Source organism: Acartia tonsa, chromosome 10 (assembly GCF_053477335.1).
Source record: "Acartia tonsa isolate MP-2025a chromosome 10, ASM5347733v1, whole genome shotgun sequence".
NCBI lineage: Eukaryota > Metazoa > Arthropoda > Copepoda > Calanoida > Acartiidae > Acartia > Acartia tonsa.
The window spans coordinates 41,368,947-41,441,035 of record NC_137269.1 but is presented as its reverse complement, the minus strand read 5'-3'; the positions used below and the strand labels follow the sequence as shown (position 1 = coordinate 41,441,035).

Sequence of the window (72,089 nt, the reverse complement as noted above, 5' to 3'; positions counted from 1 at the left end):
GCCTTGCCTAGTGACGTATTTCATGCGTCATTCTAGTTGCGCAGGATACTCTATACAATCAACCAACACTCTATACACCAACTCGTCGCCGGAGAGGTGATAGGTTCGAATCTAGGGCTGACACCGCGTCATAATTAAAGACGTTAAAATAGGTTCCTACTGCTGCTATGACAGGTGCGCGACATATATAGCAAGAACAGGGGGAATGCCTTGACCCATAAACAGGCACAAATCATTTCCATGAACAGTTCTTCTCCTCAGACAATCTTCTTAAGGACCTATTAGAAGCATCACTGTAAAGGAGAATTATATTAGTCTAGCGGTTAGCGAGATTCTTCGGTACACACAGACAGACTCTTAGACATCCTGTTACTTTTAAGGGTTGCTCAGAATTGAAATCTAGTTAAAATAGTTACTAAACAGAAAACCTGCTAGCAATTGATATGTTATTTTCTGATAATTAAGCTATTTAATGCACTTCTTATGATTCTGATTATCCTTGTTCTGACAGTGTGTATATTCGATTAATCATTATTTGGATGTTGCACCAGATATTCATGTACTCTGGTAAAGTGATGCTTACAGCTAGCTAAAAAACGATACTCCCCATTAGCCCTCTTTACTCCATCCCCCCATAGGCGTCCAAGGGGGGGGGGTAATGGGGCAGTAGGCAACCCAAAAAAAATTTTTCATTTTACCCCCCCCATTTAAAATTTACCCCTACCCTAGGGGTGCCGTAGGCACCCCCAACCACTTAGGAGGGGGTATTTACCCCCCCAAAATAAAAAAATCTCTACAAAAAAAATATTTTTGCGCGCTTCGGGCGCATTTTTAATACTATATATTTAATAAAATTTAAATTACCCCCCCCAAAAATTTTACCCCGGGGGTAAATTTTGGGAGGGGTAAACTAAATTTACCCCTGCCAACAGATTTCAGGGGGGGTAATTACCCCCCCCCAAGCAAATTTTACCCCCGGGGTAAAAATTTTGGGGGGGGTAAAAAAAATTTGCGGCGCGCTTCGCGCGCCCTTTTACCCCCCCCCAAAAAACGAATTACCCCCCCCTTAAAAAATTTTTACCCCCCCCAAAATAAAAAGCTTGGGCGCCCCTGCATCCCCCCCTCTCCTTTTGGCATGAACGTACGACCAACAAATGTGATCCATGTTAGCAAGCTCAATTGACGACAAATTTACCCCTGCCAATATATCCACGTATATCCTAAATCCATTATGTGTATATATTTAAATTTCCGACATAATCCAGTTTGATTATGTTAAACTTTATTATATGAACTATGATAAGGAAAGTAAGCACAACAAGAATGATTTTATTAAAAAGTGAGGGTGCTATAAAAGTACATATCCAATTATGATACACTAAATTACCCCTTCTGTAGGTTACAATTAGTAGTTGAAAAGTTTTAACACTCAACTTTATGAACCAACCAATCAAAATTCATTAAAGTCCTAAAAGTTGTTAACCCAATGAAAAGGAAAACGTTATTATAGAACTTTGGGGACTAGTGTAATAAAAAAAGCCCAATGTCCCCTCCCTCCCTGTTTATGTGAGTAATTATTATTTATTTTGTTGAAAAAAGAACATGGTGCAATGATTGCTGACACTACTTCATGATGAAATTATACAATTTCTAACAAATAATTATTTTATAAAAATGATTAAATTAAGAATCATATGGTGCAATAACAACAAACAAGGATGACAACATCCATTAGTAGCGAAGCTTAAAAATTATTAAACAACATCTGGAAAAAAATATCTATAGAGTATGTCATGTATGTAGAATATTGACTTAATTAATTCCTAAAAATTTCAGCCGTTTATCTTTAACAGGAGTCAAGAAAATCACAAAAAAAACTTGTCCGTATATCTATCTATTAGTTGTGTCCGTATATCTATCTATCAATTGTCCCTAATTTCTATGGCTGTCAAAAATGTGGAGTTTTCGTCTCTCTTGAAGGAAATTAAATGTCAACATTCAATAAACTCATTCAGATTTAACGTTCCCACAAAACAAGAACCAGAGGCGAATTCTAAAAAAAACTTTTGCCTCACTAAAATCGGTGAGGCAAACTAAAAATTCAGAGGGGATAATTTTGCCTCACTAAAATTTTAGTGGGGCAAACTGATTTTAATGGGGCAAAATTTTTTTTTAAGAATTCACCTCAGATATAATATCAAAACAGCTAGCAAGTTTATCATTTTTATAATATAGTTCTTTGGAAATTATCCAGAAAAAAAATATTTCAAATTCATAGGATTAATTATTGAATATATATTTTTCCTATCCGCAGACAACTAATTCATTATGACTATCCTTGCCCTCAAAATTCCCAAACTTTCAAGCAAAACTGACGTCAGTTGAATCATTAAAAATTAATTAATTTGCTCTTTTAACAAATTTGTTGGATTTAAGAAACATTGTGCCATTCAATTTCAACTCGCCCTTCAAAATATGCGAGTATTAGAATGTGTGTATGTGTTTGTGTGTGTATGTGTGAGCGTGTGTGTGTATATGTTTGTGTGTGTATGTGTTTGTGTTTGTATGTGTATGTGTGAGCGTGTGTATGTACGTCTGTCAATAGGTGCGTTAGATTATTAGTGCATTAGATCAATTACTTATAGAATATAGAAGGATTTTTTTGGAGTAACAATTTACGTTCTACACTAATTTAGTAATGTAAAAAGATGAACAAGTTTAGTCTCTCTTAAAATAAAAAAAAACATTGATATAAAAAAAACCTCACTAACAATATGAGAATAACAGCTCTAAATAATGTCTAGTATAAATGTTTAGAATGGTATTTGTATAAGAAATTCCATATACTTAACCCCTTACCACCCTTTAGGGACAAATATTCAGAGAATTAATCCTTATACTAAAGTAACAGGATGTTTGTGTGTCTGTGTGTTTGTATGTTTGTGTGTTTGTGTGTTTGCTTGTACCAAAGAATCTGGCTAACCGCTGAACCGATCGGGTTTTCCTTAACAGGGTAGCTTCTCATCGGTCCCGGGAAGGTTTATAACTATTTTCTTGAAAAATCCCCCCCCCCAAAAAAAAAAAAATTTAGATTTTTTTAACTAAAATTAAAAAATTAGGGCCCCCCCCTGAAATGTTTTTTTTTTCGGCCCCCCAAAATTTTTTTTTTTACTTTTTCTTTTAAAATCTAAAATAAGAAATTGGGTTATCAAATTCGACTTTCCCCTCCTCAAGTGCCCCTAGAGGCGTAGCCGCTAGTTATATATATAACGTTTGAGTCAAGTTAGATTTTTCTTACTAGAATAATTATCAACGTGGAATTGAAATACACTTATAGAAGTTAATTGTAATTTTTTATGAATATTAGAATATTGCTTAATGAAAACTTGGCTTTGCCCTATCTCTAAAAAAGTAAATAAAAGTTAAGTTACACCGAACAGTCAACTAACTCTTTGATTCCCCTTCATGACATATCAGCAGCATATAAACCATTTTCTCGTATTCATTCGAATCCGGTGGATAGGAACCGGTTCTCATCCATACGAAAAAACTATGTATATCATCGTATTATATACAGCTTTCTACGAATATGAAATCATAAAATTAAAACCAGTTTTTTTAGCCGGTGTCTTCGGCATCTCGGGGCTAAAAAACTAGTTTTAATCTCATATTTGTACTTTCTATATCCGCGGAAAGCCGTTTATAATACGATGCGAGAAATAACTATTATAATGTCTTTAGTTTTGACGTGGTGAAAGGTTTGACAGGCTAGAAAAACACATACAAACTTTACCTGCATTAAATTTACACATGAAATGAAAATCTTTGAAAATAAGTCAGTATTCAGGCCCCTTTTGTCAAATGTTAAGGAATTCGGAACCAAGAATTAAAAGTAGCGTAGCAACTTTTCAACTATGATATGCATTGTCAGTTCGTCTATGAAAATAATTAGAAAGATGGGAACTTAGCAGCTACTGTATAAGATGACGATTGGATTTTTGTGTTTTGATGACATAAACAACAAGGCATACTGTAATTGCTTCGCAAATTTTGAACAATAATTTCCATGTAATATTTTGAATTTCTTTTAATGTTAAGTAAATAAACATACAAGCATGAATTAATTCTAACAAGGACTATTATGTTTTAAAGTAAACGTCGCTACAACGAACAGTTAACCCTTCTAAATGAAAAAAGTCGCAATTTTACAATTAAAATAAAGAAAGTTTTACCCGAAATCGAATTATAAAATTAATTTTTGTGGGCTTTGTCACTAAAACGGTCCTACCCCAAACGTAAGAGTCCCAAACGTCAGAGTGGACAAACGCAAGAGTCCCAAACGCAAGAGTCCCAAACGTCAGAGTGGACAAACGTCAGAGTGGGACAAACGTCGGAGTGGACAAACGTCAGAGTGGACATTGCTTAAGTAAAACATCAGAGTCTATGCTATTTTAATTATATGACAAAAAATCTTCTAATTTTTTGCAAAAAATCTTTCAAATATTTTATAAAAATCTTCCAATTTTGAATGACATCTTATTCGTGTTTTGTCTTTGGTAACAATCAGACGTGAGAGATTTTGTTGTGAGCCGATAGCCATGCAGCCGCCGTACCCTGCCAGGTACTCCCAGGCAAAGCAGGGAGGAAAACACCTCCATGATGCGGATAACTTTCAATACAGGAAACGTGGTGCTACGAAAAACCGAACATTCTACAAATGTCTATAAACAAAGTAATTTAGGTGTAAACAATTAATTTCAATATATTGACCTCAATTTATTTGAACAAAAGAAAAAAAACAAAAATTTTAATACCACCCTACCCCTCCCCCCCCCCCCCAACCTCCTGACAAAACTATGACTCTGGCTGCAGCACCCTAGCCTGCCTAGCCGCAGCGCTCGGCCCCCTAGCCTGCCTAGCCGCGGGCGCTCGGCCCCCTAGCCTATAACCTAACCTAACCTAATCATAAAGAAAATGACTCTGGCTGCAGCACTCAGCACCCTGGCCTACCTAGCCGCAGTGCTCGGCCCCCTAGCCTGCCTAGCCGCGGGCGCTCGGCCCCCTAGCCTATAACCTAACCTAACCTAATCATAAAGAAAATGACTCTGGCTGCAGCACTCAGCACCCTGGCCTACCTAGCCGCAGCGCTCGGCCCCCTAGCCTGCCTAGCCGCGGGCGCTCGGCCCCCTAGCCTATAACCTAACCTAACCTAATTATAAAGAAAATATTGTGCTTGTCCAGAGTCATTGTTATGTTTGGGGGGGGGGGGGGGGGGGGCGCAAAACAATGTTAGGCATAACCAATAAGATAGTTTTAAATTTACATTTAATTTTTTTTCTCAAATTTATATTTATTTAGATTCGTGATACTGTTGTAGAGAAGAAGATTAAAGAACTTGAACCAGCTTGGCCAGAAGAAAAAGACGAAGTTGATGAATTTATTGAGTACTTTGACAAGAATTTCGTTGGAGCCATAAATGGGAGGACCGGAATAAGAAACCAACCAAGATTCCCACATACTTTATGGAACAAGCATGATGCTGTCATCAATGATGAGTTTCTTACTACAAATTCTGCTGAAGGATATAACTATGGTTTATCATCAGCATTGCCTGCAAATTCAGGTACTTGGACTGTAGTAGCTCGTTTGCAAGCAGAAGAAGCAACAGCCAATTTAAAGCTCAGGGACGCGCTACTAGGACCTCAAAATAACGAGACAACCAAAAGCAGTGCAAGAAACACCTACACAAATATGCGAAGGAAGGAGCTGGCAAGCATAGTAGAGAAATATGACGAGGATGTCAGCCCTGTCATATTTATGCAAACAATTGTGGGATACTACAACCATGACGTTATTAATGAGTAATATTCCACTGCACAAAAATTATGTTTGTTAAAAATTTGGGTATGCCAATATTTAAACTTTATAATATATATGTGATATATTTGAAAGGGTGTAAAATTTTCGTTCTAACACAGTTGTTAAATAAATATGAAAAAAAGTAAAAATATAAATGTTTTTTTTTATATGGTAATGATTATAAAATCGAGACTCATACGTTTTACTTATAAAATGTCCACTCTGACGTTTGTCCCAAAAATCCTGCGTTTGTCCACTCTGACGTTTGTCCCACTCTGACGTTTGTCCCACTCTGACGTTTGGGACTCTTGCGTTTGTCCACTCTGATGTTTTTCCACTCTGACGTTTGGGACTCTTACGTTTGTCGTGGAACCACTAAAACAGCTTTAAAAATAATGTGTTTTGTATTAAATACTAGAGTCTGCGCCCTTAGCATAAAGGGGCTCTGTATTTGAAGATAAAAATAGCCTTAAACCATCCAAATTCCTAAATCTTCACAAAAAAATAGCATAAAACCATCCTGATACATGTGAAGCTTATCTTAAAATGAGAACTCAATCGGTTCAATAGTTATCAAAATCTTAAGCTTCAGACAAAAATAACTTAATACTCAGCGAGTTATAATAGTTATTTATCGCTTCGTTCTATAGACAGCTTTCCACGGATATTAAAATAAAAAAAACTACATGATTTTAATTTTGATATTAGTGGAATATTATTTGTAATAATATTCTATAATGATTTTTAGTATTGCTGAGAACCGGTTCTTATCCAGCGAATATTAATCAGTTTAATACTAAACTTACGGTATAACTTTTTCGAATTATTAATGATATAATCTACCAACGAAAGAATTTTTAATATAAAATTGGGTGTTTGGAGGAATAATTTTTCTCAATTGTCCTATTCCTTCATCCTTGTTATAAATTCCTTTGTCAAATCTTGAAATTCTCGAGGAATAATTGTTGATACCATATTTGTATTTGTATAAAATTGTCAGTAAGGGCGTATATAGCATTTTTTTACACGTGGGATTGCTACAAAAGCTACTTTATAATTCAATTTGGTATTTTAAGAATAAAGCGCTCTCTTTCTAAGCTTGGTTTTCTTTTACTTAAGATATTTGTGGCTTTGGTTTTCTTTTACTTAAGATATTTGTGGATTTGCGTTTAAGGACATGCTCACTTTTTAAAGTCTTGATTTTAGGGATGATTTGCTTGTAACAAAAATCATATTTTCAATTTAATTGAAATAATGGGGTTTAAGTGTTTGACTATGAACTTTTAGGGACACCGCCTAACTACTTCTGAAAACGCCAATAGAATGATAAATTTTCAATTATTCATTAACCCATTCATTTATACAATAAGAGATAAATTAAAATTTATATTTATCATCAAATATCGATGTACTGAATTTTAGTTTCCGAAAGTGTACCTAGCTTCCGCGTCCTATCTCAATATTTACTACTATCTATAAATGCTTCAAACTTGTTTAAAAATCAAAATTTGAAAAATTTAAATTTTGAATGTATCATGTATAAATCGTTTACGCTTTTCCCTTTGAACGGAGTAGCTAAAAATAGCGTTTGCAATAATTGGGTTATCTGCTGTACAACTTTGGAAATTAGGGAAGAAATAGACAATCCATTTTAAGCTCATCCAAATATCATATATGTCAGAAATATAAAGGATATGGCATCGAAAGATGATTTTTAATGTTACAAAATTCCGTTCAATTTTCTATTTCTAAAAATATTCTACTTATTACTTTTTTGTCCATCTTTAAAATATGGCCTAATGACTAAAAATTTAATCTAACTTGGTATAAAATTGGCAGCAAAAATATCAAAATTTCAGTTGTTTAAAGGTTAAAGTATATTTTCATTATTTTCTCTTGTTTTAGATAAAAAAGATTCTTGTCCTTTCATTTACAGTAAAGTCACGAAAATTCCACGAAATGAACACAGTAATAGTGTCTGACTGATTATGACGTAACAAAAAAAATTAGCCAATGAGAGGCCACTATAAATTTTACCATTGGTCAATAGCGGCCTCTTATTGGCTAATTTTTTTTGTTACGTCATAATCAGTCAGACACTATTACTGTGTTCCCACGAAATGCATGGAAAATTTATGTTTATAAAATTATTAAACTTTCTCTTAATAAAATATACCTTAATCCTTGCATACTTTATATTTATCAAAATTCCATCACCATTTGAAGGTTATTGTTGTGAATTATGAATTTACTAGCGGCTGCGCCCTTAGAGGATTCTAGGGTCATTGAAGGTTGGGGGGAGAGATTCGACCTGTCCCCCATTTTCATTTGAAGATTTAAGAAGTGTATGTAAAAACTTAGTCCCTTACGTGACATCGCACCTTAAGGGGCGATTCTTCGTATTTTTTACAGTAGATTTTCTCCTATTTCTAGCCCCTGCGGGGGGCTCTAACCCTGTGGGGCAATCACCTAACCCAATATAACCTAATCTAACCTAAAATAACCTATAAAAAGCAATTTTTAAAATACGACAAATCGCTCCTTAATGTGCGATGTCACGAAAGGGACTATTCTTAAACTTTTTTTGGGAGCGTATTAGATACCCTCCCCCAAAATAGTTATAAACCTTCACTGGTTCTATAAGAAGCTTCATTATAAAGAAGAACAATATCGGTTCAGGGATTAGCGAGATCCTTCGGTACAAATAGACAGACAAATATACAGACAGACATCCGGTTACTCTATAGATTTATATAGTAAAGAAAATAGACCGAAGAATAAATTTTTAGAAAATTAAAGGTAAGGGGGTAGTAGGTATAGTTTTCATTTCTCCAAAAATATAGCTTTTTAAGAAGAAAATAATTAAAATAATCTGGCAATTGTCTAGTTAAACATTAGCATGTCTGGCACAAGCGTATTTATCCAGGGATCTAAAGAGATAGGAAAATGGCTGATAAATTGATGTACATCCCCAATGATGTTACACAAAATTCCCTCTTCTGTAATTTACAATGATTGGCTTAAACGTAAGAACACTCAACTCAAAGAATCAACAAATCAAAATTCATGAAAAGTCCCCAAAGTTATTAAGCCAACGAATAATAAAAAGTTATTGAAACTTTGGGGACTAGTGTAATAAACAGCCCATTGTCCCCTTCCTTCCTTGTATTTAGCTCTCTAGGTTATGTTTAAGTGAAATTTATATTCATTATGGTTCTATGTGTTTGTATATATGTACTGGTCTGTAATTTTATGTGTACATACGGAGGAAAGCATTGGATTTGTAACTTGTGACCGAGAGACAAACGGACAGAAAGAAAAACAAGCCTTAGTGATGGAAATGAGTTGCTATAGTAAAATTACCATGACGAAATATTCATTTATAAATTTAGTAATAACATGTCAACTGTTTATTTAAATATTTTTTTGTCCTTTTTTGATTATTTACATTAGCATTAGGACAATTATATCCATAGTTAGCAAAGCATAAGTAAGATGTGGAAAAAAATGTACGATTAATATCCGCTGGATTAGAACTGGTTCTCATCCATACTGAAAAGTCATGTATAGCATCGTACAGTCAATTTTCCACGAATATTTAAATAATAAAAATTAATACCAGGGCCATCGGCCACTAGGGGCTAACAAAACAGGTTTAAATTTCTTATTTTGTATCCATGGAGAGCTGTCTCCTACATTAGTCCCCAAAGTTTTTAATAACGTTTAATTAACAACTTTGGGGACTTCAGTGAATTTTTATTGGTTTGTTTATTAAGTTAAGTGTCCAAACGTATCAACCACAAATTTTATTCTACAGAAGTGGTATTTTTGTGTATAATCATTGGGGATGTAAATTAATTTATCGGCCATTGTCTTATCCCTTTAGATCCCTGCAGACTATAAGCTGTTATGGGGTAGCTGTGCTTACAACACGGATATGATGTTGTAGTAAAAAGGCAAGTGATAAGAAAATTAAACATTGTTATCTATTAGGCTATATAAGTTGGAAAGAATTTTAATGTATATAATAGATTTTAAATCTGCATAAAATGTTAAGGATTTTTTATAAAATTCGTTTTTTGTATAGTTCTTTAAAAGCGCAAATACAATTTAAGTGAATCAATTTTGACATCTGTGATTGGTGGGTTGAAAACAATCTGCGTTCTGATTGGAAAAGCTTAAGTTTCGTACATCATTCAACCAATTAGTGCTCAAGTAGTTTTCAATCCACCTATCCTATTGGTCAAAATTACACAGCCAGTTTGACCGCTTCTCCTTTATTTGTTGTTTGGTTGTGTTATAGTAAAGATCTAAACAGTAGCTGTGAATTTAAAATTTTATTTTTTATGATAGATTTTAACATTTTGACTATTTTTGTATAATTCTTAATGCTTTTTTTTCATTTATTTATGTTGTTGTTTTCTATTACAGATGCGATTGATAATGAAGATTTTTTTCTTTGAAATATATTTCGTTATGAAGCAGCAGTAGTTACTAATTTATAAATGTTATGGTTGAGATAGATTTATAACTGTTAAAAGTGGTCAAAATTAATTAACTTAAATTGTATTTGCGCTTTTAAATAAAGAATTATATAAAAAAACGAATTTTACAAAAATAATCCTTCAAATTTAATGCAGATTTCAAATCTATTATATACATTAGAATTCTTTCCAACTTATATAGCTTATTATCTATACTTAGTATTTTTCAAGCTAAACAAGGATGATCATGTTCATGTATGATGATAATAAAGCAAGGTTTGTACTTTTCATAATATTATTTGTAAACATTCTTCAGCACTTTTAGAGCTTTATGCAGGAATATGAAGGGATAAAACAATGGCTCATAAATTGATTAACAACTCGAGTTATGATACACAAAATTACTACTTTGTATGCACACTAAACTAATGAACCAACCAATCAAATTCAAGTAAGTTTCTAAGGTTGTTAAGCAAACGAATAAGAAAAAAGTATACTAAAAATGTTATGACTAGTGTGATAAACAGCCCAATGTCCCATTCTTCCATGGGCTTTATGTGTTTTATTTTATCAAATACTAATCCAGGATCCAAATTTGTACAGTACATCAGTAGAATTTTGTCGAGTTTTCGTGAATTTTCAAGTGTTTGTTTATAAAAATATAACATACAAAGATATTTACTTTAAAAGCAAATATTAAGTCACAATTAAGTAGAAATCTGATGCAACTTTATGTAATAACTAGCGGTTTCGCCCCTAGCCTCTAGGGACTTTGCCCCAAGAGGTGAAAAAAAAATTTTTGGGCAAAATACGTAAAATGACCAAGGAAATCTTCTACAAAAAAAAATGGGGGGGATTTTTTTTTTCGGGGGGGGGGGTAGCCTTAAACCACCACAGGACCAGTAGGTATATTCCCTGAAGAGTAGAATCCGATCGGTTCAGTGGTTACCAAGATCTTAAGGGACAGACGGACAGACATCATTCTACTTTGTATTTAAGATATCATACAAAGATATTTACTTTAAAAGCAAATATTAAGTCACAATTTTAAGTAATAACATATCGATTGGAAAACGTCACTTTACACAAAAAAATAATGAAAATAAAAGTCTGTAGGTACTTTGTAGTCAAATAGTCAAACAATTTTTAAACTTATAGTGTATCATTGCTACGAACAGTGGTATTTTCTCGTACGTAGAACTAGATTGGGCATATCATATAGGACTTTGTTCATATTTTTAGCATCACAAAATCAAAATTTATTTTAAGCTTTATAAGACAATCCGGATCTACTGCAGTTCACAGTAAAATATTGCTGGTAACGAATATTGCCAAAAATCTATGAATTTTAAAGGCTGCTAGCTGCCAAACGGCTGAACGTACAGCCTACAGCCGCACACTGTTTTAAGCAGCATAAGAAGGCCTACAAATAATCTGGAATAGCCATAAATCAATAATGCATAATTATCTCGCAGTGCAGAGAAATGCGCGCAAAAGGCCTATTTTATGCGTTTTTTCTTCAGTTACGCTTTCCCTGTGCATCATTGGATCTTGGCTATTCCAGATTATTTGTAGGACTTCTTATACCGCTTAAAATTGTGTGCGGGTATGATCTGTACGTTCAGCCGTTTGGCAGCTAGCAGCCTTTGAAATTCATAGATTTTTGGCAATATTCGTTACCAGGAATATTTTACCGTGAACTGCAGTAGATCCGAAAATCCTATAATCATAGACGTTCAAGGGCTGGGGTAAGGTGTGTTTTGTTTACCCAACTCAAAGTTTAAAACCCCCAATTTTACCCACTCAATTTTTTTAGAAATTACATTAGATTACACTCTTAAATATTTTAAACCCCTTCTTTTCCCCACCCTAAAAAAAAGATAGACGTTCTATAATATCCTTATGTGATATAGACAGACTTACATAAGTTAATGATAGAGTAGACTTAATGTTCAATTCAAAATGCAAACAGATTTTTAAGTATTTATTATATTGGATTAAATGCAGTTTTTGAGTAAATAAGATTATATATTGATACTATATTTAGAAATGATTAAATATGTTAATAAGTCAAAACTACTGATTATTCAAAGCTGGATAGTTCTGAAGTAGCAGGATGTCTGTCTGTATATCAGGACACCAATCAACAGGATGACTGTCTGTTTAATTAATACAATGTATTAATTAACTATGCACTTTGAAGGGGTAAAATATCTGCCTATACAAACTATCTAAAGTAGTAGGATGTCTGTGAATAGCTGTATTGGTCTTAATAAAGACTCGAACCCAAACCAGATAATGTTCTGTGTTAGGACTCTCAATATCAACTGACTTAAATATATTTTCTCTTTATTCTTTCTGAGAGCAATTAAAGAGCAATTAAGAGTAACAACTAACATATGTCTGCAAGCTTAAATATATGACATCACAACATAAATATATGACACTTATACTAAAGTAACAGGATGTTTGTCTGTTTGTTTGTATGTCTGTGTATCTGTGTGTCTGTACCGAAGAATCTCTTTAACCGCTGAACCGATCGGGTTCTCCTTAACAGGTTAGATTCTCAAATGTCCCGGGAAGGTTTTTAACTATTTTGGGGGAGGGTACAACCACCCTCCCAAGAGAAATGACAAAAACATCTGAAGTGCCACTAGAGGCCTCTAGGGGCGTAGCCGCTAGTAGAATATAATATGGATGTTGCTAAAATTGACCATTAAATTTTGGTTTTAACTAAGTACCAAACTGCAGAATTAGCTATGACTCAGTAATCTAAAGGGATAAGACAATGGCCGATTAATTTATGTACATCCCCAATGATACAAAATTACACCTTCTGTAGATTACAATTAGTGGTTGGAACGTTTGAATTCAAAACCTAATGAAGAAATTTAATAAAAGTCCCCAAAGTTGTTAAACCAATGAATATGAAAACGTGATTAGAAAACTTTAGGGACTAATGAAATAAAACGTCCAATGTCCCCTCCCTCCCTAACTATGAATTGTATAGAGTTGACAAGGATAACTATACAAATAAGTAGCGCAGCAATTACATGATCATTTATCCCATCGTATTATAAACAGCTTTCAACGGATAAGATATTAAAAGATTAAAACCAGTTTTGTTAGCATCCGGCTAACAATATTCGTAAAAAATTGTCTGTAGTACGATATTATACATGGTTTTTCAGAATTACGTTGTCATACTGGAAAGTCACCAAAGTTTTATAATACCGTTTTCTTATTCGTTGGCTTAACAATATTAAGGACATTAAATTAATTTTGATTGGTTGGTTTATTGAATAGAGTGTCCGTACGTTTCAACCACTAACTGTAATCTACAGAAGGGGTAATTTTGTGCATTAACATTGGGGATGTACAACAATTAGTCGGCTTATTGTCTTATGCCTTTAGACCCCTGAAGTTTAATACAGAGGGACATACAGACAAGTTAGAATAATATAGTAGCAACGCTACTATTTAACAAATGAGTGAGTTATTGCCTAATTATCGAGGAAGGCCTCATACAAAAATACTTCAATACCTCTATACAAAACACTCTAAAAAAATGGTGGTAAAAATACTTTTGGATTTTTTTCCAGCTTGGCTTCGAAACTGATTAATATCTGCTGGATTGGAACTGGTTCTTAGCAATACTGAAAAATAATGTATAGCATCGTATTAAAGACAATATTCTATGAATATTTTTAAAAATGATAAAATATAAAGTGAGTGCCCGGTCTAACAAAACTGATATGATCTATTTTTTATTCTAATATCCGTTGAAAACTGTCTATGCTACGATGCTATGAATAACTATTCTTATTTCATCTTATTATGAAATCATCAAAAAATTTCTCAATCTAAACCCTACAATATTTATAAACTGTGTTTAGAATAAGCTACGTCAATCCGTCCGTCTGTTACTCGACAATCGTTGATTTCTTTTTTATTGATAGATTTGATAAATGTAAAATAAAAAAAAATTAAGATGCAGCTTATAGTGCTTTAAAAAATTACACCATGAAAATGACCAATAATAAGCCGCTGGTCAATTAAAATATATACTGGGCCATCATTGGTCATTTGTATTGTATGACGTCATTTTTTACAGATACTATAAGCTGCTTCAATAAAGAACTTTTGGGCATAGTCCCTTTCTTGGCGATCTTTAAGGGGCGATTCTTCGTGTTTTCACAGTAGCTTTTTATAGTTTTTTAGGTTAGGTGAATGCCCCGCACGGTTAGGCAATTGACCCCGCAGGGTTAGAGACCCCCCTCCCCCCGCAGGGGCTAGAAATAGGAGAAAAGATATTGTGAAAATACGACGAATCACCTCTTAAGGGCGTTGCCACGAAAGAGACTTTACCCGAACTTTATTTTTTAGAGTGTTTAGCATGGTCAATTCATATTCATAAGGATATTATACAGTGAGAACTTTAATCACTATTTATACATACTTATAAGCAAAGAGGGTCCACAGAATTGCATTGCTACAGTTGAAAAAACCTGATCACATAATATGATAAATATCAAAGTAGTAAAAAGAATAATCTCCCAAAATTAGGTAATATTTTTCTACAATTAGGGCAGTCCGCATGTATGTAGAGTATGGTCTGGTTTGACAAGGCCCAAATTGTGTTAAAATTGTGTCAAAAATGATCCGTGTGACGTAATAAAATGAGGGAGATGATAGGAGAAGTGGGAAAGAAACCCCGTAAAAAGAGATGGATAATCTCTCATTTTTATTACGTCACATGGATCATTTTTGACACAATTTGGGCTTTGTCGTCTGGTTTCTATACTTCAGAATAACTATATTCGTGGATCCCTTAATATTATCATATGTATAGGTAGTATGGTTTGGTTTCTGTACTTCAAAATAACTATATTCGTGGATCCCTTAATAATATCATAGGAATAGGTAGTATGGTCTGGTTTATGTACTTAAGAATAACTATAACCGTGGATCCCTTAATAATATCATAGGAATAGGTAGTATGGTCTGGTTTCTGTACTTCAGAATAACTATAACCGTGGATCCCTTAATAATATCATAGGAATAGGTAATATGGTGTGTCTTCAATGTAAAATAAAACAGTCAAAAGGATAACAATGAAAGAACAATGTTGTAGTTGAAATGTGTACAAATTTTAGAAAGGAAATGGCATAATTATATCGTCGATTTTCTTTTTTTTAAGTTTTACGGATTATGCGACCACTTTGACCATCTAGATATACTATCTATAATACAAAGTAGAATGATGTCCGTCCGTCTGTCTGTCCCTTAAGATCTCGGTAACCACTGAACCAATCGGATTCTACTCTTCAGGGAATATATCTACTGGTCCTGTAATGGTTTTAGGCTATTTTCTTTGGGGGTGAGACCACACCAAAAAAATTCCTTTCAATTTTTTTATTACCCTTTGGGGCAAAGCCCCTAGAGGCTAGGGGCGGAGTCACTAGTATACTATTATATAAAGTAGTAATTTTTTTTAGTCTGTAGCTTAAGATTTTGATAACTATTGAACCGATTGAGTTCTCCATTTAAAGGAAGCTTCACATTGGTCCTCGGATGGTTGTAGGCTATTTTATTTTCAGATTTAAGTCTTGGGATGGTTTTGGTGTATTTTTCTTCTTCTAATACAGATCCCCTAAATGCTAGAGGCACAGCCGATACTATATAATATAGGGTAACTTTACTATGCAACAATCAGCCACAAGTTGATAAAGCTTTACTGTTTCCTAGCCGTATGGCTAATATAAAATGCAAAACTTGGAATGATTTAGTCGTCCAAGGTGTCTAAATAGAATAGAATAGAATTTATTCAAATATAAATTTAAATCCGTTGACCAATCCAAAATAGGTCCAGTGGTTGTCGTGTAATAATGATTTTAATTGTGTATAATATAAATATCGTAATGTCATCTTCAAAACAGAAATTTGCCCTATTCAAAAATTGACAGATTTTATGCATTTAATATTGATAATTCATAATAAAATATTTTTTTTATAAATGAATTATTATTTAATTATCCTTTTAAAAGTTACAGCATCATCATTCCATGAAAAAAAAATTTACTGCACTTAATGAACACCCTTAGTTATTATTATTCAAGGTTTAATGACTCCTTCTATTGGCTTATTGGCTACACCTCACGAATATGTACTAACCATTTTCAACATTTGCTAAATATTTATTCCTAAGTCAAATTTTAATGGGTAGTGATTAGATAAATAGATAGATAGGTATATAGATAGGCAGATATATACGTAAATAAAAGTTATAGGATGTCTCTCTGCGACTGTGTGTTTGTAAAAAAAGATCTCGCAATTTACTGGAATGATATGGTTATCCTTTACAGTGAAGCTTCTCAGGAAAGGTTTATAACTATTTAGGGGGAGGTAACCTCCACCCTTCATAGAGAAATGGCTACTGAAAAAAAAACAGCCCCAAAAATTATTTTACTTTTCCTTTCAAATTCTAAATTACTAAAAAGTGGAAGGTTGGCTGCTCCCCCCCCCCCCATCTCCCTCCTCAAATTCTTCAACATGCCTCTAGGGGCGTAGCTGCTAGTATAGTTTATAGAGATATGAAAAAGCAGAATAAAAAGTATATCATTACTTGAAAACGGTTGAAAGATAATGCAATGGTTTAAAATTATGATTTAAAATTGTACCCCTCTCTATACTGAAAATAGATCAACTGAAAGTTTATTACCCATTTGTTCACTAATTTCCGAAGTTGTACGACAGATAAACCAACTATTGCAAAAGCTAGTTTCAGCTACTCTGGTCAAAGGAAAAAGCGATGTAATGTATAAACGATTTATACATTATACATTCAAAATCTTTTTTTTTCTTCAAATTTTGATTTTTTTTTTAAGTTTGAGGCTTTTTTAGCTAGTAGTAAAAATTGAGATAGGATGAGGGTGATACGTACAAAATCGGAAACTAAGATTCAGCTGACCTAAAAACCTATTTATTTCAGGGAAAACGGATCATCTCTTTGGATGATATAAAATCAAGTTAGACAATGCATTTAAAGGCTAGAGTCAGATATCCTATAGTATAAAGCAATAAGGTTTTTGTCTGTAGCTTAAGATTTTAATAACTACTGAACCAATTGAGTTCTCCATCTTATGGTACATAGATGGTTTACTGATATTTTATTTCTATATCTAAGTTTAATTTAAGGCTATTTTCCTACTTTTTTTATTCTTTCCAATAGAGAGCTTCTAGAAGCTGGGATCGCATTTGCTAGTATTATTTATGTAGTATGTTAAAAACTATTTTGCAACCATAAATGTATGTCTTTTAAATTTTCAGAATTATAAAGTATACTTACAGTCAAAGCTCTTTATAGTGACTATAGTAATATGACGTCATTCAGGAAACTTTGGCCAAAAATTTTAAAATCTATTCATTTTTATAGGTATTATATAAAGCCTGCTAACAGACCCTTAAAGTTTAGTTTAAAATATGTACAGTGACATATTTATAATTCATAATAGCCTGTAAAAATCAACAATAAATATCCCTTTTCCCTGTTGTATAATATGAAAAAGTTAAGATGTGTACGCTAAAATAAAAAGCTACATTCTTTAAAACATAAACAGATAGATAGCTAGACAGAGAGTTAGATAAAAATAAGATACAAATTTGTTGGATATAAAATGCAGGTTCAAAATGGAATGATATTTATCATCCTATTATATAAAGTACTAATTTTTTTTTAGTTTGAAGCTTAATTTCTAGGTCCCGAGATAGTTTTAGACTATTATATTTTTTAACTTTAGTCTTATGATGATTTTAGGTTATTTTTAAGCTTTCCCTATCCCTTCAAATATATATACCCTATCTGCTAGGAGCGTAGCCACTAGTATATAAAACACTAGCGGCTGCTCCCCTAGAATCCTCTAAAGGGGTAGGATGGGAAAAGTATTTTAGACAAATAAAAAAATTAAGAAGGTCTTTTTCATTGGGAGGGTGGATAATGATATACTCTCACCCAAAATAGTTTCAAAACCTTCCCTGGATCTATGAGAAGCTTCACTGTAAAGGAGAACCATATCGGTTTAGCGGTTAGCGAGATCCTTCGCTTCAGACAAAAAAAGTTTACTACTTTATATAATAGGACTTGCGGATTCGCCCTAAAACCACCACAGGACTAATAGGTATGTACCCTGAAGAGTAGAATCTAATCGGCTAAGTGGTTACCGAGATCTTAAGCTTCAGACGGACAGACGGACAGACAGACTGTCAGACGGACAGACAGACTGACAGATAGACAGACAGACATCAAGCTGCTTTGTATTATAGATAGAAGTAATATACAGAAATATTCATATTGGCACTGGGTATAGGTTTTAGGCTATTTTACGAATGAACTTAGCTTTGAATTATAAGATAAAGTCACTTAAATTGTATCGGTAGGTATCTAAAAACTGTATAGGTATTAAAACATAATATTGATACTGGAAAAAATTAAGTATAAATATTTCAGTTTTTTTAATTGTAAATAAAAATCACCAAACCTCTCAATATTAAAAAACACCAAACTTCTCTAAAGATTAAGTTTAAATTTAAGAATCTTTTAAAAATATTTTATGTAAGCTAATAATGGATGTAGAATATACGTGGATATTATGACAGAGGAAAAATTATAGTCAATTTAGCTTGCTAACATGAAACTCGTTTTATTGGTGAGTTCGTTCATCCAATAATAAGAGAGGGGGGGATTTGAGTATCGTTATTTAGCCCACTACAAGTTTGACTTTATTCAAGTACATATAATCGGGTGTAAGATCCAAGCAATGAAAAATTACTATAATTAATGTACAAGTGGACAAGTAAAAATATAAAGTAACTATGCACCCCAAAAAAAGGTTGAAAATGGATAGTTTAAGGCTATTTTTCTTCCTCCTTGTTTCTCTTTAGAATACAGAGCCTTTAGATGCTAGGGGCGAAGCCGCTAGTGAAAATATAAAATGCAATTATGAGATTATCTATGTAATAACATAATAATAATTTTACAACTGACTTTTCCTAGATTGAAAAATGACGGCTTAAGCTGCAAATTATATAGTCTAAATTTATTGGTTCTGTTATGATTTTAGAATTTTTTTCTGCCTCCTTCTTTCTCTTTAGAATACAGAGCCTTTAGATGCTTAGGGGCGCAACCACTAGTGAAAATATAAAATGCTATTATGAGAAGATCTATCAAATAATATGATAATAATTTTACAACTGACTCTTCTGAAATTTGACAAAAGACGGATTTGGCTGCAATTTATATAATCTAAATTTACTGGTTCCGAGATGGTTTTAGACTATTTTTCTGCCTCCTTCTTTCTATTTAGAATACAGAGCCTTTTATGCCAGGGGCGCAACCCTTAGTGAAAATATAAAATGCAATTATGAGATTATCTATGTAATAATAAAATAACAATGATGACAACATCCATAAACGGTAGGACAAACGAACATTAACACTTGTATAGTGTCAGAACTGAATAATCAGAATATAAATGTATAAGAGTCAAAGCAAAATTTATTTTTTTAATTAATTAATTTTTGTCCGAACTTGACATTTGATGTCCTATTACTCTACATGTGTTTATGTGTGTGTGTCCGTTTGATTTATTGAGCTATGCTTTTATGAATGTTGTTATCCTTGTTTAATTAGAAACTCTCATCATAATGTTACTGTACTATAAAATAATTATCTCAAGTTTATGTTCTAATAAGGATTACAACATCCATAAAAGTGAAGCTCTGAAACAATAGGACAAACGAACATTAACACTTGACGTATGAGGGGATGTACAGACAGACTGCGAATACGAGTATAGAGTAGCTCCGATACAATTTAATAATCAATAATCTAACAAAGTATTTCTAAAAAATACACATTTATTAAACAATTAAAACTGGTTAGAAATAGGCAGATTAATGGGATTATTATTATAGGATATATTTAATATGATATATATATTAAAGGCTTGGACGTCCTGTTTCTTAGTTAGGTAAGAAACGACGTACTTGAACACGTGGGAAATATAGATACCGCCAGCCTAGACTTATAGGCTTGTATCTAACCGAATGCAGACGGGAGGAAGCGTATTCACTCTTTGGCCTGCAACAATCAACTAGCCCTCAACACAGCAGGATGGAGTATGGTGGCGGTTACAAGTGGAGGTCTGACTCAGCCAGAGAAGTATAGGAATGTGAACAGGGATAAGGATACATAAACTTGGGTGTTGATTACCACACTTGCCCCCTCTGAGGGAATATGAAATATTCCCTCACAGTTGACCTGCACGCCGGCTTCTGCGGGTTGATGTGGTACTCGCAGGTTCTTCGATTGCGGCCATAGCCCTCTCTACGATATCCACAGGATTGGGTTCAGCGGGAGTAGGATTTTCTGGAGCTGCTGGAGGCTCTGGAGCAACAGCATTCTGGAGGGCTAACATGCCCTCACAGGGAGCCGTGGCTACTGGATCTTCAGAGGCAGCGCCAGCCTGCGGATTAACAGGCAGATCAATTCCAGATGGAAAGAGCTCACTGATTTGAGCATCGAGCTCTGTGTCACTGTTTTCCTCTGCAGGATCCAGGACCTCTGGATTGCCTTCTCTATCGGTGGGCCTGTACTCATCAGAGCACTCAGAACCGCCATAATGGGAGATCAGCTCAACTCCATCATCATCTGGCCGGGGTACGTCCCCAGCGGGAAGAGATGCCTCTATGGGTGCCACATTCTGCCCAGGTACATTCATTACATTACAACGAGTATTAATATATTTAATTACCCTGTCAGAGTTTTGGTCCAACAGTCGACTAGTGGCCTCAATAACCGTGGTCATTCGTGATTTTAACTCAACGGTCGAGTCCTCAGAGACGGTGCGAATTTTGTCGCGCAAAGTTCTGCGGTTCCGCAGTAATTCTGCGGAAATTTCAATAAGGCGCTTGCCATGTTGTATATATGCTTTCTCAACAAATGAAGCATTGCTAGCAATTTTAGTTTCCAGACTTCTCTGGAAGGGGAGAAGAGCTTCCTCCATTGCTTCTTTTACAGTGGAGGATAGGACTTTTTTCCATTCCTCAGCGGTCACCCAAAAAGCCTTAGGCTCACTTTTGTTTTCTGCTAATGTCTCTTTCTTTTTAGGGGGTAATGGAGGCGGTTGAATTTCCACCTTAGCCTTTTTGGCTACTGGGCCGCCGCTGCCTGTTGGTGTTGGCGGACGTTTTTCTACCGCTTTTGGGGCAGATTTTACGGCGACTACCTCCAATTCAGGTGAGGCACTACGTTTTGGCGGCGATTCCACCCGATTTTTTTGCGGTTCCCCTCCCCTATTTTGTTCCATTAGAGGCCTGGTTCTAGACCTGGCTTTATCGGAATATTCGTTGGCTTCTAAGTTTTTAGCCTGCCGCAATTTTTCTTGCAAGTCTAGGAGTTCCTTTGGAACATCTTTTCTCGCGGTGCGGTAAACGTGGATTGACTTTGAGACACATTGCAGTTCACTGAGGTTTTCAGGGTTGCGCGGCGGTTTTACACGCGGCTGATACCTGTTTTCATCAGGTTCATAGTAGGCTTCCTCAGGGCCGCCCTGGGGATAGCCATGATTGCTGTCATAGTAATAGTCCTCTTCATTGTAAAAGGGTGCCTCTTCATATTCTCGACGGTATGAAGAGTGACCGGCCCCATGGGAGTGGTGAAAACCCCTTGAAAAATTCCGCCTGGGATATCCTAAAACAAAAATAATAAACTTAAAATTAAGGGTCATTAATTCCTTATACCGAATAAGGAAATATTTTTACAAAGACGACCTTTAGGGACGACAATTTTATAGGTATATATGCTTGATACAGGTCGTCCGTTTTTGAGGGGATTAGTTTTCCCCATTATTTGTAAAATCCCGCAATTCGTGCGTTTCACTCGTACCTCCTTCTTTGTACGCGTGAATTTTGGTGCAGGCTAATATGTAGATAATAAAAGCGACGCATAATAACGACCCTATTCCTGTAAGGATGGCTGCTACTACAAGCACTATATGATACCAAGTACTGGATAGAAAATCAACCACCTTATGATACGTTTGAATAAACCAGGAGTCAGTTATTTTTACTTCAAAATTATTGGAGTCTGCGGCAAGTTGGCTGAGGTATAATTCCTCGGCACTTTCTGAGAAATTAGTTTTTTCTAGGCTTTGCCAAGAATGATATAGAAATAAGCTAATCGGTTTATCCATAAGATATTGATTTACATTTAGTATTTGCATACCCTGCCCTTGATTACCAAGGAATTTTCCTTGGTACAAATGTAAGAACATTGGATTTTCGGCACATTTAGTCGGGGTTAAATGGGTGGTATTAACCAATCTGCGTGAAAATGGGGATATTCCCATAGTCTTATTATTGATTGAAACCGAAAAATGATCCACAAAACAGGGTAAATTTTCTCCCAAAGAAACATTGATTTTAAGACTGTCGCACTGTATTACTAAATCCAGCTCACCGAGCGCCCTAACCAGTTTTTTACGATGAGTCTGAATACTGCTTTTAGACAGAAAATGGTTCTGTAAACAGCGAGTTTCGGGGACAATTAATTTGTAATATTGTTGGTAGGAATAGAAAATCTCTAGTGGTAACATATCATCTTTTTCTTTAGCGTTTAAGAGTGGGAAATATGGTTTTATAGCATTTGTGAACCATACCATTAAGTTATCAATATTAGTTTTGTAATAAAATAATTCGGGAATTAGACTTTCAAAATGTTTTTTATCTTTAAGTTCTAGTGCTAGAGTAATTTGGGGATCGATCACTAGATATTTTTGGGTACCCTGTTCTCCTTCAAATGTAAACAATGAAATATTAAAGATGTCTACCGTTCGCCAAGGAGAAGTGAATTTTTGTGCGCTATCAGTTTTATCATCTGAGATAATTCTATCGTAGCCTAATCTCAGATTGTGATCTAAACAATTGTTTCCCACCCAGTGACTGCCCAGGTAACAGCCCGCTTTTGTTTGTAATAATTCAACAGGCTCAGCCTGGACCCCTATTTGTTTTTCCTCAAATGTCCCAGGGATAAAAATGCCGTTAATGTTTACGCCGTTCCCCTCGCAGGCGGGGTCGATGCCGTTAAGGATGTTGTTGGGGTAAGTAAGTGTCCCGTTTACCAGGAAACGCGTGTATGACATCTGGTGTTCATACACTGAGACTGATTTTCCTTCAAAGTTAAATATTTTAGTTTTGGACATGGTGTAACAGTCTTCATAAGTTACGAGGTTCGGTATCTCTACAAGAGCTGGAGCAGCGAGGTGTATGTGGCTATATCTGCCACAATACCAGTAGTGAGTACTGGTTCGGAGGTGGCAACGAATTCCAGGTATAATTTTTCTTTCAACCTTTTGCAGCAGGTGAAATTGTTTTTGTTCAATATTAGTAATATTAAGAAACGCAGCGCATTCAGAGATTTTCAAACGCGGATTTTCGTTTGCTACACATTGAGTCGCATCTATTTGTATTATTTCGGACGCATTTGATTTTGCCAAAATAATAAAAAGCCCCAAGAATCCCAAAATAAATTTACCTCGAGCTCCTGGTGCCTTTGCCAAATGATGCTGCATTTTATTTTTATGCTTCTCGTTTTTCTCTGAAATATGTTAATTAGTTAGTTTTAACATATATTTTTTTTGTTTATTTTCGTTATTATACATACGTAGATTAAGCTATATACATTTGCCACCTTGGTTTTATATAATACATTTATATACATTTTATTTCTTCCTTTTAATTGGGTTATGCAGTCCGATTTGGACATGTATGCGGTTATCCCCCCCTTGTGACCTAGTTTTTCTTTCTTCTTCTAATATATACTTGGGTACTATGCTTTGTTTGTTAACGTTAATAACCTTTTCAGGGCTGGATTGTTTGGGTCTTTGTGCGAAGAAAGAAGCCTCGGACGGGACGGTTTCTTCCAAGAAACTATTTTCGATGGGAATTTGAGGACCGGATGACCGATCTGCGCCAGGGGGTTCTTGGTCTTTGGGCTGTGACTCAAATGGTGAGTTTTTTTCCATTATATCCCCTCCCCCATCACAATCCACCTCCCGCTGGGGTAAATCCTGACTAGTTTCAGGGTTTCCTTCTATAAAATCGTCACCATCGTTATCTAGGTATGTAAAATCGTCATTTTCCATACCTTTATTATCGTTTATTTCGGTTTGCCCGGTATTATCTATTCCTAAGGTTATTTCCTCAGACGGGACGATTTCCTCAATAGGAAAGACGTTAAAGGAAAGTGTTTCCCCCAATAATTCTACTTTAGAATCTATTTTCCGTATTTTATCTCTACTAACAACTTGGTTAGTTTTTATTGGATTTGATCCAAAGGGACTGAGCTCAAAAAGGGCCTCTGAGAATTTTTTTGTTACAATAAAAGGACCCCCATAGAAAGATTGCAATTTTTTACTGACCCCTATTTTGACTAGGTTAAAAAATGCAAAGACCACGTCGTTAACGAAAAGGGGAGATGAAGCCTTCCTAGATTTATTTTGAAACTCTAAATAAATCTTAGATTTTTTGGAAACCTGTGCAATAATTTCTTCCAAATTTTTTAGGTAGTTCAAGTAAGACCTGCAGTCAATGTCCTGCCTTTTCTGCAAGATTGGAGAAAAGAAATCGAGATTGAGAGTTGGTTGCCTGCCGAACATGAGGTAATAAGGCGTATACCCCGTTCTTCTAGACGTACTAGAGTTAATTACAAAAGTGGTCAAGGCTAATTTTCTTGCCCAGTCTTTACTTTCAAATCGGTCATCGGATCTTAGACCTGCATAAATGCTTTGATTATGCCTTTCACATGGGTTACTATTAGGGTTTCTTGGGGGAATAAGTTTAGTTTCGATACCTAGTTCATCCATAACCTTTTTGAAAACTTCCCCAGTAAAATTTGTTCCCCTGTCACTTCTCAATGACCGAAATAAGCCGTAGATGGGTACCACCTGTTCAAGGATGACCTTCACCGTGCTTTCCACGGTGGCGTCCTTGATGGGGTGAGCGATAATATACCTAGAGAATAGGTCAACCAGTATAAATATGTAACGGACATGTTGTCCTTGAAAATAGTTAGGGGTTAAGGGACCGATAAGGTCTACTGACACCTGGCCAAAAATCTCGTGACTAATGGCTGAATGGGTGATAGGTTGCTTGTGTTTAGGTACCTGTCCTATTTTTCTTAGGCAGGTAATACAATTTTTAATGCGTGATTCGACAAACTTATTAATTCCTATAAGGAAGAATCTTTCATTTATCTTGCGTGTTGTTTCGTTAACCCCCTTGTGACCTATACTATTATTATGTGCCAATTCAAAAACTTTATTATATAATCCAATGGGTACAACGGGTCTTTCAATGAATGTTCCATTGCTAAGAGGTTGTCTAAATATTAGAAGTCCTTCCATAACGTATAAATGTTCTATTAATTTAAAAAGGATTTCTTTCCGGCCGGTTAGTTCAGCTTTTTCAAAGCTCGACAACTTTTTTTTTTCGAATATCCACCTACGAATTTCAGATAATACTTGATCTTTTTGTGTTTCAGATTGCCAAACATTGTTCACACCGACTTCCGAAGCCGAATGTAACTCAAAAATCTGGTCTTGGTATGGGCAATCCTGTTCATAAGGATCCAAGGTAAATGAGCTAGTACATTTTTCACAATCGGTTTCCTTATGTTCTTTGCATAAAAATTGCCCTCTAGATAAATTGTCGGCATTACAATGGTCCCTACCCTTTCGATGAATTACTGTAAAGTCAAAACTTTGGATGAAGTAAATCCATCTTACAGTTACACCATTTATTGTTCCTTTTTGCCATTTTTTGTAATGAACTAAGGAAATCGAATCTGTACGCACAATAAAGTTTCTGAATCTTAAATAATGAAGAAAGGTTTTAAGAACAAATACTAGACATGCTAATTCGCCTTTATAACTTGGATAATTTTTCTCTGCCCCGTTACATTTTTTGGAACATATTCCAATAATTCTTTCTACCCCCCCCTGATTTTGGCTGAGAATTCCAGCGAAATAACTCGTAGAAAAATCTACGTCTACTATAAAGGGGTTAGGATTATCCCACTGGGGGTAGCCTTTACTTATAGAATTTGAGAACATATTTATGAAATTTTCCCAATCCTTTGATAGGGAATTAGTCCATTCGATAATTTTATCGTTTCTGTGTTCATCTAGGGTACAAGAATTTTTCGCATAGGATGGGAAATAGGCCCTATAATAATTGGAGAAGCCCAGGAAACGCTGGAGTTCCTTGCCTGTCCTGGGCCTGCTCCAATTTTTAATTTGTTCTAAATATTCGGGGTTCATTTTAAGTCCTTGGGAACTGACTATATGACCTAAATATGTACATTCGGATGTGAAAAATTTACATTTGGCTAGATTTAACTTAAGTTTTGCTATTTTTAGGACTCCGAAGAGTTTTCTGAGATGTTTCAGATGTTCCTCAACATTCTTTGAGAATATAATAAGATCATCAAGGTAAGATATTATAAATTCATATAAGCCAGGGATAAGGGTTAGGACTTTGTCCATCAAGTGGCAGAAAACACTTGGCGCGTTACACAGTCCAAACGGCAGTTTCTTGAAAAGATACTGCCTGTTAAGGGCTGTGAATGCGGTCAAGTGTTTACTTTCCTTCGAAATGGCTAGCGCATGGAATGCGCTAGTCAAATCGAGGGTGGTAAATACATTACCAGTGCCTAATTTTTCTAAATTACTAGAAATCAGGGGAAGGGGCCAATTAATTTTTCGTGTTACACTATTAAGCGCACGAAAGTCGATAACGAACCTAAGCTTGCCTTCCCCCCCAGCCGTCGGTTTTTTCTTTACCGCAAAGATTGGGGAGGACCACTCGCTGTAGCCCTCCTCAATGACGCCCCCCCTTAGCCAATTTTCAATTTGTTCTTTTAATTTGGCTTCGTATAATGGGTTTAACTGAATGTTTCTAGCCTTAATAGGTTTAGCCCCGGGGATCAAGTCTATTTTATACTGTAAGAGGTCACAGTTACCGATATCGGCATCGTCAGCCGAAAATATATCAAAATGATCAAGGCATAATTTTACTACCTTTTCCTTCATCCCTGGGTTATTTTTGATAAGATCACTATTTTCTAAATCTAATTTTTCTTTAATGAATTTAATTCTTTTAAGAAGTGTAGTTCCTGATAATTCATTTATTTGATTAATACTTTTATTGCAGGAATTTGGGGGATCTGATTCGAATTCAAAGCAATATCCAACTTTAACGTTATCCAATAAGGTAATATTTTTTCCTGCTAAATTAACAAAATTTACCCAACATTCTCCTTTCTCATTTACATTATAAATACCCTCCATAAGCATTAAGCCGTTATGGCTTGTCATTTTAGAATTATTTGGGGATATATACAGCTTCCTATTTTTCTGATGAATAGGAATTGTTATCACCGTTGTATTCCCCCCCGGCAAGAATGTTGTTTTCTTTGCTAATTTTACGCATGTTTTATTTTGTTTTAATGTCCCAGTACCCCCCTTGTTACTCCAATTTATTCCCGGGATAAGGGAATTTTGTTCCGTATGAACATTATTTGTAGGAATTAAGGGTATGTTTTTACTTTCTTCAATTATATTAATTGTTGAATTTTCTATGGGGATTTGCTCGCCAGTGGGGAGCTCAAAGGAGAACTTATCTAATAATAAATTAATTCGATTAACTTTGAGAAATTCATATCCTAGATTTATAATTTTAGACGTCGTTTCAGGGATGTAAAACGTTTCTTCGAATATTTTATCTGACCCATCAAAGCTGAATTTTAAACTTACATGTCCTATGATATTTACTGGTTTTAAATCTACAGACAGAGCGCTAAGATTGGCGGGGGTGAATGTGATTTTATTATCATCTAAGATTTCTCTAGAAATAAGGGACCTAAAGTTATTTCCTGTATCCACTAAAGCGTGTTGCAGGAATTCCCCCCCCACGGGATTAAGAACTTTTAGTTTTGCACAGATAGGCATTATAAAATAAATTATATTTTTAGTCGAAGCCTAAGATGCATATTTTCCAAGATCCCCACCTCAGCGGTTAGACGATGGTAATCCTCACACAGAGACTTCCTGTGTTCCAGGTATAGTTGTCTGTCGAAATTTTTCAAATAATGAAATGTTTTAACAATATGGTTAATTGTTAAAATAATATTGTATAGCTTTCTGGGTTTCATTAAGTTTTTTTATCAAGCGCTTTTCAGCTCCAGAAATGTCTCAATAAGCATGAGAATGTTAATAGTTCTAAAGAAACTACTTAATTTTTATACGGGTCCTTATTTATATACTTGGATATATGATAGAAACCTATCGGAATAAAACTGAACTAAAAAGTTTTTAAAAGATTGAAGGGCTACAAAGTAGCTTAAAAATAAGTGTTCAGCTTGCAACTAACAAGACATTAAAAACAGACTGACTTATTTTTTGACTTACATCTGTATTTATACAAAATGTAGTGTCATTAGTCAGTATCTGATTCACGATACAAATAATTTAAGGTTAGCGCTAAATTATAGCTCAAAAATTATTAGATATGGTTAATATAATAAAGAGGGTCAATGATGACTGGTTTATTATTCTGATATTGTTAGTATTTATACTTAATTTTTCCACCTATGGGGTAGAACAAGCTTATATATTTACTAGAGTATAATTAATGCTGAAATCAGCTTAAAAAAATAGGATGTGGTTTGTAGTAACTGCTTTGGTAGTAACTGGCCTCGATTAATAATGTGCATTCACTTTTATATAGACTTTTTATTCCACTGGTAATCCTAGCGGAAGCTAATAGAACTAACTTTATTTCATTTTGCTAGTAATCCTAGCGGAAAATAATTTAATCAAAATGTTTTAAGGTTTTATTAATCACATCTTAAGTGATTAAGGATTTTAATTTTTAAATGCTGCTTGTTTGCAGCTCAAAAATGAGTAAATGATAACAACAAAGAACTGAAGGACAACTGAATTAGATTTGAAAATTTGCTTGTATTTATACAGGTTTTCCATAGACCCCCCCCTACTTAATCTTATCATTTACTTATACGGACCGCGGTAGCATTCTAGGCGACATCTTTCGGATACATAATAAATTAAATATAGTTCTATTATTGTCACTGTACAAAATGCAATAATATTTATCCATGTGGATAAGTTATTATACATAATTGCTGAAATATTTCAGCTACAAAAATCAGAGGCTAAGAGTGAGCAACTCTCAGATAAAATTGATACTGAGGGTTCAACTCAAAAATCATTGTTTATATACAGATAATTCGCTTAAGTTCCCCTAGCGGTTAAAAGTTGAACTAGAATGTTTTAGGTTCTACTATATATACATTCAGAATATACGATATTTACATTTTAGATAGGTCATGCGATATTAAAAATAAATACTACTAAATAGAAAATAGGTATTCACTTATTAGCTTCTTGATAAAGACTATTAGATTTTTTAAAAATGGAAATATTAAGTGCATGTGAAATGCTCCTCAGGTTACTTCCCTATCTCCCCCAATTTCCTGTATCAGCTATATTTGGATAGGGAAAGGAGGGGGGGGGGAGGAGTTTATTTTGTGTTGCTTAGTCAGACTTAATAACAATAATTTGTTTTATTTTTTCGCGCCAAAGCATTGCTTGGCAAGGGATATTTGATATTAAGGAATTTGCAAGCTTAGCTTGGCATGGGATATTTTGTTTATCTTTCATATCAAAATATGAAACTCATTCAGCAAATTTTTATTTTCTGGGATAGGGACAATTAATATCGCATAAATCCACTTTTACATTTAGTGGACGTGATTTTTAACAATCGCTTGTACATATTTATCTATTTCAGATTCTTCGCTGGCTTCCTGATCCATTTGGTTGATAGTTTTACGCGCATACTGCTCAGGTATTTTATTACTATTACTTGGAGCTTTTCTAGGCGTGAATTTACTCCGTGTTTTACCAAAGCGGGACTCAGGATTTGGGGGCTCCCCAGCTTTCTTTTTGTTGCAATTCTGCACTACATGGCCAGGGATATTACAATGCCAACATTTAATATTTTTACTCCTCCCATTAAAGGCTCCAATAACGCCCTCGATTTGATCCCAAGCGATAGGATCATCCTCATGGTCTACCCAAGAAGGAATCTCGTCAGGTTCTTCGGTTAAGTTTTCCTTATACATTGCCGTGTTAGTGGGGATATTATCTTCGATAATACTGATTATGGGTTGTTTTTTCGTTTCCGCAGAATTTTTAGGTAGGAACATTTCCATGGCTTGAGAATAGCAAGCCGAAAGGTTTTCCTTGCTAATATGGCCAGACCCATCCCAGTTAACGTATCTCTGTCCGAGATTAATAAGTTTATTTAAGTAAGCGTTGTAATCGTCCAAAAATTGCATGCTCTCAACATAATTGGCCATGTCTATGGCAAGGTTGGTATACAGCAGATTTTTGCTAACGTTAAGATAGAATTCTTTCCACTTCTTTTTAGGTATGAGACCAGGATTCATGAGTTTGAACACCCTAAGTTTGTTTTCAAAATAGGTGTCAAGGGGTTGATTAGTCTCCTGTTTTAGGTTGTAGAAGTACTGAGAGGCTACTTCTGGATCCGAGAAAGGAGTGACCAGCCTCCTAATCATCAGGTAATAACTTAAAGCAGATAAGGCCTGATTTCTTTCAGGCGTAATTAAGTCTCCTAATCGTTCCCCTCTAGAGTCATAAATTCGCTGGTATAAAATATCCTTAAAAAGAATTGGGTCACAGATTCTGTATGTCTTTGCAACCCTCCACATATTAGAAAAGAAGTTATCAAAGTCAGCCCTACCGTCCCACCTTGGGGCGTCCCTCGCAAAATCGGAATCCCATTTTTGTCCCTTAATAAAGCATTCTTTAATAAAGTCATCGTCGGCGGCGCTAGTTGTTGCCGTTGCGGCTGCGCCTGTGTTTGGCGTATTTCTTGTAGAGGGTCTTGTTGCTACATTGGGTGCAGACCTTGTAGGTCTACGGAGGGGTTCTAACGATTTAATCCTATCAGGGATAAAGGGAATCCTTTCTAGCAAGGTTTTTTCATATTCAGTTAGAGAAGTTTCTCTTACATTCATCCAATTGTCATTATCCGCCGGACCTATAAAGCCTACAATTGAATAGGCCATACAACCTGGGGCTGTCATCCTATCCTTGGCGACCCATTCAACCACATTTATCTTTTGCTGGACCGATATCCGGTCATAAAAAGTGGCATTAATTGAATCATCACCTATGGTGTTAAAATGAGTCATGTTAAGACTTTCGTTTAACGTTTTTTCCGCAAACAATGGGCCAAGATTTCCGTCCGCTGGGAGTTTTGATACTCTGCGTTTTAGATCTAAAATGTCGGTGTCGGCTAATAATCTGCGATGTGATTCTGTGTCCTTAAACCCTGCCCATTTTGTTTCTAATTCGAGCTGCATAATCTCGGATTCTTGTTTTATTAAATCTCTATAATGTGCCGAATATTCGTTTAACTTATCATTTAACGCTTCCGATATAAGATCTTTGATTTTTTCAGGGGAAAGCGGGTCAGCCTGCTGCTGCTGCTGCTGCTGCGAGGTGCCAGAGACGGCCGGAGCCGGCGGAGGCGGCGGTTTTTGTTTATCATCATTTTTCTTATCGGTCATGGTGCTGGAGTGTAGTGTTCGTTAACACTGATTTGTCTACCACGAAACTTTTTAAGAACTTGGGAATATCCCTTTCTTCCTGTTTTAAGGAGAAAATATGGAAATGTGTGAAATTAAATACTAGTGTGAAAATAAAAGGCGGGTTCCTTTTTATCTTTATTTGGCAGTTTGCCACGAAATAATTATTATAAATATTCTGTAACAAATTGTTACTGTAAACCGTTTCCGTGAATAAACTTAGTTATCAGGAAAATATTAATTTCACTTTGCAATCGAAGCTACTTTACAATTTAATTTTGTCTGTACGCTAATTATCCAAACCTTCCCCCCTCAAAAAATGAGTGGTAGACAAGACTGCGCCAAAATGACGTATGAGGGGATGTACAGACAGACTGCGAATACGAGTATAGAGTAGCTCCGATACAATTTAATAATCAATAATCTAACAAAGTATTTCTAAAAAATACACATTTATTAAACAATTAAAACTGGTTAGAAATAGGCAGATTAATGGGATTATTATTATAGGATATATTTAATATGATATATATATTAAAGGCTTGGACGTCCTGTTTCTTAGTTAGGTAAGAAACGACGTACTTGAACACGTGGGAAATATAGATACCGCCAGCCTAGACTTATAGGCTTGTATCTAACCGAATGCAGACGGGAGGAAGCGTATTCACTCTTTGGCCTGCAACAATCAACTAGCCCTCAACACAGCAGGATGGAGTATGGTGGCGGTTACAAGTGGAGGTCTGACTCAGCCAGAGAAGTATAGGAATGTGAACAGGGATAAGGATACATAAACTTGGGTGTTGATTACCACAATAGTGTCAGAACTGAATAATCAGAATATAAATGTATAAGAGTCAAAGCAAAATTGTAAGTAAATTTGTTGAAAAACTGCTTGATACAGGATAATGTTTATGGACATACTTACATTTTTAAGACTTGATTATAGAGTTGTTTTGCTTATAACATTATTCTTTGTTGTCCCAAGAATCAATATACCAAAATCAGATCAATCGGATGGTTAGATCACAAAAAAAAATTGTTAAAAAAGTAAAAAAATCAAAATGTTTAAAATGGACATACGGACATTCTGGTAATGATTATAGAGTTGCTACGCTTTCTAAATCGTACCTTACTACCAACTGAATCACCATGCAAAGTTTGAAACAATAGAACAATTCTAACATGCCTAAATTAACGAAAAAGCTATCCATCTGTGACGGACAAACGGACTGAAGTATCGACCGACCCTAATTATAGAAAAGCATCACTTTTAACATGCCTAAATTAACGAAAAAAGCTATCCATCTTTGACAGACGAACAGATGAAAGTACGGACCGACCCTAATTATAGAAAAGCATAGCTTTTAAAAATTTTACAAGTGACACTTCTGAAATTTGACAAAAGATGGATTAAGCTGCAAATTATATAATCTAATTTTATTGGTTCTGAGATGGTTTTAGACTATTTTTCTGCCTCCTTCTTTCTCTTTAGAATACAGAGCCCTTTTATGCTAGGGGTGCAACCGCTAGTGAAAATATAAAATGCAATTATGAGATTATCTATGTAATAATATAATGATAAACCTCTTTTTTATCTTACATATGAGACACCATCAATTTTTTCGATTTTTTTCAAACAAATACATAAGAAAAAAATTGCTAGTATTCATCCTTCAATAGAAACTAGAAAGGTAGATAAAAAATGGTTTCCGGATATTGAAAGTTTTCAAAATAGTTTTAAGATTGTTCTTGATCTACCTATAACTTTATATTATAAAGGATTCCTTTTTGAACAATACATACGCACACTGGTAAGTTGTACAAAATTATTCAAATGGAATCTAATAGATAGTGATATTTGTACTAAATGTTATGTAAAAAATGATTCAGATCATGCAATTTTTTTCTGCAAATTCCCGAAATACTTCGCCCATTGTCTTGCTATTTTTCTAGATGAAATTTATTTCCAAGGTTGCCCTGAGTTCATTTTCCTTAAAGAAAATTTCTTTCTTTTTAACATCTATTATGAATGCTTTAAAGGTGACGATTTTGCTCAAATTTCGATGCTCATTTTAGCAGCTAAAGACAGGGCGCTAAAAATTAGTAAAGAACCTTGTCTATCAAGATGGAATGAAAACAATTATTTTTCCCAAACATTGCTTTTAGCTCAATTCTGTTCAAAATTATTAGATAAAGGTGGTATATCAACATATCTCATTGAAAAATTTATTAATTTTGTTTTGAAATATAAAGACAACACAAAATATTTTAGTATTTGATTTTCAAACTGTCTCCAAATATAACTAGTTAATTTTTTTACAATATATTATAATATCGCTTGTTATTAACAATTTATGTGCTATTTTATAAACTGTATATATTAATAATTCAAGACTATGTGATTTAATTATGTATAGTTTGTTCTTAAAGGAATAAATTATTAAATAAGAAAATTTTACAAGTGACTCTTCTGAAATTTGACAAAAGACAGATAAAGCTGCAAATTATATAATCTAATATTATTGGTTCTGAGATGGTTTTAGACTATTTTTATGTCCCTTCTTACTCTTTTGAATACAGAGCCCTTAAATTTTAGTGGCGAAGCCGCTAGTGAAAATATAAATGATATTACAAGATAAACGACAAAAATATATAATAATGATTTTACAACTGACTCTTCTGAAATTTGACAAAAGACAGATAAAGCTGCAAATTATATAATCTAATTTTATTGGTTCTGAGATGGTTTTAGACTATTTTTATGTCCCTTCTTACTCTTTTGAATACAGAGCCCTTAAATTTTAGTGGCGAAGCCGCTAGTGAAAATATAAATGATATTACAAGATAAACGACAAAAATATATAATAATGATTTTACAACTGACTCTTCTGAAATTTGACAAAAGACAGATAAAGCTGCAAATTATATAATCTAATTTTATTGGTTCTGAGATGGTTTTAGACTATTTTTATGTCCCTTCTTACTCTTTTGAATACAGAGCCCTTAAAGTTTAGTGGCGAAGCCGCTAGTGAAAATATAAATGATATTACAAGATAAACGACAAAAATATATAATAATGATTTTACAACTGACTCTTCTGAAATTTGACAAAAGACAGATAAAGCTGCAAATTATATAATCTAATTTTATTGGTTCTGAGATGGTTTTAGACTATTTTTATGTCCCTTCTTACTCTTTTGGATACAGAGCCCTTAAATTTTAGTGGCGAAGCCGCTAGTGAAAATATAAATGATATTACAAGATAAACGACAAAAATATATAATAATGATTTTACAACTGACTCTTCTTCAATTTGACAAAAGAAGGATTAAGCTGCAAATTATATAATCTAAATTTACTGGTTCCGAGATGGTTTTAGACTATTTTTTGCCTCCTTCTTTCTCTTTTGAATACACAGCTCTTATATGCTAGTGGAGCATACGCTAGTGAAAATATAAAATAGTATTACAAGATTATCCATGTAATAATTTTACAACTGACTCTTCTTAAACTTGACAAAAGACTGATTAAGGGCTGTGAATTATATAATTTATTGCTTAAGTATTTATTTCGAAAGTCATATAAAACAAGAACTGTTTTGTCCTTGATTAGCGCAGCCCTAACTGGTAGCAATAGATTTTTATTACTTTTTCTTACACCAAATTATCATGTACTACAGTGAAGCTTGTAGCTGAATTCCCCCATTCACCCCCATCTACCCCCTCCCCTCCTAATGGATGAACGAATTGACTAATAAATGAAATCCATGTTAACAACCTAAATTGACGACAATTTCCCTTTACATAATCAATGTTGACTATGTCGTTATATGAATTTGAAGAAAAGTTTTTTTGATTGACAAATTATTGACATAACGATAACACTCTGACTACATAAACTTATACATAATTAACAAGTTGATATAAGACAAACATACAACGAATTCCCCACTTTAGAGTAGATTCGCTTCTAAAAAGGGTGAAATTGGGCTATTTTCGTTGCTGGGGGGCATAGATTGATTCATTAAAAGCTTCAAGAAAATTATGTAATAACGAAGTCGAGAGAAAGGGGTTGGGGGTAATATGATAGGGGGAAAGGGATGTTAGTTAAGTAGGAAACGCGTAAAATATTTCAAGTTATTAATTTTAATTGAAAGCATGCCTTAACGAACCTCTTCCTTTTTAATTATTTATGCCCCCCAACCCTTTATCTTTCATCCCCCTTTTAAATGCATGTTATTCAATATTACTGACTCCTACTAACAAGCTTAAGTCCCCCGCCCCCTCTAATGCTTAACCCTTCATAACCCTCCCCCCCCCCTCTTTCCCTATTATGAAAGGAATGTTATTTACCCCTTGCTAAGCGCACTACCTACCTATTGACCTAAACTAGGTAGGCAGGTCAACTTGAGCAAAATAAAAAATATTTTTGAAAGATTTTATTATCTGGAATAGTTGTGGTTTAAAGATTATTTTAATGGTCATATTTTAATTAATTAGCAAATATGATTTATTATTTTAAGATCTTTTCAATTGATGTGTCTATTTTCCTTATGGTATTTAAATATACACAAAATTTAAACAAAAGTTTTAATTTACAATAAAAGATTTTAAATATTATCCCTTCTGTAGACTACAATTAGTGGTTGAAACTCTTGGACACTAAACTTACCAATCAAAATTCCATAAAAGTCCCCAAACTTGTTAAGCCAACGAATAAGAAAATGTTAGTATAGAAATTTGGGAACTAGTGTAATAAACAGCCCAATGCCTCCTCCCTCTCTGCGAATATTTTCATTATCTGCGGCGGCTTTAGCTGTTTGTAATGATTACAGCTGCTACAACTAGCTTGTCATAAACCCCGAAAATAAAACAGCGGCCATAAATCATTACTAAACCTTTCATTATTAAAATTGAATAGAATAAAAAGTTAATCCTGCATGAAAGGCGCCCTGCAGCTAATCATATTATTCTTGTTAACGCATAGCACAGTTGTTTACTAGTTAATGAAATTATGAAAAGCGAGGCTTTTCTACAATTAAAGGTGTACGTCAATGTGCATAAGGGGCAGTATTCAGTTTTGCTGAATATTTTACATAAAACTTATATTATAAAATAGTAAGTTTTTTTTATTGTAGCTTAAGTTTCGATAACTGCTGAACCGATTGAGTTCTCCAAACGGGATGGTTTAAAGCTATTTAATTTTATGTAGAGCACCAAGATACAAGGGGTGCAGCCGCTAATTATGACATAACACACTTTTCAACGCATCTCTATAACCATAAACAAAAGGTCTACAGTTTTATTTTGGCGGATTTTTTAGTTTTGTTTCGTTTATTTTTGAATAATATCATCCCTGTTTTTAATAGCTTAACAAAGGTTTGAACTGTGACTTATATAGTCCAGGTGTTTGTTGCATGATTTACTAGGAGATGTCGACAAACTGCAGAAATTAATTTTCATTAGATTTATGTATAAAAAATAATATAGTTTATTGCATTAAAATAGTTTATGATAAATTTCTATTGGTTTATAATTACAAAATGTATAAAATAGGCCAAAAAGAGGAGACTCGAATATGTACATTTTGGAAATTTATCGTCAGTCGTTGCTTAGATTCTGTGCTGTGTGGTGGCGTAGATTGTGTCAAAATTGGCACAGTACATATAAGAGAAAATGTACAGTCACAGTGAGGTAAATTATATTTTTGATTAATTAAAATGTAAATGTTATTGATATGCAATAAAATGTATCCAATATGAATTAATATAAATGTCTTGGAAAATGTTTTATTAAAGAAAAGTTTAAGCTGCTTTATTAATAAAGTTTATGGTAATCATATATAATGTTTTATCATGTTTTAAGCCAGTGTGGCTCAGTTACTTTGTCGATAAAGTCCATAGTAATTATATATAATGTTTAATCATGTTTTAGGCCGGTGTGGTCCACAGTGCATAGCTTGACTCCCTTGGATTAGTGATCGGGTAAGTCTTTAATTATTAGAATATACTATAAAATGTCCTTTAGCTTAAATTTAATAAACACCATAGAAAGATGAACTATTTAGACATTTATATATTTTAGATGTGTTCCATTGTGCACAATGTTATTAGCCTGGTCAGAATTATATAATTTGAAAGTCTTGGCCATATCAGACTTATTAATTAAAATAATAGACTTATTAGCATAGATTACCATTATAATTGCACTGAAATATAATTGTTATATATTTTAGGTGCATCGCCTTGAATCTAGAGAAACTCCTAGATGCCAGCAGTAGAGGTTAACAAGCCAGGATGGCTGTTTCCAAGATTTGTGCTGCTGCTGACAATTGATTGCTGACCTACTCTAATCTCAGGCTTTATAAATACAAATAGTAAGAAAATACTAACAGTACAGTATAAATATACATAGTTTACATATTAGTAGTTTAGCTAGCTACTTGTTGTTATATTAGCTGATAGATTAGCACCTTAAGATATGTTACTTAGTAGGTACTAATAGCAGCTTGTACTTTACATATAACAGTACATAATACTTAATATACCTAGTACACACTAGTACTAAAATAGCTAACAAAAGGAGAAGCCCCCCTAGATGTTGTGGACGAAGCCTATCCCTGCAATTTAAGGTAGTTATATATTTTTACTTTAATGCATCAAGTGTTTAGTTGTCTTAGCCCTAAACTTTATACTTATTTAGGCTAAATTGAAAGTAAAAGCAACTAGATGATAGCAAAGTCTGTCCTGCTTTGATTTAGTAAACAGTTCACTAGATTTGTTTGCTCTGTTCTACTTATTGATCTAATTTAAACCTTTAGTTTTTATAGGTTTATATCCTTAATTATTTATGAAATAATAATAATTCTATTTATTCTAGTTTCAACAAAGAGTCTCCAGTGCCCCAACTGTTCTGGTGTTGAAGCTATTGAAGAGATGCTCCGGTTCTAGTATGCAGTAAATGATCCTATCAGTCAAGAGTCTACTGATCATCATAGTAAGCTGGTAAAAATAAGACCAGATAGTATATTAAATCAATTCATCCATCATATCACTTGTTTAATGTTCCTAACTGTAAATATATGTTAAATTAATCTATAAATTATTGCATTATTTAGTTTGGTTGAAGCTACTCTGATTATTCTATAAAAATTCGTCCAATTAAACCTAGAATTACTGGATTCATCCATCATTGAAACTTAAAATTGTAAACCACTAGGCATAATATAGAATAAATTAGATATAATTTCATTAGCTCCCATTCGAACCTCATAGGAAGCTGAAACCTTTGACATTAGATAGAACAAAATTTCTTTTATTTTGTTAACAAGTTATATGCAATAGTTTATTGATTGTTAGATATGGAACCCTTGAATAAAAATAGTAATATTCTCCTCAGTGAGTTTGAGGATGATGTGAAAACAATTGCATTAAGATTAGCACAGAGAATAGATAGAATAAAATCCTTCATCCTACCATGCCCCTTTAACAATGGTATGCTTGAAGAGCTTATAGAGTTAAGAAGATTGATAGTACCCAAAATAATTTATTTACAGAGAGCTGTCATGATTGATATTGAGTTGTTAGAATTTGAGCAACAATATAAAAAATTGCTATTGATGGCCCAACAAGCTTTATTTAATGCATCAAGATTTATATTATGTATTAATGATATGATTTGTAGAATAGAGTTTGGCCAAAGTGTGAATGATGTTCATAAACTTCATGGAAAGCAGTGTGACATCAAACACAAATTAAATTTCTTTTGTTTAGGTTGTCACAGTGAAATTGATGACACTAAAGAGTATACAAATATAGAAACTCAGGTTGAAGAATGTGATTTTGACTGCCCTGCTACAGCTTCAGGTGCAAATCATTTAATTGAAATACCCTCAAATGTTTCCCCTAGCTTTAGTATTAGCTCAGCTGAATTAGTTGATAATGCTGTTACTAATGAGAACACTGAGAATAGCAGTGATAATACTAAAATTGAAAAGGATCCTTTTGCTTCTAAAACAAAAATCAAAAGGCATAGAAAGAGGAGAAAATCCGAGACTGATAGTAATTGTTCTATAGGAAAACCAACTTTAAACAAGACCCAGTTGCCATTACATAGTTTTAGTGTACCACCACCCCATAGATCCAGTTTTGGTACAACACCAATGTATGGACAGCTACCACCACCCCAGTATAATAATTTGTTGCCAACACAGCAGTATAGTTCGTTGCCAACACAGCAGTATAGTTCGTTGCCAACACAGCAGTATAGTTCGTTGCCAACACCCCAGTATAGTTTGTTGCCAACACCCCAGTATAGTTCGTTGCCAACACCCCAGTATAGTTCGTTGCCAACACCCCAGTATAGTTCGTTGCCAACACCCCAGTATAGTTCGTTGCCAACACCCCAGTATAGTTCGTTGCCAACACAGCAGTATAGTTCGTTGCCAACATCTCAGTATGGTTCATTGTTGCCAACATCTCAGTATTGTTCACTGTTGCCAACATCTCAGTATGGACAATTTAGACAAGTGCCTACTCATAGTTATTGCCTATTGCCTAAGCATGACAATCATCATATGTCATGCTTTTCATTTAAACAGTTGCCACAATATGCAAATGAACACAATATTCAATTGCCATTTAGATATCAAGTAAATGATTTATTAAACCTGATACAAAATAGAAATCTTGGTCCATGTCAACAATGTTGCTTAAGACTACAGTATAGTCAAATTATGGATCCAGATTACATGAGTTATGTATAGCAGAATAGATTCAGGTGTACATCAATGCACCTAGACACCAGTGTGTGTCCCCACCCTTAGATACTTGGTGTAAGTCACCGCCCCAAAATACACGGTGTGAGTCATCACCCCCAAATACACGGTGTGAGTCACCACCCCCCAAATACACGGTGTGAGGCACCGCCCTTAAATACACGGTGTGAGGCACCGCCCCCAAATACACGGTGCGAGGCATCGCCCCCAAATACACGGTGTGAGGCACCGCCCCCAAATACACGGTGTGAGGCACCACCCCCAAATACACGGTGTGAGGCACCGCCCCCAAATACACGGTGTGAGGCACCACCCCCAAATACACGGTGTGAGGCACCGCCCCCAAATACACGGTGTGAGGCACCGCCCCCAAATACATGGTGTGAGGCACCGCCCCCAAATACACGGTGTGAGGCACCGCCCCAAATGCATGGTGTGAGGCACCGCCCCCAAATAAACGGTGTGAGGCACCACCCCAAAATACACGGTGTGAGTCACCGCCCCCAAATACACAGTGTGTCACCACTATAAATAGTAATTGTTATATATGTTAGATCAAATTGTTCTAAAAATAGTAAATAGCATTAATTTCTGCATCTCAAAGTGGCGCAGTGTTGCATGATTTACTAGGAGATGTCGACAAACTGCAGAAATTAATTTTCATTAGATTTATGTATAAAAAATAATATAGTTTATTGCATTAAAATAGTTTATGATAAATTTCTATTGGTTTATAATTACAAAATGTATAAAATAGGCCAAAAAGAGGAGACTCGAATATGTACATTTTGGAAATTTATCGTCAGTCGTTGCTTAGATTCTGTGCTGTGTGGTGGCGTAGATTGTGTCAAAATTGGCACAGTACATATAAGAGAAAATGTACAGTCACAGTGAGGTAAATTATATTTTTGATTAATTAAAATGTAAATGTTATTGATATGCAATAAAATGTATCCAATATGAATTAATATAAATGTCTTGGAAAATGTTTTATTAAAGAAAAGTTTAAGCTGCTTTATTAATAAAGTTTATGGTAATCATATATAATGTTTTATCATGTTTTAAGCCAGTGTGGCTCAGTTACTTTGTCGATAAAGTCCATAGTAATTATATATAATGTTTAATCATGTTTTAGGCCGGTGTGGTCCACAGTGCATAGCTTGACTCCCTTGGATTAGTGATCGGGTAAGTCTTTAATTATTAGAATATACTATAAAATGTCCTTTAGCTTAAATTTAATAAACACCATAGAAAGATGAACTATTTAGACATTTATATATTTTAGATGTGTTCCATTGTGCACAATGTTATTAGCCTGGTCAGAATTATATAATTTGAAAGTCTTGGCCATATCAGACTTATTAATTAAAATAATAGACTTATTAGCATAGATTACCATTATAATTGCACTGAAATATAATTGTTATATATTTTAGGTGCATCGCCTTGAATCTAGAGAAACTCCTAGATGCCAGCAGTAGAGGTTAACAAGCCAGGATGGCTGTTTCCAAGATTTGTGCTGCTGCTGACAATTGATTGCTGACCTACTCTAATCTCAGGCTTTATAAATACAAATAGTAAGAAAATACTAACAGTACAGTATAAATATACATAGTTTACATATTAGTAGTTTAGCTAGCTACTTGTTGTTATATTAGCTGATAGATTAGCACCTTAAGATATGTTACTTAGTAGGTACTAATAGCAGCTTGTACTTTACATATAACAGTACATAATACTTAATATACCTAGTACACACTAGTACTAAAATAGCTAACAAAAGGAGAAGCCCCCCTAGATGTTGTGGACGAAGCCTATCCCTGCAATTTAAGGTAGTTATATATTTTTACTTTAATGCATCAAGTGTTTAGTTGTCTTAGCCCTAAACTTTATACTTATTTAGGCTAAATTGAAAGTAAAAGCAACTAGATGATAGCAAAGTCTGTCCTGCTTTGATTTAGTAAACAGTTCACTAGATTTGTTTGCTCTGTTCTACTTATTGATCTAATTTAAACCTTTAGTTTTTATAGGTTTATATCCTTAATTATTTATGAAATAATAATAATTCTATTTATTCTAGTTTCAACAAAGAGTCTCCAGTGCCCCAACTGTTCTGGTGTTGAAGCTATTGAAGAGATGCTCCGGTTCTAGTATGCAGTAAATGATCCTATCAGTCAAGAGTCTACTGATCATCATAGTAAGCTGGTAAAAATAAGACCAGATAGTATATTAAATCAATTCATCCATCATATCACTTGTTTAATGTTCCTAACTGTAAATATATGTTAAATTAATCTATAAATTATTGCATTATTTAGTTTGGTTGAAGCTACTCTGATTATTCTATAAAAATTCGTCCAATTAAACCTAGAATTACTGGATTCATCCAACAGTGTTGTGTGTTATATGTGGCAGGGATCTAAAGGGATAAGACAATGGCCGATGAATTGATGTACATCCCCAATGACAATAGGCAAAATCACACCTTCTTTAGATTTCAATTGGTTGTTGAAACGTTTGGCACACAATTTAATGAACCAACAAAAAAAATTCAATAAAGTGTTAAGCCAATAAAAAAGAAACGTTATTTTAAAACTTTGGGGACTAGTTTAATAAACAGCCCATTGTCCCCTCCCTCCCTGCTGTAATATGCAGTCATGCACACACAAAATACTTTGCGGTATATTGTCTTATATCCCCCCCCCACTCTCCTGGGGTGCTTATACCCCCCCCCCCAACCTCCTGGGGTGCTTAACCCCATGTTAAAAATAATCTATTAAAGTATTCCTTTACTAATCCTATTGATAGATTGTATAATGAACAAGTAGAGATTATGTGTTAGCGAGTTCTTTACAGATACAAATACTTATTTTTACATGAGAAATAATCTTTTTCCATTTATTTTATTTTTTTCTCAATTTTACTTTTTTTCTCTTACATTTTTTTGTATTCCTTTTTCTACTTTTTATTTTCTTTAAATGACTCTCTCTCCTTCTATATCTCCTCTCGCTCTCTCTCTCTTTCTCTCTTTCTCTCTCTCCTCTCGCGCTCTCTCTCTCTCTCTCTCTCTTCTCTCTCTCTCTCTCTCTCTCTCTCTCTCTCTCTCTCTCTCTCACTCTCTCTCTCTCTCTCTCTCTCTCTCTCTCTCTCTCTCTCTCTCTCTCTCTCTCTCTCTCTCTCTCTCTCTCTCTCTCTCTCTCTCTCTCTCTCTCTCTCTCTCTCCCTCTTTCTTTCTCAATATTCATATCTTTCTATCTTTATTTTTTATAATTTGAAAGAAAGGTGGATTTATTGTGGTACTAAAAGTTAAACTCTTATGAATGGTTCAAATCTGATAGTGCTGAGATTTGCTGATAATACTTATTTTTTAACAGCAAAGCTACTCTTTAAATCGGTCCATATTTTATTAGCGAGGTAGCTCCATAATTAGTGCATATCCTTTTGTCCCTCCGAACTTTTTTCCTTTCTTGATCAAACGTTACGTAATATGACTCTACCTCTGTTTAAATTCTAAAAGATTTTGAAAATGTATAAATATATATTAATACTTGCAGATAAATGTATCCTTGTTAAAAGCGAAATTTTTCTATAATTAGGGTCGGTCCGTCCGTCCGTACGTCTGTAACGGATAGCTTTTTTCGTTAATTTATGCATGTTATAATTGTCCTATAGATTTCAGGTGATTCCTGTAGTGTTTAGGTACGATTTAGAAAGCGTAGCAAATCTATAATCGTTACCAGAATGTCCGTACGTTCATTTAAAAAATAATGATTTTTAACTTTTTTAACAATAAATTTGTATGTGATAAAATCATCCGATTAATTTGATTTTTGGAATACTGATTCCTATATAGGACAACAAAGTACAATGTTATAAGCGAAGCATCTCTATAATCAAGTCCTAAATACGTAAGTATGTCCTTAAACATTAACCTGTATTTAAGCAGTTTTTCAACAAATTTAATTAAAATTTTGATTCGACATTCATAATTTATGTTCTGATTTTTCAGTTCTGACACACTACAAATATTAATGTTGGTTTGTCCTACCGTTTCAGAGCTTCGCTTTTATGGATGTTATCATCCTTGTTGAGTAATAAATGAATAACAATTTTGACTTGTTGAATAGTTAAAATAAATGAGTGCTTAATCTTTAAATAATAGGAAATACTGATCTAAATCTAAAAACTGTTATTTCCAGTTAAAAATAGAAACTGATTAATATCATCTGGATTAGAACCGGTTCTTACCCCTACTGAAAAATCATGTAATTTATCGTATTACAGACAATTTCCCATGAACATTAAAATATAAGCCAAAAAATTAATAACATTTTTGTTAGTCCGGGCCTTCGGCTACTTGGGTATAACAAACCTGTTTTTAATATTTTAAATTTTCATTTTAATACCCACAGAAATCTGTCAATAATACGATGCGATAAATAACTATTAAAATATCTGAGTAAAAGGATGATATCATTAAAACCCAATGCAGCTTAGCTGTTGCATAAAAATGATCTAGATTAACAAAGAATACTGATATTTTAAAATCACGTCTTTTCACAGACAAATAAAGCAAGTTAAAGAGTAACTTTGCAGCTAAAGATCTCCAGAGTTAGAGAGAGGGGACAATGTACTGTTTATTATACTATTCCCCAAAGTTTTATAATAACTTTTTCTTACTCTTTGGTTTAACAACTTAAAGGACTTTAGTGAATTTGGATTGGTTAGTTCTTTAAGTTGAGTGTTAATACGTTTCAACAACTAAGTTTTATCTACAGAAGTGGTAATTTTGTGCATCATCATTGGGGATGTACATCTATTTAACAGCCATTGTCTTATCTTCGTATATCTCTGAAAGATCTCACATTACTGACCATGGAAAGGCGACAATAAAAAATAAATATTAAATTTTAAAAGTGCATCTACTATTCAATTAGAATGTGTCCTTTATGTCAATACAGTTTCAGAGTTGCCTGAAAAATGCATATCGGGGATTTAAAAGGATAATAAAATGGTTGATAGATTAATGTACATCCCCAATGATGATACACAAATTTACCCATTCTGTAGCGTAAGATTAGTGGTTCAACGTAGGAATTTAATAAACCAACCAATCAAAATTCACTAGAGTCCCTAAGCCAACGAATAAGAAAACGATAATATAAAACTTTGGGAACTAGTGTAATAACACTTTATTGTCCTCTCTCTCTCTCTCTCTCTCTGATTTTCTATGATACTAAAACAAAAATAATAATAGAAAATAAATTACTTGTGCTTTAAACACATCTTATTATTCGCTGAGGAATCCTATTCCAGTCTGGCAATTCGAACTTTCCAAAAAATACGTTTGGGGTCCATGGCGATATGAGGGAAACCGTTAAACTACTTGACTTGCTTCGCTCCTTATGGTCATAAACGTTCTTGGTGGTAATTCGATCATTTTGTCCGTTGAATATTTAAAGATTTATCTCATTCGACAATATTTGAAAGTAAATCCGATATATATTCAGCGAAATTTGATACTTCAAATATCTTGATCATTTCAAATTTATTTGAAGGATTCCAAAATTTATAAAATTCCATTTAGCTGGACAAAGTGTCTAAAAAAAATAAGGCTTGTGGCGTCATAAAAATGAGGGATTTACCACAGCCTCTACCAATAACGAAATTAATTCCAAAAAAATCACGAAACCTATACGTGTTTTTCAGCTGTCGTTGGGGGGCAACACATCGTAAAATTGACGACCTCTACATTTGCCCCCCAAATATTATTTTAGATTTATTTTGCTTGTTGGTCATACCTTATTCCTGGATTTACCATCTCTTTTTTAGAGGTTTTCTTTCCCACTTCTCCTCTCATCTTCCTCATTTTTAAGACGTCACATGGCTGATTTTAAAGGCAATTTTTACAGCTACAAATTCCATGTCAGTCAATCTATAAAAAGGACAAAATAAGTTTATTTACAAGAACCAAAAGGGGGCTAAAATTATCAAAAATTTGGTTTATTTAAGGTGCTTTCACTCTAATCTATTTTTGGGTCAGTAAACCTACCACTCCTTATTTTTACTTTTCGAAAAAAATACATTTTTTTTCAGCCCTTGTAGTGTGTTGTAATCCTGCGAAGCCTTATGCTTACAGGTTACTATCCCTGCGGGGATTTTCTAACCTAAAACAAGCATGAGAATTTGTATATTGTGGATGGAGTAATATATTTAAAGATAATATATAAATGAAATAAAATCAGTGAAATATTTCTTGATGGGAAAATTTATTCCAGGACAAACGCAGGAGTGATTAAAATAATAAGTTAATAAGTATTTCTATACAGGTTAGGTTAGGTTAAGATATGAATAAGCCCCCCAAAGGGATTAGGCATTTAAAAACCTATAAGATGGTTTTAAATAGTTTATGTTAGGTTGAGAGTCTATTCAGACGTTTTTGTCACTCCTGCGTTTGTCGTAAAATTTACTTGTGGTAACCTTAGATATAAAACTAAACTTGATCCAAATTTGTGCTGCTAACTATAACAACTCTATCATTACCCAATTTAAAAAATCTCTTTTAAGAACAAAAATCATTAATTAATTATGTTTCAAAATTGTAAAAATTGAGAAAAATGCCCCAAGCGTGGGTAAAAAAATCCTTTCCATCTAAGTTTTAACAGAAGTTTCATTTTAAAAAAGAAATTTGATCTTTGACGTTTAAATTCCTAAAATTGATGGAGGAGTCAAGAAATTTTGCTCGCATGAATAACCCTCAAATATTACTTTTTTAAGTTTTTACATTTTTGGTGGATTTTTGATATTTTGATTCAACAGTTTTTTAATGTTATTGGCAGCTTTTCCCTTTGGTGACGCTTTTAATTTACATATTTACAAATATGTTACTAGCGGCTGCGTCCCTAGCTTCAGTATTGAAATGTTAAGCTACCGTCAAAAAAACATTAATAGGATGTCAGTCTAATTCAGAGGAAGTATGACAAGAATAGTTATTTCTCGCATCGTATTATAAACAGCTTTACGCGGATATAGAATGTACAGATATGAGATTAAAACCAGTTTTTTAGCCCCGAGGTGCCGAAGGCATCGGCTAAAAAAACTGGTTTTAATCATATGATTGTACATTTTATATTCCAAGAAAGCTGGATATAATACGATGCTAGACATAGTTTTTTTCGTATGGATTAGAACCGGTTCCTATCCACCGGATGCGAATGAATACGAGAAAAATATTTCTATGTGTTAAAATGTCTAATGTTTCATTCATATTGGAATCTACACTTGAAAAATCAGCTGGAAATCTGAATTTTTGAGGAAAGATTCTTATGACATCAAGGTATTGTGAGGCATCTTAAAAATAAAAATGTCCTTTTACTGTATACTGAATTTACGCAATTTTGTAACAAATTTATGTACAATTTCGTTTAGAATAAGAAATTAATGTTCTGCTTATTGTTCGTTTGTTCTGAATCTAGAGCTGCGCTTTTATGAATGTTGTCATCCTTGTTTTTTTATGTGCTCTACTAAATTATATATTTCCCCCTGAAAGTTTGTCACCTGTTTACTTATATGTATAGTACAGGTACATCTGTTGTATTTCTGTCAGAAACAAAATTGATGGGATTTCAAACAACGACTCCTTTATCTTTATCCATTATGTGAACACTTGCACATTTGAAACTATTAATATTTAAGATAAAAAAAATGGATATATAAAAACAATGGACTGAATGTATAGCAATTTAAAATAATATTAAATTGTTTGGACTTTTTAATAAAAGACCCTTTTTGTTAAGCCACAATCTCAGCCTCTCAAGAACATTTTAACACTAGTTGCTGACATGAAGTGTAATTCTTTGGGCTTTCTTCAAGTTTATTATTCCAATATAAGAATAGTTATTTCTCGCATCGTATTATAAACGGCTTTCCGCGGATATAAAATGTACAATTATAAGATTAAAACAAGTTTTTTTAGCCCCGAGGTGCCGAAGGCTCTGGCTAAAAAAACTGGTTTTATTCTTATGATCGTACATTTTTATATTCGTAGAAAACTGGATATAATAAGATGCTAGACATAGTTTTTTCGTATGGATGAGAACCGGTTCCTATCCACCGGATTCGAATGAACACGAGAAAAGAAGATACCCTATCTTTAAATACTATTCTGTCACAGGGAGGGAGGGGATAATGGGCTGTTTTTTACACCAGTCCCCAAAGGTTAATATTAACGTTTAAATTCGTTGGCTTAACAACTTTAGGGACTTCAGTGAATTTTTAATTGGTTGATCCGTGAAGTTGAGTGTTCAAACGTATAAACTACTAATTGTAATCTACAGAAGAGGTAATTTTGTGCATCATCATTTCGGATGTACATTAATTTATCAGCAATTGTCTTATCCCTGTAGATCCCTGATTCTATCATGCCTATCATATAGAAAAGAAATAGGAGGCTACTGTCAAACCTATCTCTTGGAAAAGATTGATTTTGCTCTTAATGAATGAATTTACAAATATATAGTCACTTAAAACTTTAAAACATATTTTCCCAAACGTTTTAAATTACAAAAAAATAACACAATATGTGTGAAAAATTTGAGAGTTTTTGCATCAAATAACATTATTGCTATGGCGTAGCTACCTTATAACCTTATAGTTACTTCAATGTGTATGTGATTTACGTATAAACAACTTTATCTTTTGTTATGGTTTCAAAGCATAAATTGATTAAATTAAATTGGCTTTTTAACAACTTATAACAACAAACAGACATCTCCTTAAGTAGAAAAGCTTCGGTTTTTGACATTTATTTATTGCATCTTATTAATGACAGTTTTCTGCGGATATTAAAGTATAAGATTAAAACCCTGTTTGTTAGCCGGGAGGGGCCGAAGATCCGAGCTTTAAAAACTGTTAATTTAATGATTTTATTTTAATATTCAAGTAAAATTGTCTGTACTACGATGCTAGACATATTTTTTTTCGTATGGATGAAAACCCGTTCCTATCCACCGGATTCGAATGAATACGAGAAATATTATTAAAATATTGAAATAAAATAATGATATAATGTGGGTACTAAATATTTTCTATTAACAAATTTTCGAAATCTGTAACATTAGTAGAATAAACACAAAAGAATCAAAGGACCTTTTAATTTAAAATGAAAACAAGAATGACAACATCCATAAAAGCGAAGCACTGAAACGGTAGGACAAACGGACATTAACACTTGTTTCGTGTCAGAACAGGATAATCAGTATATAAATGTATAAGAGTCAAATCAAAATTGTAAGTAAATTTGTTGAAAAACTGCTTGATACAGGATAATGTTTATGAACATACAGGATAATGTTTATGAACATTATACTTATAACAATATACTTTGTTGTCCCAGGAACCAATATACAAAAAATTCAGATCAATCGGATGATTAGATCACATGAACATTTTTTGTTAAAAAAAGTAAAAAATCATCATGTTTAAAATGGACGTACGGACATTTTGGTAATGATTATAGAATTGCTACGCTTTCTAAATCGTACCAAAGTACTAAAGAAATCACAACGCAAAGTTTGAAATCGATAGGACAATTTTAACATGCCTAAATTAACAAAAAAAAAGATATCCGTTACGGACGAACGGACGGACCGACCCTAATTATAGAAAAGCTTCGCTTTTAATAACTCTAAATTTCATCTTATTATATTATTCAATAGCAGAACATTTCTCTGGATAATAAAGTTAGAATTTTGCTAATTGTTGTCCTGTCACATCTTTATTATCAATACAACTAAGAACAGGATATGCTTTTATGTCAATTTTTATTCGGTGTTCAAACATAACCGCAGATAAAATTGGATAATGTTATCAAGAAATTATATAAATTATTGTTTCTTTTTATGTTTGAAGGAAATGCAAAAATAGACTTAAACCAACCCAAGACTTAAATCTAGTATAAACATTCCTGGGACCTATGTGAACTTAACAATATAATAATAATATAAGTTAAGATTATTAGATTTAAAATAATTTAATTATTTCTTATTATAGGAAAACATTTGTTTAATACACTTTTCAGCTTTATAATGTATTATACGTACTTAAAATACATACTAAAATTGCGCTAACTAACTTATTATTTTCCAGCCATTCAAGTCCATTGTTAATGTATTTTTACTTTATTATGATAGAAAAAATTGCTCAAATGAACGCACATCTGACTTTATTTAGGTAATACCTAATTTATTAGAGATTTAAAGAGGGGAAGTGGATTTAATTCTAAATTCTGTCATTATCGACTTTTACAATTATGTTCTGGTAATTAGGATTAGATATTATTAGATATCATTTATATTTTATTCTACTTAAATTTGGTTAACTGATAAAAAAATAAATTTAGAATTTTAAAAAGCGAAGCTGAAAAATTTAGTTTAGATTTTCAATTAACCATGAAACAAAGATGACAACATCCATAAAAGCGATGCTCTAAAAAAAAAGAATGACAAAAGAACAATAACCCTTGTAAAGTGTCAGAACTTAAGCAGAACATAAGCAGTACATTGATTTGCAAGTCTTTAGTAACGATTATATAGTTGCTACGCTTCCAAAATCATAACTGTTATAAGAATCATCATACAAAGTTTGAAATTGATTGGACAATTCTAACATGACTAGACCAACAAAAAGAGCTTACCGTTACTTACGTACAGACGAACTGACGGATAGATACAGTGAAATATAGAAAAGCTTTGCTGCTTAAAATTTTAATATTACATTTCTGATTAAAATGATGAATTGGTACTTGACATAGTTTAGAATAGTTTACCCATTGTTCATAACAATAATCAAAAGTTGATACAAAAGTAGCCGCTTTTAAACACTGTTCAAGTTGACTTATTTCGTTTTGACTTTGATAATCTATCTATAATACAAAGTAGAACGATATCTGTCCATCTGTCTGAAGCTTAAAATCTCAGTAACCACAGAATCGATTGGGCTCTACTCTTTAGGGATTATACCTACTATCATGTGATGGTTTAAAGTTTCTTAGGGGGTGGGACACCCCAATACATCTCCAATGATAAAAAATTCCCCTCCCATTCAAGATATTGTGTCCTTTTGAAATAATCTATTATTTATTTAATCAAAAATAAATTACATTTTTCTCTTACTTGTTGAAATTAATAATTTCTTTCTTTTTTTATTATCTGTGGACAAAATTCTAATAGAACCATATATTTTATAATCCATATTTGTGTATATTTTTTCATTAATCCTTTTTTGAGTCATGTAGGGAGTTACCCAACTAAGCCTATAAGCATTCCATATCAGGAAGATAGGGGACTCTAATCTATAGATTGGTTAATTTTGTGTATCATCATTGGGGATGTACATCAACTTATCGCCCATTGTCTTATCCCTGAAGATTCCTGATTCCATATGTATTATCTTAAACAGGAATCAAGAGAACAACAAATGCTAAATCAATCTACAAAACTCTCTTTCACTCATTATTTACAGGGTTTAGTGTAAACTGTGAGACAAAAATTCAAATAAACTATAAATAGAAGGGTAAAAAATCACATAAAATATTGAAGTAAAACAATAGAGGGAATAGGGATTGTCACCCCGTGGATTCTAAGCCGACTTTCAATTGGGCCTTTGAAAATCAGCAGAAAGTGTCTTAAATAGAAACACAGCCAAGTCGCTACAAAAGAGCTGAAAGCAATTTGATAGCAGACAAAAAAGGTCCCCAACACTGGATCCAGATAGTTGTCTGGGTTATATCTACTTATTTATTGAAAAAAATAGAATATGATTAAATTATAATTCATTATTGTATCCCTATATCTATGATTCTATATTATCACCATCATTGTGTAAACATTTACATAGGTGGAGTAAAGTTATAAGGGTGTGTGCAAAAAAATGCCCTTTTTGTAGATTTCAATTAGTGGTTGAAACATTTGGACGCTAAACTAAATAAATTAACAAGTTAAAATATAATGAAAATCTCCAAAGTTGTTAAGCCAACGAATAAGATAACGTTATCATAAAACTTCGAGGACAAGTGTAATAAACAGCCCAGTGTCCCCTCCTTTCCTTGGTGATTTCACCCAAAAGAAAACTTCTTTATTCGATGGCAAATCGATGGAACCCCCTTTTGAAACACCCTTTAAATAATATTTCGCGGATCCACCTTATGTCAAATTTGCAGAAAAAAAACAACAATAATATGTTATTTGTTTCTTTGAATTATATATTTTTACTGTTATTCTTTAAAAAAAACGATGATTTTTTTTTAGGAAATTTTTAAGTTGGTTTAAAAAAATAAGATGTAAAAAATAATTTTTTAGATAAATTTTCCCTTTTTTAATTGCTATAAAAGAAATTATGTTTATGATGAAAACCAAAATTTTTTTTCAATAAACATGTTTGTTTTTTTCCAAAATAGTTTATTTTATGGATTAAAATTCAAAACGCATTCCAAAGAAAACATTTGTTTGGTTGATTTTTGGTATGATTTGCTTCATTTAAAACAACGAAAAGTATGAAATGTATTATTTACATTTAAATCTCCACTAACGGCTGCGCCCCTAGAATCTGATGCTCTATATTAGAAGGGATACGGAAGGGCTGAAAAGAGCCCAAAAACATATTCAGATTTATTTATAGAAATAAAATAGCCTAAAATCACCTTAGGACCAATAAGAAGCTTCACTGTAAAGGAAAATATATCGGTTCAGCGATTATCGAGATCCTTCGCTACAGACAAAAAAATGCTTACTACTTTAAATAATAGGATTATGTTTTTAGCTTCGCTTTCGTTTACTTTGTTTTTTTGTACTAGACCATAATTTTTTTTGCTAAGATTTTTGCATACTTTTTTGCTACATGAAATGATAACTATTGGTATGTGTGTTTATATTTTTTGTGGGTGGTAATTTTTATGTGCATTACACATGACAAATTTGTTCAATTTGGCATTTTATCAGGGATCTACAGGGATAAGACAATGGAGGTAAATTGATGTTTATCTCAAATTATAATAATCATGATTATTCCTTCTGTAGATTAAATTATTGGTTAAAATTAATTTGTTTTCTTCTTAAGATTTTTTAAAAGAAATAAAAACTAATGATTTGATTTAACTATACCTATATGTTTCGGTATGTATTTCTTGTATTCCCTGGCAAGTTCGAACCCATTAATCCCTGATTCCTTACACCAAATTTCCTAGAGAATGAGTGTGTTACGCGGCATCCCTAACTATCTCCGCGCGGCGCGTGGCTTGTAAACAGACAAAAGAAACGCGCACTTTTCCCTTGATTAGTCCCACGTGAAGAGCTACGTGATTGAAAATAATGTATTGCTTGAATATACATGCGCTCTGATGTGTGGAATATCTCAAATAAGCCTTCTGCTTAGTTTGACATCATAATGTGGTAAGAATTTATCTTTAATTCTTAATAATAAGTGTAGTATGGTATATTTTTACGAAGAAATTTAAAACATTAATTTTTCAACAAATAGACCATTTAACTGCCAACTTTTGACATACGAATATTTTCCTTAATTTTATTGATCATTTGAATCTAAAATTATCAATTTCTGATGCTATTTAATATGTTTCGTGCCAATTTAAAGTTTTTTAGAAATTTTATATTTTTAATTAAATTGAAATCACGCAACCTCGATCTACAAAAATAATAAACCATTAATATTATGTAATTAATTTTTATATTTTTGTTTTAGATTCACTGTTTTCATGGTAATAAATACACATTCGTAAACATTCACATGTTGGTCATTCGGAGGGCTTGAGATTAAAATTTCGTGAACGGCAAAGCATGCGTTCCGAAACAATGAAAACAAGACAGAACAGATGCAGCTAAGAACATTCTGTGAAGTTTTGTGAATGTGTTGGTTGTGATACCTTACCACACATTATTATTATAGTCATAATCAGTACAGTTAACTTTAGTGACAATTATGGGTCCTAAAAAGAATAAAGGTGAACAATTGAGTAAGCGGCTGCGTCCAGCCGTTGATGCCCTAACCAGTGAGCTAAATAGAGTGATGAAGTTGGTCAGTGATACTTCAGAACTTAATGTTAGACATCTCACTAAGGAATCAATCCTTGTCCATGACAAGTTCGAGACATTTGACAGCATCATGGTCGGTTTTAACAAGCTTGGTTTGAGAATCCAAGAGCTTGATGAGTTTAGTGACATTTATTCTGATATAGTTACTGTACAAAAAGACTATAGTGCCCTGAAAGACGCTCTTGATGCTATAGAAGAGCTTAGTGACATTCAAAGTGTTGTTGATGTTGTTGGTGATAATTTGCCTAACCATCAGGCTGAACTTTATGATCGATGTTTGAAGATTGTGAAAGTTATTAAAGGGCCATACTTTCCCTTGCCTGATGCAATTATAAACACTTTGTCTGCTTTGATGAAACGTCTGGCTGAGGTTAAGCTTGAACCTGTGAAGCCACCCACGACGACGGCGGGTGCCTCGACAGCATCGCCATTTGTGTCACCGTTTGGCACACCACAGTTCGTCGCCGGTTCTATGTTCACGCCAGGATATATGAATCGTGTCGACGAACGTCTTCTTCCATCTTTCGACGGCCTGGAAGCTTCCTATGTAAGTTTTAAAGACACTTTTAAAAAGCTTACTGTAGGACAAGACCCGTCGTATTTACAGTTATTGTTAAGCAGTGAAAAGGTCTGTAAAAATAAAGAGCTGAGACTCCAGTTAATTCAGATTCAATCGCATGAATCTCAGTGGGCCTACCTTGACGCACGTTTTAAGTCCAAAACACGTCAGATGCTCTGCCTTTTCAACCAATGGGAGAAGAAGTCTAAACCGTCGGACTCCAACCAGATTGTGACTGTGTTAGCAGAGTTTGGCGGAGCAGTTAGCCAGCTGGAGCAGCTGACTAAAGATGATGAAGATGATGAGGTCACCACCAGCCAGTGGTTGACCGTGATACTTCTTGAGATGTTATCCAAGAAGTTGCCACGTGATTTTCAAGATAAGCTCAATTTATCATTGGGCTCGATGGATGTCCCAAACGTCCCAAAGCTGTTAAAGATTATTGAAGAACAGCGTGGCGCCATTTTAATGAGGTGTTCGACTGATATGGACACCCCCTCTAAGAAGAAAGGTAACCCTGCGACAGCCGCTACCGCCGTAGGTAAACCTGGTAAATCTAAGATGAAGCAGTCATGTTTTGTTAATGGCTGTAGTGAGATGCACTTACTTTATAAGTGCCCAAAATTTCATGACCTGTCAGTGTCAGACAGGAAGAGTATTGTGGAGAGTGCTGGATGCTGTTGGATTTGTTTGCAAAAAGGGCATAAATCTGTGGATTGCCCGAAGGCAGATGTAATAGGCGGCTGCAAAGTGGACAATTGTGGTCAGGCCCATAACAACCTTTTGCATGAGAGTGTTGATATGGCTGCCGCCGTCTATGAAGTACACACTTCCCCTGAGGCGAACCTAATGTTAATGTTACAACAATTAGACGTCGTTGACATTAATCGCCAGAAGGTCCCAGTGAACGCTATGTGGGACACTGGTTTAACTACTTCAATGGTAACCCAGTCACTTGTTAATAAACTTCAGTTACCTTTTACTGGGCGTTCAGCAAGAATTTCTCTAGCTGACGGTGAAGTTAAACGTCTCCCGACGGTCAAGCTATGTTTAATTGATCGACACAAGAATTATCACATATTAGAACCTGTGGTAGTGCCTCTCATTGGTCCAAAAGAGGCGATCTGCTCCATAAATCCTGTGGAGGCAGCTGTTTTGTTTGATATGAAACCTGAAGATTTTACTTTGGTTGATGGGCAGGTTGATTTGCTCGTAGGGCACCTGCACCCATCGATGTTTCCCTACTCTGAACGTTCAGTAGGAGAAACCATGCTTTACTCCAGCCTGTTTGGATCTGGATATTTTGCTGTTAGTGCTAATGGTTTAGCAAAGAGTAGGTATGTTGTCTGCTCAGATGTTCAGCCGCAGCCGACTGTTGGTGCTGCTTGTGATGCTATTATTGAACCTGTTGGTTCTGCTTGTAACGCGGCTGATGAACCTTTTGGTTCTGCTAGTGCTGCAGCCGTTGACAACCTGGCTACGGCGGGTGCTGCCGTGGTTATTACTGATAATGATGGTAGTTGTGCTGCAGTTATTCCTGATGATATTGGTAACGATACTGTAGTCGTTGATAACTTTGTTACGGCGGGTGTTGAGCCGCTGAATGATTCGGTTCCAGCCGGACAAGAGCCGACGGGAGTTTCGGTTCCGGCTGGACAAGAGCCGATCAGAGTTTTGGTTCCAGCTGGACAAGAGCCGACGGGAGTTTCGGTTCCAGCTGGGCAAGAGCCGATAAGAAATTCAGTCTCGGCCGGACAAGAGCCGACGGGAGTTTCGGTTCCGGCCGGACAAAAGCTAGTAGATGATTCTAAGTTTTATGACAGCCACACTTTTATTACGTGCCCTGGTGGTGTTATGAATCAAGAATCGACTTGGTTGCTGCCAAGCTGGCCGCCCGACGCAGGGTAAGAGGCCTGCAAATGGCGGTTGGAAATATGGCGGGTGTTGCCGCCAGAAAGTCATTGAAATTTTTCAAACCACACATATCTAATCCACAACATAAACTATTTATGTGACAATGATCTTTAAAGAAAAAATATTGCAAGTTTTATGTTGAGCTTGTGAAAGGAACCTAAATCGGTTCTGTAAAGAATAAGTATTCATTATTCAACTAATTTTTATTGTTCATACCTAAGTACAAAAATTCTACAAAACTGTTTAGACTTTTAAAGCAGATTTTAAAAAGATTTTGTTTCTTTAAGTATGATTTTGAAAAGCAAAAGTTCGTGTATATTAACTACCAAATGATTTTTGCAGAATAAAAATACCTCGAAAAATGTATTTTTTATGGTTCACGTCTACTTAAAAAATGTTATTTCTCAGATTCTCATATGAAATAATGCATTAAAGTAAAGAACACAACATGTAATATTATTATGATAATGTTTAAGATATTCCTCGTTATTATTTTAAAAGATTATCGCAAAAAATCAAGATATTTGTTTAAATTTGTAAGCAAATCAAAGATTTTCTTTCATTCCGGAGGCAGAGATTCTTAACAATTCATGTACAAAGTTTTTTTTTGTTCACTCCGGAAGCTGGGATTCCATTAATCCACGCGTAAAGATTTTTTTTCATTCCGAGAGCAGAGATTCGTAGTAATATACGTACCTAGCGATTTCGGACAATTTTAAACCTTGAGAAAGTATTTTATAGCAATTATTTTCCTAGGTATATATATTTTTCGTTCATGTTTAGCATTTATAATAACGAACGCGATGTATGGTATTATTAAAATATTGATTATTATTTTATCTGAATGCCACAGAATTAATTTAAGATAAACTATGCATATTTTAAATTAACTCTACCTTCATTTTTATCGTATATATTAAAATACTGCTTCAATGTATTTATTTTTGTAAAAAGAAATTAACCATTTCTTAAGATTTATAAGTAACGCAAATTTTGATACAATTTCGTTTAAACTTTCAGATCGATGCAAGATTTTTTTCATTTGAAATGCCAACTTAAGTTTTTTATACGTTTACGCAAGTTTTTTCAATGATTTAAGTCTTTTCGGGACCAGGGATTTTTTTTCGCGGAAAATTTCCTAGGTACCTGCACAGATATAAACATTTTTATCCTTGTTGGATTGAAATTTGATATGATAAGAAATTAACAAAATGAGAGTTTTACATCATTTAAATATTTCTTTATGATTTATTATAATCACATAAATAATTTAATATAACATGCATATTAAAATTATTACTATTTACCTTTGAACTGATGTACCTAAAGAGAAATTGCAGATTCAGCATTTTAAAGTTCTTTTCTTATATTGAGCTTTTGTTTTATTTTGGTAATTTAATTTGCATATTTCAATTGCAATTTTATTTTACGCAATCTTGATTCACGAAGATTTAAAATTATGAAATTTTAATTTTCCGATGTTTGATGATTTTTATGGTCATATTTATTTAGATTAAGTATCTATTTTATTAAAACATGTTAGATTTAAGGATCTTACCTATCTTATCTTAAAAATGTTTAGATGTAAGCCCGAGTATTTTTCCGCTGGAAACAATGCTAATTATTGAGAAGTTTTTTATGAAATTCTACTTTTCTTTTCTAGCAAAAAGATTTAGTAGAAAAAATGTCATTATTTAATCTTTCTTTCTTTTGATGAAAAAAGTTTGAGTTGATTATTTAATTATCGATGCGATTTTTAGTATAAAAATCATTTACCTATTTTATTATATAGGTGCCTAATTGAAGTTTAGGTACTATTGATTATTAATTCATGTATTCGCAATTACATGGTCTGTAATTCTAATTTTATTGAGATTATGAGGCCATGATATAATGAGATGTGTGAGTGGTAAATGTGCAATTCATGTATATTGAATGTTTTTCCCATTCCTTATTCCTATCCTTATGTGGTAGTGGACTCGGTTTGAGTTATTGTGGTATTCGCGAGTTACCATAATTAATTTTAGGCCTTATGGCCATAACATTTTAAACTCTTGTGGTTTATGTGTTGTGAGATTGTGATTTAGTGGACACTGTCTGCACGCATATTGCAAAGATGAGGTATTGTGTTCGATTCCCAGTGAATAGACGGGTGTGTTTCGGTATGTATTTCTTGTATTCCCTGGCAAGTTCGAACCCATTAATCCCTGATTCCTTACACCAAATTTCCTAGAGAATGAGTGTGTTACGCGGCATCCCTAACTATCTCCGCGCGGCGCGTGGCTTGTAAACAGACAAAAGAAACGCGCACTTTTCCCTTGATTAGTCCCACGTGAAGAGCTACGTGATTGAAAATAATGTATTGCTTGAATATACATGCGCTCTGATGTGTGGAATATCTCAAATAAGCCTTCTGCTTAGTTTGACATCATAATGTGGTAAGAATTTATCTTTAATTCTTAATAATAAGTGTAGTATGGTATATTTTTACGAAGAAATTTAAAACATTAATTTTTCAACAAATAGACCATTTAACTGCCAACTTTTGACATACGAATATTTTCCTTAATTTTATTGATCATTTGAATCTAAAATTATCAATTTCTGATGCTATTTAATATGTTTCGTGCCAATTTAAAGTTTTTTAGAAATTTTATATTTTTAATTAAATTGAAATCACGCAACCTCGATCTACAAAAATAATAAACCATTAATATTATGTAATTAATTTTTATATTTTTGTTTTAGATTCACTGTTTTCATGGTAATAAATACACATTCGTAAACATTCACATGTTGGTCATTCGGAGGGCTTGAGATTAAAATTTCGTGAACGGCAAAGCATGCGTTCCGAAACACTATAGGACCCTCAATTTAACAGGAAAATTTATTTACACCCCCCCCCCCCCCGCTAACTATTACAAATCTTGTCCAAATATTATTTATTTATTCTAAGGGGAGTAGTTTGTATTTTCTTCCTTTATATTATTTTATGTTTTTTGTCTAAATATTAGGTTTAGATTAATTGTATTTTCTATACAAATCTTAATTAGTTTCATAATCATTGGTTTTTATCATTCTTTGGTATTATCCTCTTAAAGATATTTTTTTCAATTTTAAAAATTTTTATTCAAAATTTTATCTGTCTGTTTGTCCAGTTGAGATAAGTAGTATTAACAAGAAAATTATATTTATATGTGCTTCTACTTATGGATATTATCTTCCCAGTTAATTCTTTAATGGCTGCAAGATTAGAAAAGAAAAGACTTGTGTTTTTTAGACGTAATATCACTTTTTGAATTCAAGACAACTCGGTAGAATCTCTGATTTTGTAAGAATTGCACCCCCCCCCAAAAAAAAAAAAAATCCTCTTAAAATTCTTTTATCCCATCTATTAATTTTTGTCATTAATCTAGGTTGTTAAATATAGGGGTAATCATTAATCAGGGGATGGGGTAAAATCATAAGGGAAGTAAGAGATGGGCCATATCATCATATTAGCCAGCTGGGAGATACATTTTATCAGGGTATGCAAAAATCTCTCACAATACAAACATTTGATTATTTATTCTCAGACACTGTGATGGAGGGGGCTAGAGGGATAGTGTGTGTTTTGTTTTTAAACATTGGGATTGTGCCGCCAAATTCAAAGATTCCTGTGCAAAAGGTTAGGTTAAATTGTGCAATGGAAACGCTCTGAGTATCGGCCCTGAGTGGCTATGCAAAGGAAAATACTACCCCTCCCCCCTTATTTTCTATTTATAATAAAATTAGAAAGAGGGGTTTTTGCTCGATTGGCATTTTGAGGAAAAGCACGGATTCCTGTGTAAAATTTGATATTTTGCAAACAAATAAAAAATGTGCTTGTTCATGATAGTAAAGTATTTGCAAATATTTTTTATCTTTTTTTCTTTAGACAAGCTAAATTTTTATTTAACTATCCTTTGTAAGTTATTAGCTTAATTGAATAGATATTATTAATTGATTAAGTTTCGTTTTACCAGGACAATTATGTTCTTAATTATTAAAAGCAAAACTTTTCTATTATTAAAGCAATGAAAAGTTAGCTAAATCTAATTTGAAATAACAAAGACAAAAGGATATTTTTGTTTATCAATTAAACGTCCATTGTCTTATCCCTGAAGGTCCCTGATATTATTCACTAAAAATTAGGGATGGGCCGGATATCCGGTCTGGCCGGTTATCTGGCCAGATATCCGGTCATTTTCAATATCCGGCTGGATACCGGATATTAAAACTTTCCGGTTACATGATATCCGGCTGATTTTTGACTTCGGATATCCGGCCGGATATCCGGTAATTTGCCGGATATCGAACGTTGGCCAGATATCTGGCCGGAACCAGATATCTGGGTTTAAAAATCAGCCGGATATCCGGTATCCGGCCAAAAAAGTATCCGGCCCATCAACCCTACTAAAAATAAAGTTTTGTCTCCCCCCAACCCAAGTGGGGCATTACAATAAAAGTGCTCGTTAAGGGTGAATTAATTGTCTGGTGTAGTATCATTATCGCCACTATATCAAGTAATAAAACTTGTAATTGACACTAATTGTCCTCTGAGGGAGAGAGGGGACCATTGGATGTTTGTTGCACTAGTCCCTAAAGTCATATAATAACGTTTTCTTATTCGTTGGGTTAATAACTTTGGGGACTTTGATTGGATTTTTATTGGTTGGTTCATTTAGTCTAGTGTCAAAACCTTTCAACTACAAATTTTAAGTTTTAATTCTTAAGTTGAGTGTTCAAACGTTTTAACCACTAATTTTCATCTACTGAAGGGATAATTTTGTGTTTCATCATTGGGGATGTACATCGATTTATCGACTATTGTCCTATCCCTTTAGATCCCTAAATTGTCCTAATATGGCACGTAAAACGGTAAATTTCTCTATTATAGGTCTTTGGGGAGGGTTCAGAGAACAAGGATCGATATGTTCAATAGTTGACGCAATTTATACTTTGAATACATTTTTTATCATTATGATTATCTTTGCACCTTTTAATTGAAAAGAACAAATAGATATACAATTTAAATGCTCACAAAATGATAATGGATAATAGTTATTCATCGCATCGCATTATAGACAGATAGGATATAGGATATTAAATTAAGGCCCGGTCTAACAAAACTGGTATTGATTTTATTGTATTATTTTTATATTAGTGGAAAATTCAAAGCCATACTGGAAAAGTGTTTATGTTTTCAAGTACTCGATTTCTTAAGCCAATTTAGATGACGTTTGCGTCGACGTTATATCCAATAATGAAATTCGCACGTTGCAGTATTTTTGGACGTCAGACATTCTGATAACGATTAAGGAGTTGCTAAGCTTTCTAAATCGTACCTTACTGTTACATGAATCACATACCTAACCTAACTTTAAAAGCTATCCGTTTCGTACGGACAGACGTACGACTGACACTAATCATAAAAAAAGTTTTACTTTTAAAAATGTTATTGCTGCGCTGATCATTGATTTAATTACCCCTGGTCACGTTAACTTGTTAAAAGCGAAGCTTTTCTATAATTATGGTCGGTCCGTCCGTACGTCTGTCTGTAAAAAATAGCTTTTTTTCGTAAAGAAGTTGTATCAACTTTTTTTTATAGCTAGCCGGTCCTTTTAGTAAGTAGTAGATATAAAATTTTTCATAGAATTCAGATATGCAATCGGTTTTTTTGTAGACCTCTTATTTTTTAAGTAATTTAAGTTTAAAAAAAAAAAATGAAGTCGATTTTAAGGTACTAAAATGCAACAAAAAAAAGAAAGAAAATGGCCATTATGAACAAAAATAGTAAGATCTTTAATTTGACACCTTACTTTTTCAATTCTGTCAGGTAATTATTGAAAAAATCGATTTTTTTAAACCCATGAGAATAAAAACTTTGAACTCAATTTTATCATTTCACAAGTAAAAAAATATGGGTTCATATATACCTTTAGAATCAGAAAAATATTACGAATCCATTGTAAGCAAAATTGAAAAAAAAAGTTTACAATATAGTATATAAACTACAATAAAAGGAATTATATGAAAATATCATATTATATTGTACAGGCAACGTCTTAACTTTTGAATTGGGTATAAAAATGGGAAGGGGGTATAGAGGGGGTAAAGAGGGGGTAAAAAAGGGAAGACGATAGTGTTGCCAGAACAAAAAATACAATTGGCCATTTTTTAATTTTTTTATTTTTTACTTTTTTTCAATTTTGCTTACAATGGATTCGTAATATTTTTCTGATTCTAAAGGTATATATGAACCCATATTTTTTATGTCTGTTTGAGAAAATATTTAGGTCTAAAGTTTTTATTAAACCGAGGTTAAAAAAATAGATTTTTTCAATAATTACTCAACAGAATTTTAAAAGTAAGGTGTCAAATTAAAGATCTTACTATTTTTGTTCTTACTGGCAATTTTCTTCTTTTATTTTGTTGCGTTTTAGTACCTTAAAACCGACTTAATTATTTTTTTTAAAAACTTAAATTACTATAAAAAAAAAAGTTGATACACCTTCTTTAGGAATGTTAGATCTTATCGTTTTCAAACTTTGCATGGTGATTCCTGTAGTAGTTAGGCACGATTTAGAAAGCATAGCAACTCTATAATCATTACCAGAATGTCCGTACGTCAATTTTAAACATGTTGATTTTTTTACTTTTTAACAACAAATATTTATGTGATCTAATTATCTGATTAATCTGTTTTTTGGTTTACTGATTCCTGGGACAACAGAGTACAATATTATATCGAAGCAACTCTATAATAAAGTCCTGAAAATGTATTTACTTTACATTTATATTCTGATTATACAGTTCTGACACTATACAAGAGTTAATGTCCGTTTCTCCTACCGTTTCAGTGCTTCGCTTTTATGGATGTTGTCATCCTTGTTTAGAATATCATTCTTAAGGAAGAATACATAGCATCTAAACTATTTTGGGATCATGGAAAGGCAACAAAGTAGTGGGTTTCACTGTAGCTTTTGAGGTTATTTTATGTTAGGTAAGGTGAATGTTAATGATTGTCCCGTATAATTAGCAAATTAGCCCCGCAGGTTTAGAGCTAGAAATAGGAAAAAAGCTACAGGAAAAATACGACAAAACCCGTTTTATATCCTTATTTGATTAGAAAATTAAATGTTTGTGTGGTCTGTAATGCCTCATTCCTCCCCCTCCCCACGTGTGTGTTCGGCCATGCATGCATATCCCCATTTTCAATTACTCATTACATCATTACCATATTACATTTCCTTCCTTTATTGAACTAACAGGGTTACAGGGGTTGGACAATGGTTGACAACTTAATATCCCCATCCCCCCTTGGGTATCAATTCTTTCTTTTTCAAATTTAATTTTTTGTTTATGGATTTTATGTATGGTAAAATAATCTCCTGATGTTCTTTCCCTGTATCCCTGATATTCAAGTATACTGGCCCAGGGAGGGAGGGTACATTGGGCTGTTTACCTACACTAGTCCCCAATGTTTTATATAATAACATTTTCTTTTTCGTTGGCTTAACAACTTTGGGGACTTTTATTGAATTTTGATTTGTTGGTTCATTCAGTTGAATGTCTAAATGTTGGCGATGTACATCAATTTATCGGTTATTGTCTTATCCCTTTAGATACCTGATACTGGCCGCCCCCAAGAAAGGAAATATGAAGTAACTTCCGAAACTATTTTATGCAAATTCTTTTAATTGTGAGTCGTTAGTAGAGGGGACGCCTAAAAATAAGTGAGGATTTGGATTTTGATTCTCAAAAACGGATGAATTTTTAAATTTGCCAAAATATATATAAAAAGTTTATGTTAATACTGTCAATTGTATAGTAATTTTCATAAAGGCATAATCAAATTCTAAATTGGCCTCTAGGACAATAACTTCGTTTTTTAATTTGTTTTCTTTAAGAGAGGGAGTGGCAATTTAACTTTTAAAATTGACCTTATTTGTTAAAGCTGATAATATTTTTTTTGTGAGTTTCAGCGTTTGAGGATGGTATTCTTTCCCCCCTTTAAATTTTTCTTGGTATATTTTTTGGAAATTTGTCAAAGATAAAATTTATATGGATTAGTCGATCTATTTTACCCTTTAATTTATTATTATAGTATCTTACACCAGATTTTCATGTTTTCTAATAAAATGGAAGACGCAAAGGGCTAGGATAACTATTGACATCTTCCTTTACCCCTCCCCCTTCGCTCCTACGAGTTAACCAATAAATGACAGAGGAAATTGCAACCTAAATTAATGACAATTTATCCCCTGTAGTAATATCCACGTATATTCTACATTTATTAATATAATTATAAAGAACAATTGTCCATGTCTATGTAAATAGGAGCATGTGCCTAATATTAATTAGGGTTACCTCAGTTTGAAAATTAAATAAGGATGACAACATCCATAAAAGCGAAGCACTGAAACGGTAGGACAAACGGACATTAACACTTGTATAGTGTCAGAACTGAATAATCAGAATATAAATATATAAATGTTTAATCAAAATTGTAAGTAAATTTGTTGAAAAACTGCGTAAATACAGGCTAAAGTTTCAGGACATACTTACGTTTTTAGGGCTTGATTATAGAGATGCTTCGCTAATAACATTGTAAGTTTTTGTTCTAGGAATCAGATCAATCGGATAATTTTATCAAATAAAATTTGTTTTTTTAAAAGTTAAAAATCAACAAGATTAAAATGGACTTACGGATATTCTGGTAACGATTATAGAGTTGCTAAGCTTTCGAAATCATACCTTACTACTACAGGAATCACCATGCAAAGTTTGAAATCGATAGGACAATTCTAACATGCCTGAATTAACGGAAAAAGGACATCCGTCTCGGACATACGGACCGAACCCTAATTATGGAAAAGCTTCGCTTTTAATTAAATACAAACAGACATATGGCGTAGCATACACTAATTAAAATTATCTAAGATCTATATTCTTTCTATTTATAACTTTGTTTTTGAATTATGGATATATTAACAGGGCAAGTTTAGCTTGCAAATATTGACCTCATTTATTGAATAGTTTGTTCATTCTGTAGGAGGGGAGGGAATGGAAAAAGGGGGATAGTGGTATTGGTGTTTTAGCCAGCTACGAGCCTTACTTTATTAAAGTCCATGAAAATCCATGGTGCAATGTCCAAGTAATAATAATTCTATTGTTAATATTGTTTATTGTTTATGTTTATTTGTTTCATTTTTCTTACCATTCTGCATTGCTGTTTAATGATTAATTAAAAGAAAGACGAAGAAAGTCCCTCAACGACGTCCTAAAAATGAGGGATGTGGAGAGAAGGAGTGGGAAAGAAAACTCCAAAAAGAGATGAATAATCCCTCGTTTTTATGACGTAACATGCTGATTTTTTGAGGGACTTTTTTGTCTTCATTAAAAGTGATTTCGTCCTTAGCCTCTAGGGGCTTCGAACAATGAGATGGTTAGGTCTCCCTCTCAAACATTTATTTTTTTCTTCAATTCCTCAATATTTAGCAAAAATGAATATTCCCTTAACCAAATACAAACCTTCCCTGAAAATTGTAGAACAATCGTTTCAGCCCTTTACAAGATCCATTCACATTCACCTACTTACAACTTAATACATTAGATAATGTGACTTTTTATATTTGGCTGTCATTCTTTGATTTTTTTCTTTATTTTCTTTCCCTTTTCTGTATTATTTTCTTTTTATATTCACTACTTTCTCTTATTTGTCTGTATTTTTTTTCTTCCTAATTCTCAAAATCAAAATCAAATTTTCTTTGAAATAAAATGATTTTTTTTTTCAAATACTGTCAGTTATCAAGGTTTTTAAAGAGAAGTCAAGCGACATTACAAGTCTTCTTGTATGTCAGTCTAGTCGTTAGTCCAGAGTAAAAGCAAATTATCCAAGGAAAAAGTAGCTTATAGTTCCTAATAAAAAAACACGTTAAACAATACAAATGACCAATAATAGGCCAGTATACATTTTACGATTGATCAATAGAAATGTATACTGGCCTAACATTGGACATTTGTATTGTATGACGTCATTTTTAGGCATAATACGCTGTTTCTCCAATGAAGATATCACAAACGTGTTCTTGCGAATCTTAAACTTGAACATTTAAGCATTATTTAAGGGGATTAATTACATATTAATCAGGATATACATTTAAATCATACTGGTCCCCAAAGTTTTATTATCATTTGATGGCTTCAAACTTTGGGGACTTTTTCTAATATTTATTGTAATCTACAGTATTTTGACTATCAGAATTTATTCTAGAATATTTCTTCAAAAACCTATACTGCTAATGGATGAAATCGTCCTTGGTGTTTTTTTTCAATGTATATAATTGGGTTGTCAAGATGTATCTAGCCACTTGATTTAACACTGAAAGAGAAAAGCCGCTCCCAGCGCGTCTATACCACATGGATACCAAAGGATATGGGTCAAACATTGAATGCCAAGGACAAAATTGAACAGTAAAACAACAGGAGTTTGCAGCTGCAGCTGTTAGCAGCCGCTAAATATTTGGAACAAGTCCACTGGCTTTATAACAATATATGGGATTTTTTTCAATAGTTACTTATAGTTATAGAAACATTTACATGTTACTTTAGACTTACGCACCCTAGAAGCCTCTAGGGACAATTGACAAAGGGGAATTGAGTTGAATCCGACCCACTCATTATTAATTTTAGTTTTATAAAAACAATATAGGAAAAAATGGAGGGAGGGTATTTTTCTAGCGGCGATTTCTCCTGGGAGGGTGGTGATACCCTTCCACAGAATAGTTATACACCTTTCCAGGACCTAAGAGAAGATACATTGTAGCGGAGAACAATATCGGTTTTGCGGTTATTGGTACAGAAAGACAGACAGTTAGACAGACTCATATCCTGTTACTTTTACTCTAAAATTTATATAGTATTTTTTCGAAACTTATCCCCATTATGTCCATGAGAGGGTGAGAGTGTCACTTAAAATATATTAGAAGAAATTATATTTCATAGAATAATAGATAGTAGACAGTTCATATATTGATGTTTAATATATATTGCAAGAAATTATATTTCACAGAATAATAGATAGTAGACAATTCATATGTTGATGTTTAATATATATTGCAAGAAATTATATTTCAAAGAATAATAGATAATAGGCAGTTCATAAACTTATGCTTAAAATATATTGGAAGAAATTATATTTCATAGAATAATAGATAGTAGACAGTTCATATATTGATGTTTAATATATATTGAAAGAAATTATATTTCATAGAATAAAAGATAATAGGCAGTTCATAAACTTATGCTTAAAATATATTGCAAGAAATTATATTTCATAGAATAATAGATAGAAGACAGTTCATATATTGATGTTTAATATATATTAAAAGAAATTATATTTCTTAGAATAATATATAGTAGACAGTTCATATGTTGATGTTTAATATATATTGCAAGAAATTATATTTCATAGAATAATAGATAATAGGCAGTTCATAAACTTATGCTTAAAATATATTGGAAGAAATTATATTTTATAGAATAATACATAATAGGCAGTTTATAAACTTATGCTTAAAATATATTGAAAGAAATTATATTTCATTTAATAATAGATAGTAGACAATTCATATGTTGATGTTTAATATATATTGCAAGAAATTATATTTCAAAGAATAATAGATAATAGGCAGTTCATAAACTTATGCTTAAAATATATTGGAAGAAATTATATTTCATAGAATAATAGATAGTAGACAGTTCATATATTGATGTTTAATATATATTGAAAGAAATTATATTTCATAGAATAAAAGATAATAGGCAGTTCATAAACTTATGCTTAAAATATATTGCAAGAAATTATATTTCATAGAATAATAGATAGAAGACAGTTCATATATTGATGTTTAATATATATTAAAAGAAATTATATTTCTTAGAATAATATATAGTAGACAGTTCATATGTTGATGTTTAATATATATTGCAAGAAATTATATTTCATAGAATAATAGATAATAGGCAGTTCATAAACTTATGCTTAAAATATATTGGAAGAAATTATATTTTATAGAATAATACATAATAGGCAGTTTATAAACTTATGCTTAAAATATATTGAAAGAAATTATATTTCATTTAATAATAGATAGTAGACAGTTCATATATTGATGTTTAATATATATTGAAAGAAATTATATTTCACAGAATAATAGATAATAGGCAGTTCATAAACTTATGCTTAAAATATATTGGAAGAAATTATATTTCATAGAATAATAGATAGTAGACAGTTCATATATTGATGTTTAATATATATTGGAGAAATTATAGTTCATAGAGTAAAAAATAGTAGACAGTTCATATATTAATGCTTAAAACATATTGGAAGAAATAATAGTTCATAGAATAATAGATAGTAGAAAGTTCATATATTAATGCTTAAAATATATTAGAAGAAATAATAGTTCATAGAGTAATAAATAGTAGACAGTTCATATGTTAATGCTTAAAATGTATTGGAAGAAATTATATTTCATAGAATAATATATAGTAGACATTTGATATGTTTAAATATATTGTTAAGAATTGTTTGATGCTTCAAATATATTGGAGAAATTATATTTTATAGAATAATATATAGTAGACAGTTCATATATTGATGTTCATAATGTGTTGATAAAACTTCTCAGGACTAATGAAAAGCTTCGCTAAAAAGGAAAACTAAATCGGTTAGCGAAATCCTTTGGTACAAACAGACACAAATAGAGACAACCAGTTAATAAATTCACCAATGTCTTGTTGTTCTTAGATAATAAAAAAGTCTAATTGGATATTTGATAAATAATTATTCTATCTGAATTATTCTGTGTTGTGGGAAAACCGTCCAATATTGAAACTAAATTTGAGTTATTTGAAGGTCCATGCCATTTAAATCTTAAAATTTTCTCAATTTGACATTCTATTTTAACAAACCTATTATTTTATATTTTTTTAAATTGGCTTTTTTAGCTTGAAATTGTTTTTCTTCCAATTTTTATTTATTCATCTTAATATATTTAAGCAAGAAAAAAACCAAACTTTTAAAAAAAGGTTTATGTCTTTTGAAGCATGGCCGAGAGACAGACGGATAAAACAATGTATTGAATAGATGTGGATTCGTCATAGGAATCCTTCTGATAGTTTCAGCTGTATATCTTGAATAGCAGCTAAAAAAACAGACATTCCCCTAATGTTACGAAATGCCTGGCTAGCTGATGGGTTGACTGAATTATAGAGTAGCTTCGATACTAAAAATTTTGTTTAAATCCGTTGTATGAACTTATTTAAATATGAAAGATGATGAAAGGCAGAGATAGGGACAATGGGTTGTTTATTACACTAGTCCCCAAAGTTTTATAATAACGTTTTCTTATAACAACTTTGGGGACTTTAGAGAATTGTGATTAGTTGGTTCATGAAATTAAGTGTTCAAACGTTTCAACAACTAATTTTAATTTTTAGAATGGGTAATTTTGTGAATAATCATTGGGGATGTAAATCAATTTATCGGCCATTGTTTTATCCCTTTAGATCCCTGAATGAAAGGGCATGTAAATCATCTAAATCTGTCAGCTAACAACAAAATATCAACCAGTTAGGGCAACACCAATATTTCTGTATAATGAGATTTTTTTTATTTAATTCGCTGTATTTTTAAACACCACTTTTTTATTAGGTCTTTTTGTAATCTTATTCTTATGATCTTATTCTTACTATCTAATAAGCCGATCGAGTTCTCCATTTCAGTGAAGCTTTAAAAAGGTTTTAGGATTAATTCATGTTGTTTTACTTTTAAATTTAAGTCTTATGGTTTTAGGCTATTTACTGACATCCCTACAATATACGCGAGGGGAGCAACCCAAAGTTTTCTACTAGCGGGTACTCCCCTAGCATTTAGTGACCCAGTAGAAGTAGGAAACGGCATTAAAAAGTCAAAACCATTCCATTATCTAATAGCAAAATAGCCTAAAACTATCACAGAACCTATGCAAATCCAATGTCTAAATGTCTATAGGCATTATCTTTTTTAGAGGTTTCTTGCCCACTTCGTCTCTTATCCCTCATTTTTATGACGTCACATGGCTGATTTTTTAAAGATACTTTGTAAAGCTTCAATATTTGCCTTGTAAAACAAAAAAATCTGCTATACCCTTTACTACCATATCAAAAGCCAAACTCCCAACTCGGCTTGCAAAAGATTTCACTAAATGTCATCGAACATTATTTATGGCATTTGAAATCTTTTTCGTGTTATTGTATGTGCCCGCCATAACGAAGAGAGATATTATTACGGAAAAGATATTGTATTTTTTAAATTTTCTTTTATTAAATATTATTATTATATCTGCAAAGAAGTATATAAAGAACAAGGATGACAAAATCCTTAACCCTTGAGCCCCCCCCCCCCCTCCCCTAGTTTTTTCAATCTCATTTTTTTTGTAGGTAAGATGGAGAGCTGTAACTTCATGACTTTTTAAGTTTAGTAATTATACATCGGCAAGAGTTGATTTTATTAGGATATCTGGTCTGTGTCGGTCGTGGTGTCCGGTCAAAGTCGGTTGGGTAGCAAAAAA

The 72,089-nt window shown here is 33.2% G+C and overlaps 2 protein-coding genes and 1 long non-coding RNA gene across 5 annotated transcripts; all 3 read left to right on the top strand.

Annotated features, from left to right (window-relative positions):
- Nucleotides 1–23,760: 23,760 nt before the first annotated feature.
- Nucleotides 23,761–32,910, top strand: LOC145330063 (uncharacterized). Of its 3 annotated transcripts, XR_013883246.1 has the most exons (9): nt 23,761–24,408; nt 24,965–25,060; nt 25,942–26,033; nt 26,819–26,890; nt 27,612–27,671; nt 28,432–28,518; nt 30,270–30,326; nt 30,997–31,062; nt 31,968–32,910. XR_013883246.1 is itself a non-coding variant. In XM_080174608.1 (5 exons), exons 1-5 carry the CDS (start codon nt 24,358–24,360, stop codon nt 27,655–27,657), a joined length of 357 nt encoding a protein of 118 aa, XP_080030734.1. In that variant the 5' UTR covers nt 23,761–24,357; the 3' UTR covers nt 27,658–27,946. The 3 variants fall into 3 exon arrangements, 1 of the variants encoding a protein (XP_080030734.1); XR_013883244.1 differs by lacking the exon at nt 31,968–32,910 and having other exon boundaries at nt 30,997–31,961; XM_080174608.1 differs by lacking the exons at nt 28,432–28,518; nt 30,270–30,326; nt 30,997–31,062; nt 31,968–32,910 and having other exon boundaries at nt 27,612–27,946.
- A 4,741-nt stretch (nt 32,911–37,651) lies between these two features.
- Nucleotides 37,652–40,993, top strand: LOC145330638 (uncharacterized). Its single transcript, XM_080175307.1, has 4 exons — nt 37,652–37,787; nt 38,028–38,077; nt 38,329–38,724; nt 38,973–40,993. The coding sequence occupies exon 4, from the start codon at nt 39,454–39,456 to the stop codon at nt 40,855–40,857; it is 1,404 nt and encodes a 467-aa protein (XP_080031433.1). The 5' UTR covers nt 37,652–37,787; nt 38,028–38,077; nt 38,329–38,724; nt 38,973–39,453; the 3' UTR covers nt 40,858–40,993.
- A 47-nt stretch (nt 40,994–41,040) lies between these two features.
- On the top strand, nt 41,041–43,171 carry LOC145330639 (uncharacterized). Its single transcript, XR_013883533.1, has 4 exons — nt 41,041–41,764; nt 42,005–42,054; nt 42,306–42,701; nt 42,950–43,171. It is a non-coding gene; the product is annotated as an uncharacterized LOC145330639 (long non-coding RNA).
- The last annotated feature ends 28,918 nt before the right edge of the window (nt 43,172–72,089 follow it).

What these genes read in the sequence shown, in the direction of transcription:
- LOC145330063 (XM_080174608.1), top strand. Translation starts at nt 24,358, where the DNA reads ATGACCGATCTGCGCCAGGGGGTTCTTGGTCTTTGGGCTGTGACTCAA. An exon ending in GGTTGCCTGCCGAACATGAG is followed by an intron (nt 25,061 to 25,941) that starts GTAATAAGGCGT and finishes TTTGTGTTTCAG; the next exon opens with ATTGCCAAACATTGTTCACA. An exon ending in AATATAATAAGATCATCAAG is followed by an intron (nt 26,891 to 27,611) that starts GTAAGATATTAT and finishes CTTTTATTGCAG; the next exon opens with GAATTTGGGGGATCTGATTC.
- LOC145330638 (XM_080175307.1), top strand. Translation starts at nt 39,454, where the DNA reads ATGGAACCCTTGAATAAAAATAGTAATATTCTCCTCAGTGAGTTTGAG.